This window comes from Sciurus vulgaris, assembly GCF_902686455.1.
Source record: "Sciurus vulgaris genome assembly, chromosome: 4".
Lineage (NCBI taxonomy): Eukaryota > Metazoa > Chordata > Mammalia > Rodentia > Sciuridae > Sciurus > Sciurus vulgaris.
This window is the reverse complement of record NC_136464.1, coordinates 148425212-148497300: the sequence shown is the minus strand read 5'-3', so window position 1 is coordinate 148497300 and position 72089 is coordinate 148425212. Positions and strand designations below refer to the sequence as shown.

Genomic DNA, 72089 nt, shown 5'->3' with positions numbered 1-72089 from the left:
GCACCAGCTGCTTGCTGCTGCCTGGAAGTTCACTGTCACAGTACCTGCAGGTTTGATTACACGTGGCTGCCACCATTTTGAGACAACAGCCAGGCCCTGTAGGACCCCTGGCCGGACTGACTGAGCCCCGTCTCCAGAATCCCTCAGCCAGACCGATCACTCCCTGCCTCTGGGGCCCTCACATCGACAGACTGCTCCCTGCTGCCAGGACCCCCAGACCAACTGACTGCACCCTATCACCGGGACCCCAGACCGACTGATTGCACCCAGCCTCCAGGATCCCACAACCACACCAAACACACGGGACCTCCAGGACCCCTGCCGGACCAACTGCATCCCGTCTCCAGGACCTCAAGCTGACCACGTCCACCCCTGAGCTGCAGCTCCCCATTTGCCAACACATTTCGAAGCCAGAGCAGCCATCTTGGATAATCCTGGAAGCTGTAGCTCTGACCTTTGGGTGGGGCAAATCCCATCCTAAGACGCCTGCTAGAGGCTTGAAGCTCATTGTCAGGTACCTCTCATGCATCAGGCTACTGAATACTGGGAGGTTTCATTAGTATATGACTGCTATACAATAGATTTTCTTTTTTCTCCTTTTTAAAAAAATTTAAGTTTTTATTTCTTTACTTTTCTTGCTCTCTTTTCCTTTTGTTTACCTGTTCCCTCAGAGTCTCTTTCTCCCTTTTTTGCATGTTAACATCCGATTTCTTTTGATTACACTCTCACCCTTTCTATTTTCTAGAACTTCTGTATATTCTTTTCTGATCCCATTAACAGCCACATTCTACATCCCTCTGCATCCTCTTTGTCCTCCATTAGAAACTGCAGACCTTATTGCAAACCTGTTTGTTTTACCGAAGATAATATTTGAACTCACTTTGTTTATTATGACAATTTTGTTATTGTCCCCATAGGGACTATTTGGTCTAGGATTGCAGAGTGTCTGATTTGGGCACTGCTAATATTGATCTCCCCTTAAAGAAAGGGTTTTGGAAACCTATAGGGCCACTATAAGCCTATAGGGGGGAATCTGCAATACCCCAGATCTGCACTGCTAGAGGAGGGGAAGATACATGAACAACATGAAAAAACAAGGGAAGAAAATGATCCAAACAAATCTAGATTCTATATTAACAGAATCCAATGACAGTATGTTAGAAGAAATGTCAGAAAAGGACTTTAGACTATACATGATTAAGATGATTCACGAAGCAAAGGATGAGATAAGAGAGCAAATGCAGGCAATGAATGATAATACCAATAAGCTGAAACAGCAACTGCAGGAAGCAAAAGATCATTTCAACAAAGAGATAGAAATTCTAAAAAAAAAAAAAAAACCCAAATGGAAATCCTTGAAAAGAGGGAAACAATAAATCAAATAAAAAACTCAATGGAAAGCATCACCAAAAGACTAGACCACTTGGAAGACAGAACCTCAGACAATGAAGACAAAATATTTAATCTTGAAAATGAAGTTGCCCAAACAGAGAAGATAGTAAGAAATCATGAACAGAATCTCCAAGAACTATGGGACATCATGAAAAGACCAAATTTAAGAATTATTGGGACAGAGGAAGGCACAGAGATACAAACCAAAGGAATGAACAACCTATTCAATGAAATAATATCAGAAAATTTCCCAAACCTGAAGAAGGAAATGGAAAATCAAATACAAGAAGCTTACAGAACACCAAATGCACAGAATCACAACAGATCCACACCAAGGCACATTATAATGAAAATGCCTAACATTCAAAATAAAGATAGGATTTTGAAGGCTGCAAGAGAAAAGCATCAGATTACACATGGGGGAAACCAATACAGATAGCAGCCAACTTCTCAACCCAGACTCTAAAAGCTAGAAGGGCCTGGACCAACATATTTCAAGCTCTGAAAGAACATGGTTGCCAACCAAGAATCCTATACCCAGCAAAACTAACCTTCAGATTTGAAGATGAAATAAAATCCTTCCATGATAAACAAAAGTTAAAAGAATTTACAAATAGAAAGCCTGCACTACAGAATGTTCTCAACAAAATATTCCATGAGGAGGAAATGAAAAACAACAATGGAGGTCAGCAAAGGGAGGAACTACCTTAGAGAAAAAGCACTCAAAGGAGAAACCAAGCCAACTTAAAAACCAAAAATAAGCCAAATGACTGGGAATACAAGTTATTTCTCAACAATAACCCTGAGTGTTAATGGCCTAAACTCATCAATCAAAAGACACAGACTGGCACAATGGATTAAAAAGAAAGACCCAACAATATGCTGCCTGCAAGAGACTCATCTCATAGAAAAAGACATCCACAGACTAAAGGTGAAAGGATGGGAAAAAACCTACCATGCACATGGACTCAGTAAAAAAGCAGGGGTTTCCATCCTTATATCAGATAAAGTGGACTTCAAGCCAAAGTTAGTCAGAAGGGATAAAGAAGGACATTTCATACTGCTTAAGGGAACCATGAATCAGGAAGACATAATGATAGTAGATATTTATGCCCCGAACAATGGTGCATCCCTGTATATCAAACAAATCCTTCTCAATTTCAAGAATTACATAGGCCACAACACAATAATTCTGGGCGACTTTAACGCACCACTGTCACCACTAGATAGATCCTCCAAACAAAATCCAACCAAAGAAACCATAGCACTCAATAACACAATCAATAACCTAGACTTAATAGACATATATAGAATATTCCATCCTTCAACGAGCGGATACACTTTCTTCTCAGCAGCACATGAAACCTTCTCGAAAATAGACCATGTGTTATGCCACAAAGCAGCCCTTAGGAAATGCAAAAAAATAGAGATACTGCCTTGTGTTCTATCAGATCATAATGGACTGAGAGTAGAAATCAATGACAAAATTAAAAAGGGAAATTACTCCAACACTTGGAGACTAAATAATATGCTATTGAATGAAACATGGATAACAGAAAACATCAGGGAGGAGATAAAAAAATTCTTGGAGGTCAATGAGAATGACGATACAACATATCAAAATCTCTGGGACACTGTGAAAGTGGTACTAAGAGGAAAATTCATTGCATGGAGCGCATTCCAGAAAAGAATGAAAACTCAACAACTAAATGACCTAACATTACAGCTCAAAGCCCTAAAAAAGAAGAACAGAATAACAGCAAAAGTAGTAGAAGACAGGAAAATATTAAAATCAGAGCTGAAATCAATGAAATTGAAACAAAAGAAACTATTCAAAAAATTGACAAAACAAAAAGTTGGTTCTTTGAGAAAGTAAACAAAATAGACAAACCCTTAGCCACACTAACAAAGAGAAGGAGAGAGAAGACTCGAATTAATAAAATTCATGATGCAAAAGGAATTATCACGACAGACACCACTGAGATACAGAACATAATGAGAAGCTACTTTGAAAATCTGTATTCCAACAAAATAGAAACTACTGAAGACATTGACAAATTTCTAGAGACATATGCTTCTCCCAAACTGAACCAGGAGGACATACATGATTTAAACAGATCAATATCAAGCAATGAAATAGAAGAAGCCATTCAAAATCTACCATCCAAGAAAAGCCCAGGACCAGACGGATTCTCAGCGGAGTTCTACAAGACCTTCAAAGAAGAACTCATTCCAATACTTCTCAAAGTATTCCAGGAAATAGAAAAGGAAGGTACCCTACCAAACTCATTCTATGAAGCTAATATCACCCTCATACCCAAACCAGGAAAAGACACATCAAGGAAAGAAAATTTTACACCAATATCCTTGACGAATATAGATGCAAATATCCTTAACAAAATATTGGCAAACCGTATCCAAAAACATATTAAGAAAATTGTGTACCACGATCAGGTGGGGTTCATCCCTGGAATGCAAGGATGGTTCAACATCCATAAATCAATAAATGTAATCTATCATGTCAATAGACTTAAGGATAAGAATCATATGCTCTAAAGGTGAAAGGATGGGGAAAAACATACCATGCACATGGACTCAGCAAAAAAGCTGGAGTATCCATCCTCATTTCCGATAGTGTGGACTTCAAGCCAAAGTTAGTCAGAAGGGATAAAGAAGGTCATTTCATACTGCTTAAGGGAAGCATAAATCAGCAAGATATAACAATCATAAACATCTATGCCCCAAACAGTGGCTCATCCATGTATGTCAAACAAATCCTTCTCAATTTCAGAAACCAAATAGACCATAACACAATAATACTAGGTGATTTTAACACGCCTCTCTCACCACTGGACAGATCTTCCAGACAAAAATTGAACAAAGAAACCATAGATCTCAATAACACAATCAATAATTTAGACTTAACGGACATTTATAGAATATACCATCCAACCAAGAGCGAATACACTTTCTTCTCAGCAGCACATGGATCCTTCTCTAAAATAGACCATATATTATGCCACAAAGCTAATGTTAGCAAATACAAGAAGATAGAGACACTACCATGTATTCTATCAGATCATAATGGATTGAAGTTAGAAATAAATGAAAGAGTAAAACACAGAAACTATTCCAACATCTGGAGATTAAACAATATGCTATTATATGATGAATGCATAACAGAAGATATTAGGAAGGAAATTAAAAAATTCTTAGAGGTAAATGAGAACAAAGAAACATCATATCAAAATCTCTGGGACACTATGAAAGCAGTACTTAGAGGGAAATTTATTTCATGGAGCGCATTTAATAAAAGAAGTAAAACTCAACAAATAAACGACCTAACGCTACAGCTCAAAGCCCTAGAAAAAGAAGAACAGACCAACACCAAAAGTAGTAGAAGACAGGAAATAGTTAAACTCAGAGCTGAAATCAATGAAATTGAAACAAAAGAAACAATACAAAAAATTGACAAAATAAATAGTTGGTTCTTCGAAAAAATAAACAAAATTGATAAACCTTTAGCCACACTAACAAAGAGAAGACGAGAGAAAACCCAAATCACTAAAATTCGGAATGAACAAGGAAATATCACAACAGACACAAGTGAAATACAAAACATAATTAGAAGCTATTTTGAAAATCTATACTCCAACAAAATAGAAAATTTCAAAGACATCAACAGGTTTCTAGAGACATATGAATTGCCTAAACTAAACGAGGAGGACATAAACAATTTAAATAGACCAATTTCAAGTACTGAAATAGAAGAAGTCATCAAAAGCCTTCCAACAAAGAAAAGTCCGGGACCAGATGGGTTCTCAGCCGAGCTCTACAAAACCTTTAAAGAAGAGCTCATTCCAATACTTCTCAAAGTATTCCATAAAATAGAAGAGGAGGGAACCCTCCCAAACTCATTCTATGAAGCCAATATCACACTGATACCTAAACCAGACAGAGACTCATCAAGGAAAGAAAATTTCAGACCAATATCCTTAATGAACATCGACGCAAAAATTCTCAACAAAATTTTAGCAAATCGCATACAAAAACATATTAAAAAGGTAGTGCACCATGATCAAGTGGGCTTCATCCCAGGTATGCAAGGTTGGTTCAACATCAGGAAATCAATAAACGTAATTCACCATATTAATAGACTTACAGTCAAGAATCACATGATTATTTCAATAGATGCAGAAAAAGCATTTGATAAAATACAGCACCCCTTCATGCTCAAAACACTAGAAAAAATAGGGATAGTGGGAACATTCCTTAACATTGTAAAGGCCATTTATGCTAAGCCCATGGCTAATATCATTCTAAATGGTGAAAAACTGAAAGCATTCCCCCTAAAAACTGGAACAAGGCAGGGATGCCCTCTTTCACCACTTCTATTCAACATCGTTCTTGAGACTCTGGCCAGAGCAATTAGACAAACCAAAGAAATTAAAGGGATACGAATTGGAAAAGAAGAACTCAAACTATCCCTGTTCGCTGATGACATCATTATATATTTAGAGGAACCTGGAAATTCCACCAGAAAACTCTTAGAACTCATAAGTGAATTCAGTAAAGTAGCAGGTTACAAGATCAATGCCCATAAATCCAACGCATTTTTATACATAAGTGATGAATCTTCGGAAAGAGAAATTAGGAAAACTACCCCATTCACTATAGCCTCGAAAAAAATAAAATACTTGGGAATCAATCTCACAAAAGAGGTGAAAGACCTCTACAATGAGAACTACACAACACTAAAGAAAGAAATTAAAGAACACCTTAGAAGATGGAAAGATCTTCCATGTTCTTGGATAGGAAGAATTAATATTGTCAAAATGGCCATACTACCTAAAGTGCTATACAAATTCAATGCAATTCCAATTAAAATCCCAATGACGTACCTTACAGAAATAGAGCAAGCAATCATGAAATTCATCTGGAAGAATAAGAAACCCAGAATAGCTAAAGCAATCCTTAGCAGGAAGAGTGAAACAGGGGGTATAGGAATACCAGATCTTCAACTCTACTACAAAGCAATAGTAACAAAAACGGCATGGTATTGGTACCAAAATAGAAAGGTAGATCAATGGTACAGAATAGAGGACACGGACACAAACCCAAATAAATACAATTTTCTCATACTAGACAAAGGGGCCAAAAACATGCGATGGAGAAAAGATAGCCTCTTCAACAAATGGTGCTGGGAGAATTGGAAATCCATATGCAACAGAATGAAACTAAACCCATATCTCTCACCATGCACGAAACTAAACTCAAAATGGATTAAGGACCTCGGAATCAGACCAGAGACCCTGCATCTTATAGAAGAAAAAGTAGGTCCAAATCTTCACCTTGTTGGTCTAGGATCAGACTTCCTTAACAGGACTCCCATAGCACAAGAAATAAAAGCTAGAATCAACCACTGGCATAGATTCAAACTAAAAAGCTTTCTCTCAGCAAAGGAAACTATCAGCAATGCAAAGAAAGAGCCTACAGAGTGGGAGAATATCTTTGCCAATCATACTTCAGATAGAGCGCTAATCTCCAGAATCTATAAAGAACTCAAAAAACTCTACACGAAGAATACAAATAACCCAATCAACAAATGGGTTAAGGAAATGAATAGACACTTCACAGAAGAAGATCTACAGGCAATCAACAAACATATGGAAAAATGTTCAACATCTCTAGTAATAAGAGAAATGCAAATCAAAACTACCCTAAGATTCCATCTCACCCCAATTAGAATGGCGATTATCAAGAATACGAGCAACAACAGGTGTTGGCGAGGATGTGGGGAGAAAGGTACACTCTTACATTGCTGGTGGGGCTGCAAATTAGTGCAGCCACTCTGGAAAGCAGTGTGGAGATTCCTTAGAAAACTCGGAATGGACCCTCCATTTGACCCAGCTATCCCACTCCTTGGCCTATACCCAAAGGACTTAAAATCAGCATACTACAGAGACACAGCCACATCAATGTTCATAGCTGCTCAATTCACAATAGCCAGACTGTGGAACCAACCTAGATGCCCTTCAATTGATGAGTGGATAAAGAAACTGTGGTATATATATACAATGGAATATTACTCAGCCATAAAGAATGATAAAATTATGGCATTTGCAGGCAAATGGATGAAATTGGAGAATATCATGCTAAGTGAGATAAGCCAATCTAAAAAAAGCCAAGGGACGAATGATATCGCTAATAAGTGGAGGATGACACATAATGGGGGGGAGGGAAGGGTTAGTGTTAGGGTTAGAGTTAGGGTTAGGGAGGGGGGGCAAGTATGGAGGAAGGAAGGACTGTATAGAGGGTAAAGAGGGGTGGGAGGGGTGGGGGGAAGGGAAAAAATAACAGAATGAATCAAACAACATTACTCTATGTAAATTTATGATTACACAAATGGTATGCCTTTGTGCCATGTACAAACAGAGAAACAACATGTATCCCATTTGTTTACAAGAAAAAAAAAAAAAAAAGAAAAACACATTCACCAGCTACATAGCATTCACCAGATCTATGGCTACGTGCCAAGTGCCAAAGTCTCTGTTGATCTCTCTCAGGAGGATTCTACATTTGGCATAGCAGTCATGATTAAGGCTGCTGTTTGGTAAGAAAAAAAAAAAAAAAGAATCATATGCTTATTTCAACTGACGCAGAAAAAGTGTTCGACAAAATACAACACCCTTTCATGCTCAAAACACTAGAAAAAATAGGGATAGTAGGAACATACCTGAACATTGTAAAGGCTATCTATGCTAAGCCCATGGCCAACATCATTCTTAATGGAGAAAAACTGAAACCATTCCCTTTAAAAACAGGAACAAGACAGGGATGTCCTCTTTCACCACTTCTATTCAACATTGTCCTCGAAACTCTAGCCAGAGCAATTAGGCAGACTAAACAAATTCAAGGGATACGAATAGAAAAAGAGGAACTTAAGCTGTCACTATTTGCGGACGACATGATTCTATATTTAAAGGATCCAAAAACCTCCTCCAGAAAACTTCTAGACCTCATCAATGAATTCAGCAAAATAGCAGGCTATAAAATCAACACGCGTAAATCTAAAGCATTGTTATATGCAAGCGATGAAACAGCTGAAAGGGAAATGAGGAAAGCAACCTATTTGCAACAGCCTCCAAAAAAAAAAAAAAAAATACTTGGGCATCCATTTAACCAAAGAGGTAAAAGATCTCTACGATGAAAACTACAAACACTGAAGAAAGAAATTAAGGAAGACCTTAGAAGATGGAAAGATCTCCCATGTTCTTGGATAGGCAGAATTAATATTGTCAAATGGCCATACTACCAAAAGTGCTATACAGATTCAATGCAATTCCAATTAAAATCCCAATGACGTACCTTACAGAAATAGAGCAAGCAATCATGAAATTCATCTGGAAGAATAAGAAACCCAGAATAGCTAAAGCAATCCTTAGCAGGAAGAATGAAACAGGGGGTATCACAATACCAGAACTTCAACTATACTACAAAGCAATAGTAACAAAAACAGCATGGTATTGGCACCAAAATAGGTAGATCAATGGTACAGAATAGAGGACACAGACACAAACCCAAATAAATACAATTTTCTCATACTAGACAAAGGTGCCAAAAATATGCAATGGAGAAAAGATAGCCTCTTCAACAAATGGTGCTGGGAAAACTGGAAATCCATATGCAACAGAATGAAACTAGACCCCTATCTCTCACCCTGCACAAAACTCAACTCAAAATGGATCAAGGACCTTGAAATCAGACCAGAGACCCTGCATCTTATAGAAGAAAAAGTAGGTACAAATCTTCACCTTGTTGGCTTAGGATAGACTTCCTTAACAGGACTCCCATAGCACAAGAAATAAAAGCAAGAATCAATAACTGGGATAGATTGAAACTAAATAGCTTTCTTTCAGCAAAGGAAACTATCAGCAATGCGAATAGAGAGCCTACAGAGTGGGAGAATATCTTTGCCACTCATACTTCAGATAGAGCACTAATTTCCAGAATCTATAAAGAACTCAAAAAACTCTACACCAAGAATACAAATAACCCAGTCAACAAATGGGCTAAGGAAATGAACAGACACTTCACAGAAGAAGATGTACAAGCAATCAAGAGATATATGAAAACATGTTCACCATCTTTAGTAATGAGAGAAATGCAAATCAAAACTACACGAAGATTCCATCCTCACTCCAATTAGAATGGTGATTATCAAGAATACAAGCAACAATAGGTGTTGGAGAGGATGTGGGGAAAAAGGTACACTCTACATTGCTGGTGGGGCCTGCAAATTAGTGCAGCCACTCTGGAAAGCAGTGTGGAGATTCCTTAGAAAACTTGGAATGGACCTACCATTTGACCCAGCTATCCCACTCCTTGGCCTATACCCAAAGGACTTAAAATCAGCATAGTACAGAGATACAGCCACATCAATGTTCATAGCTGCTCAATTCACAATAGCCAGACTATGGAACCAACCTAGATGCCCTTCAATTGATGAATGAATAAAGAAACTGTGGTATGTATATACAATGGAATATTACTCAGCCATAAAGAATAATAAAATTATGGCATTTGCAGGCAAATGGATGAAATTGGAGGATATCATGCTAAGTGAGATAAGCCAATCTAAAAAATCCAAAAGACGAATGATCTCACTGATAAGTGGATGATGACAGGTAATGGGGGTGGGGGGGGCAAGAATGGAGGAAGGAGGGATTTTATAGAGGGAAAAGAGAGGTGGGAGGGGTGGGGGGAAGGAAAAAAATAACAGAATGAATCAAACATCACTACTCTATGTAAATGTATGAATATGCAAATGGTATGCTGTTACTCCATGTACAAACAGAAACAACATGTATCCCATTGGTTTACAATAAAAAATAAATAAAATAAATTAATTAATTAAAAATAAAACAAAAGAAAGAAAAATCATGTTCCTCCTAAGCCACCTAGGTCATCAAGGCCTCAGATTAGTCATCCAGGTCACAAAAGCTTTCTGGAGGGGCGGGGAAGAAGTGCACCTTAAGATATAATAATCAAATCAGACATGACACCCCTCTTCATGTAGTAAGCTCCTGATTACAGGCCAGCACTGCAAAATGTTTAAGTAAATAAAACAAAGTCTTTTTCCTTTCAACATAGCAAGGGCTGGAAAGCCTATAAATGTGCTAGTTCAGCTGTTTTAAGCAGCTTATCATGATTTTTGTGAAAGTCTGGCCTCAAGACTTTGGATCCCTTCTTAATAACATTTAATGCTACCATTATGTAATTGAATCCATTTTGTCCATGTAGTGGGAATATCATTAAACTGTAATTCATTTCACTGTCTTCTAGCTTTCAGACCCTCATGTCCAAGTGCAGCACACCAGGAACCTGAAACAGAGTGATCCTAATCCTTCCCCTACCCCCAACCTCCTGGGCCAGGCCCTTTCTCCTAGCTGCAGTGTTAGGTTAGCCATTTCATTATCAAGACCAGGATGCTTCAAGTTTGCAGAGCTTATACATGGGATCTGCAGGCCTCTGGCTCATCTGTCAGTGCCTTAAACTCCCCAATGCTGAGTGATACTCCCTGCTTTATTGAGTCTTAATCTGGGCCCAGAGCATTTTTGGAAATGCAATCATATCAAGAGATGGTACTTTTTACATCAGTTACCCCTTCGACATTAAGTACTTGGCACCTTGCCACCTAATGTGCAAGTAGCCACATTATTATTGAAACCACATGTTCATTAGCAAGGTTGGCACCAACTCAACCTCCACTGTCCTAAGTTAATGTTATATTCCATTATACTCCAGACAACGGGACAGTGTAGGATACAGTTTGGGCATGAGAACAAACAGTCTTGTTTGATGAAATCTGAGTCTTCAACTGTTAGAAATATGATCCGCTTTCTATCTTGACATATGTCTGCACTGATGTTTCAGAGAGGGACATGTTTTGAAAGAAAATACCATTCTTTCAGTGTTATCTTTGCAAAATTGTATTTAATTCTTTCCACCACTTGCCGGGATAACCAGAGTCCGTTGGCTTCTTGCTGGGCTAATCACTTCATCCCTGGAGATTCATGCAAAAGTGTTTCACTTAATATAAAGGAGTGACTCAGAATCATTGCTTTCAATTAAGAAAGCCTGAGAGAGTTCTGAGAACAGTGTTCTCTTCTTTTAGAAGTAGGGAGGAGGGGTGCAAAGACAGGGAGAAAGGGAAGGGGAAAAGGGAGGAAAGAAAGAACATACGCAGAAAAAAGACTTGTGCGTTCAAAATGAAATCATCAATTCCCTGCCCCGGTTTCGCAGAATTTAATTCAGATTGCGCAAGTTCTCAGCCTCTCAGACATTATTTGTGCACAACGCAAGTTTAATCTCTTGTTCCCTCCTCCTAGAAAAGACATGTTGGATCAGTAAAAATGTTTTATTATTTCTTCTCATGCATGTGTCTCACGTGCAGATCAGAGGGCTTGGATTTTCTCGTATCCCTTACTGGTGAAGCAATCCCACTTTTCACAAAGCTGCGGTAAGTGTTTGTTTAAATCCATTAGTGGCATTACTTTCCAGAAGAGTTTCTTACAGCTCACATATGTTGAAGTCCTTTCTTGTTTATATCTGGCAACAATAAAACAGGATTTTATAATTTTAGAAAACTACATTTTGAAGAATGGAATAAGTATTTGTATGTTTTCTGCTGAAAATAGTGGCATTGAAGACCAGGTTTTTTCTGAGATGATCCATGAAATATTATAATCCTTCCACGTATAACTAGGTCTGTTAGAATAAAATATTTTCCAGCAATCTGAGGATGACCTAACTTCATCAGTTTCTCCCAAAAGCATCTATATTACAACCAAAAGTAAACAGTAATCTTAGATCGGCATAAAAATATCAGCCAATAAACTACATTGGTGAGCAGATCATCCCACCAGGTTTCCTGACAAGTGATTATTTGGACTGCCTGAGAAGATGGAATTGAGCCAGTACTAAGTTACCCAAAAGCAATGCGAGTGTCAAACCCCAACGAAGCATGAGTACTAAATTATGAGACAAAAAAAAAACATTGAAGGAATTTGATATTTAATTTATTTAAAAAAAATTATTAATCACCTGGGGAAAGTCAGAGTATTTTCTAGCTGCATACTTATTTATATGTATCTATGTTTATTCATAGTTTATTATTATTTTCCTTCCAGCTGGTTTTGGAGGAACATAATCTTTATAGTATCAGAGGCTTTGAAAGGTTTTCTTGCAGTTCTACTCTACTTATTGTCCTGAGACCTGAGAGGAAAATCCCTCACCTATTTTATGAGCATCCTCCTTCCCAAACTGTGGATCTTTCCAGAGTCGCCAGCACAAACAGAGCAGTGATTCCTATTTTCTACTTAATGCAAATTCAATGAAAAATCACCTGAAGATAAGAAAGCAGCCTCTCTTTTCTTGTGGAAGCAAAGGGTTAACTCTGACAGACAATGCGCTAAATGTGTTCTTTTATGCATGTTCTTCCATGTCCAGTTGGAGCTACTTTGGCTATGCTCATTGTCCATATGACCTTTTGCAAGTAGCTGAGAAAGGCATCCATTGTTTCCTTGCATTTAATGAGTTTAAAAACATACTCCCCCTAATAACTTGAAAAGGCAAGTCAGAGAAGGAATGATGAAAGCAAAGATTAAGAATTTTCCCCCAGGAAAATTCATAGACAAGTCAGTCATGAGACAGTGGTTGATTTAGAAACTGCACCCATGTCTGTGAGTGATGTAGTGGGTTGAATAGTTGTAAAGATTAGCCTCTAGTCAACTCGTTACACATTTCTTATACTACTTAATTTTTTTTTCTTTCAAGCAAAAAGCAGTAGCATAAGTCAATCACATAAACTGACCTGGCTGAGCTGGCATCAAAGCATAGTTACTGTGTTAGCATTGATGATTAAACTGAAAGACAGAAGGTAGGTAGGTAGTATTGGTAAGCTTTCTGTTACTGTAACAAGTCAACCTTTAAAAAGATAAAAGGTTTATTTTGGCAGAGAGTTTTGGAGGTTGTCAAGCCTCAGTGGTTGGCCCTGTTGCATTTGGGCCTATGGCAAGTCAGCACATCAGGGTAGGGAATGTGAGGTAGAAGAAAAATATGCTCAACTCATGGCCAGGAAAGGAAAAGAGAGGAAGAGACCAGGGTCCCACAGTCCCTTCTGGGGCACACCCTCAATAACCTAAACTCTCCCACTGGACTTCACCTCTTAAAATTTCTACCACCTCCCTAAAACTGGGGTCCAAACGTTTAAACTGTGGGCTTTGGGGAGACATTTCAGAACTCCAAACTATAGCATAGATAGACATAATTAAATTGGATATATATTATAAGTTGTATCATAGAGAAAGATATGTATATGCATGTGTGTGCTATACATATATACCACCCCCAGCACCACCCTCCAGGCTGACATGAGTTTGGCTTCTTCTGATTATCTGCACAAACTTATCGTGGTATCCAGTCTCCAAAGATGGCCCCAAATAATCCTAGTATGCAGATGCTACTCCTTTCATCAAGAGATAGAGTATATTTTCCCTCCCTCTGAATCCTGGAGAAGAATGTTCTGAGACTTTCAAGCCCAGGCATTAGGAAAGCTAACAGCATCTGCTGCCTTACATAAGCCATATAGAACCCCAGGACACTCAGCTGGAGAGAGAGGCCGTGGGGCAAGGCTCTGGAAGCTGAGATACCATACGGGGAGAGAAGCAACAAAAGGAGCTTCAAGGCCCGAGACTTCCAACACCTGCCACAGCTGTAGACTCCTCTACTTTCTAGAACTCCAGGGCAAACGCAGAGGAAGAAAAGAAGCACCACCCAGGTGCGGAACTGTGAGATAGCATAAAATGATTAGTACTTCAAGCCCCTAAGCTTTGGGCTGGTTTCCTATGCAGTTATCAATAAATGAAACTATTCTTTAAGTGGCAGTTTTTGTCTATTTGGCAAAATGACAGCTTCACATTTTGAAGAGAACACAACAGATTAGCATTTGTTTGGGTTTGGAGTTTTGGTTTGGTCTTGTTTTTGTTTTTGAGTGAATAGAAATTAGACATCAATTAGTTCTCAAACAATAATATTTAAATGCACTAAATAGCATCTAAATTAAATTACTTTAAAAATACATGATTCATTCAACATGAGAAAAAGTGCTTGGCACAGCGTATTTTGAATGTTAGCAATGCCAAAAAACATTTTGAAGAAGTTCTCCTATGTTTGGTGCAGGGATAAAAGGAGTTTCCCTTCCCTCCTCAGCAGCTTCAATGACTGAGCCTCTGAAAAACTGATAGTCAGTTAACAGAAAGGAATAACATAAAACTTATCATCATGCCGGAAGCATCACATGGAGGAAAGTGAATTGTCCCCAAACCCCAGTGAAACCAAGAACCTATACCTCCTCTTGGTAAGGGAGCAGGGAGGAAGGCTCACAGCAGCAAGAGCTGTCTTGTGCAGAGGTCATCGCCCAGGTAACAGCCACCTGTCATCTCTGGCGGGCCAGATGTCAGACCCCCAGGCTCTTCTTTCTGTGAAAAGATCTTTCTGAGGTAGAAAGTGGGAGTGGTGGGGGATCAGATAAAAAAGGCTTCACCTAGATCAGAGGTTTCTTTTACGAATGCAGAATTTGATATAAAACTCTTTATAGAAGGACAGCTCTTCAGAGCCATTTCAAACTACAGAGGTCTGTAGTTTCTCTAAATAACCAACTCAAACTACGCCAGAGAAATATATGTGGGACGGGATGTTTTACACTCCCACGTTGATTAGTGCCTTTTATACCTAAAGTCTCACCAGTGCTTTCAAAGAGCTGTTTAGAAACATTCCCTAATGTTTCTAAAGTTACTTACCACAGAAAGTTCAAATACATCCCAGTTTAGAAGATCATCATAAATCCTCATGTATCCACTATTCAGTTTCAACAACTCTCAGTTCACTGCAATTCTGTACCCGATGCCATTCCCTGCTATTTGAAGTACAAACAAACTTTTTTTGCCTGTAAGTATTTCTATGGATTCATTGATAAACAATAAAGATTATTGTTTAAAACAAAAACCCACGATATCTTTATTATACCTACAATTTTTAAAATATGATTATTTAATAGTATCAAATATTCGATTAGAGGATTGTTTTTATTTTGGTTAAGAGTTAAATAAATTCCATACATTGTTACTGGTTAACTTGTTTGTTCTTAATTTATAAGGTCTTCCTCTTCTTTTTCCCTTTGCCAATTTTGTGATTGCTACAAATACTGGGTTGCTTTTCCTACACAGTCCAGGTTTTCTACAAGCCAGGATTTGCTTACTGCATCCTCTTCGTGCCCTTGAACATGTTTTGCTGTTCCTTGTGATCCTGCAAAATGCAATTAGATTGTGATTTGATGGGATTCAGGATTGCTTTCTTGGCAAGGGGGCTTCAGAGTGGTAATGAGAAAATCAACTTAGATACACATATTCTAATTATTTCTTGTTTGGTAATGTTAGCTACCATTGATGATCATTGTCTACATTCCATTCATTAAGGGTTGAAAAATTACAGTACTTTAATTTTCTTGTGTCTTTCCTATGAATTACCTAGAATCCATCTTTTTTTTTTAACCATGTGTTTGCATCCATTTTATTACAATGTAAGATGTGGAATTGGAAGGCTTGGATTTGTACTATGCGACAAGAAAGAAATGTTTTCTATTTTGCTAGTTTGTGTTTTTTCTCTTTTTCTTTTTATCGCATTGTTTTGCTTCTCATACTTTTTTTAAATTTAATTATTTTTTTTATTTTTACAGACTGCATTTTGATTCATTGTACACAAATGGGGTACATCATTTCCTTTCTATGATTGTACACAATGATGGAGGAACTTTAGATTACGTAGAGGAAACGAGAGGGAGGGAGAGTATGAAAAATGGTGGAATGAGATAGACATCATTAGAATTCATCTTTAAGAGAAATTTCCCTTCCATTGTTTACCCTGATGTAATTTTAGTATAGAAAAGCAAATATCAGCATAAATACTTGATAATTCTTTTCTATTTATCTTTTCTCAAATAATAAACTGGTTCCCTAAGTCATTCAAAGGTGACCAATATGATGGTTTTTGTACTATTAGAAGTCATGGAGATAAATAAATGTAATGTGTTGTAGTTCATTGACATTTTTTTCTCAGCTCATTGCTTAAAATTTAGCAGGTGAGAACAACTTTAAAACAGTTCCTTTTCAGCAGACTCTAGTAGCTATATAACTTACTTGTGCTTTCTTGTTTTCTGCTATGACAAGCTGTTCCAGTTAACTTTGTACATTTTCTGTCCCCCAGCTAGACTAAGCCATTTCTACAGAGTTCAAGTTCCTTTCCTTGGGACACAGGATTTAAAGAACACAATCTAAATCTTACAGCTACTCATTATTACTGGATTAGTGGTTGATTTTATTTTTATATATTTATTTATTTATTTGAACCCAGGGCCTTGTGCTTGACAGGCAAGCACTCTACCAACTGAGCTATACCCCCCAGCCCAGTTGATTTTATTTCTGTGCATTGAAAACACAGTGGTATTTTGGGGGCATTTTGGGAATTGAGATAAAATCAATTCTAATTTAGACAACTGCACTTTCATTTCACCTCCTTCATCTTATATTTGTATTTCCTTTTCCTTGTGCCAAAAATTCCAGCTCTTAATGACACTCAGAATATGCCTGTAAGCTTGATTTTTCATCAATCGGATAGTTAAGAACTGTCTCAGTATAATTTTAACTTACATTTCTCTTCCTATGCAGGAGACGGGGTATTAGTTCACTTAGTCAAAGATAGTCACATCTCATTTTTGAGAACTCTCTCCCTCTCTAGCCAATTTTTCCATCTGGTTGTTAATATTTTACCTCTCTGTTTTAGATGCTCTGTTTCCGACCCGTTGTCCATGATACAAATTGTAAATATATGTGCTCTATGCTTGTCATTTGTCTTATTGTTTTTCTTATGGTAGGTTTTTTTCCCTGTCATATCATGGTTTGCATTTATGTTATCAAGAGTGTCAATCCTTTATTGCTTCTGAATTCTGAATCAGAGGAAAGTTCTCCGCCATGTTTTCTTCTGGTACTTGTAGAGCGTCTTTTAAATCTCTAATACATTTAAAGTGTATTTCAATGCTCAGTGTGAGGAATGACCCCATTTTGTCTTTGTTTGAGGCCATCCAGTTTTCCCAACATTTTTAAAAAGTCTATCATTTTTCCCCACTGGTTTTCATATATAATTGAATCTATTTCTGATCTGCTGCTCCATTTATTCATGTACATGAACCACCTTCTTTTAATTACATAGATTTATAATGTTTGTATTATCAACATGAGCTAGCTAATCCATTCTCTATTTTCCTTCCTTATTTGACTGTTCTTTCTTGTTTTCCAAATAAACTTTTTAGTTAACTTGTCTAGTTGATTATAAAAAATAAAAAACCTGATGACATTTTTATTAGGGTTGCACTACATTTATAAACTAAGTTAAGAAGGATTGACAACTTTATTATGTTGAATTTTCCTATCCAAGAACATAGTATGCCTTTCCCTCTGTTCAAGTTTACTTTTGCAGTTTGGGGAGAACATTTATAGTTTTCCTCATGTAGATTTTTATTATAGGCCTTGTTAAATATACACCTATGTATTTTCTTTTAATTCCTTTTTTGTTTGTTTCAATTCCATTCCCTTCTTTTAGCTATTAAAGGTAGAGTCTTCCTTCATTATATGTACAAAATAGTGTTTACTTTTATGCCAAAAATCTTATTTTATATGCTGATTTTGTCCTGATACTCTATGATATTCTTTTATTAGTTTTTAAACCAATATGCTTAATATTTCTATTCATTCAATATAATCTAAAAATAAAGATTATTTTGCTTTCTTTCCAATTTTTATTACTAATCAAACTTCTTGTCTCCAATTTTCTCTATTTTATAGTTTTCCCCTTTGTAATTTTATGTATCTGTGCTTTTATAAAATTTCTTTCTCAGTTATATTATCTAGTGGTTTGCTATTTTGTTGACTTTATAAATGGCAAGTTTTCTTGTTGTTTCTGAGTTGTTCCACATTTTTCTTGTTTCTTTCTTATTAACTTCTGCTCTTATCTTTATTTATTGGGGGTCTTTGTTTGTTTTGTTTTGTCTTACTTTGTTTTGTTGAGACAGAGTCCTGCTATGTTGCCCAGGCTGTCAACTAGAACTCCTGATCCTCCGGCTTCACCCTCCCAAGTCAGTGGGACTACAGGTGTCCACCATGGTGCCCTGTGGGAAGCCATCCTTATTTAGCAGAATCAGACCAGGTTGAGCCATGGGACGCAGAGGCCTGGCTTCTAGGAACTGCCGGGAAGGATGTGGCGCTGCATGGAAGTAGTTCCCTGTCTCTTCTGGAATTTTCCCCCTAAGAGAATGGCTTCCCTAACTCCTCCCTATCCTGTCCATCACAGAAGAAGCTCCTCCCGGTCCTTGCTCCCTTTACCTGTATATTATAAATAAAGAAGAGTTGGGCAACTCCATGTTGTAAGAGGCCAGAGCTGATATGGCCAGAGCTGTCATGTCCCCTCTCATATAAAAGGAGTATTGGTTCTTGTGTGTTCATTGAGTAGATAAGTTTTTTGGGTAATAGATAGAAAAACCGCCAACATCCTCCTCTAGCAGTTAGCCCTTTCCTCCTCCGCTTGGGACATGGCAGAGAGGACCCCCACAGTGCCCTGCTCTGCTTTTCTCTTTATTAATCCTCCCCCTTTGTTGTTATTATTACTAGTATTGCTTTAAGGGGATTTTAATCTATCTTTTTCATTGTTTATCAAAACAGGTATTTTGAAGGTTATGAAAGTTACTTAGATAATTTCTGTAGCCTGAAAGTCAATTAATATCATTAATTATGGCTGTTTTGCTCATTTCTATTTTATTGCACCATAATTGAACAATATAACCTGTAGTATCTCTTCTCTTGGGAGTTGATCAATGCCTTCTTTGTTATTTAGACGTGGTACACTTTTTTCTCTCTCTCCAGTACTGGGAATTGAACCAGAGGTACTTTAACACTGAGATACATCCCCAGTCCTTTTTAAAATATTATTTTGAAACAGGCTCTCATTCAGTTGCCCAGACTGGCTGCAAACTTGAACTCCTCCTAGCTTAGCCTCCTCAGCAGCTAAGATTACGGATGTGTGTCACTGCATCCAGATCGTCATGGTGAACTTTTATACATGTTCCACATGCATCTGAAAGCAAAGTTTATTCTCTCTTATCTATGTTAAAAATTGAATATCTATAAGATGTCTTAACAATTACATCATTTAGATCTTCTATATCCATACTGACATTTTCATGCACCTAGTCAGAGATTGAGAAGTATGTTGAAACCACTTTTTCCTGGCATAATATTTCACCTGTCTCCTTGTTGCTATGATATTGCAAATGTAAACATTAGTAACTTGTATTTAAACTGTGGATTGTAACCTTTTATATTGCAAAATCTTCTTTTTCTCGTTCAATGCTTTTAGCTCTAAAATTCACCTTGTCAAATATCTTAGCAAGCCAGCCCTATTTTTTTTATATATCTTTGTTTATATTCTAAACGTCTATGTAAAAGTTTATCTCCTGTATACGACACAAGGTTACATTTTGCTTTGTTATGCAGTCTCATTTTTATTTTAATAAGTGAGTTATGCCCATTTGCATTGACCAATATATTCAATGTATTTAGCTTCAGTTGGTCATATTTGTGTGTTTGTGTGTGTGTGTGTGTGTGTGTGTGTGTCCTCACATATTCAGTCTTTAAATACATGGTCTATTTTATTTGTACTCACCCCTTTCTTTGGCATATCTTTGATATTTTGGAAGGTTCATATATATATATAATATATACAATTATTAATATGTAATTACTATGTATATATAATATTATATTTTATTTTATTTATTTATTTTTGGTACCAGGGATGGAACTCAGGGGCACTCAACCACTGATCCACATCCCCAACCCTATTTTGTACTTTACTTAGAGACAGGGTCTCATGAGTTGCTTAGCACCTCACTTTTGCTGAGGCTGACTTTGAACTTGTGATCATCCTGCCTCAGCCTCCTGAGCTGCTGAGATTACAGGTGTGCACCACTGCACCTGGCTAAGTTTATATTTTTTATGGTTACTTTATTTACTAATGTGATCAGTTTTCTCTCTCCTTTCATTCTCTATTGTTATTGGCTATTGATCAACTGTACACATGATTGAAATTAGCTGGTAAACACTCCTCCCATTCCTTCCTTTCCCCTGGTATTTAACTGGAAATGTCCTTCTGTTCCTAATTTTTATCTATAAGGCAATAAATGAATTTATTTTACTTATACTAAAACTTTCCCTGATTATTCCTCAAACCCTTTGTAATTGGTCTAGCTACATTGTCAGAGCATACAACCATGATATATTTTAAAATCTCTCTCATAAGCATTATGTAATATTAATTCAACACATTACTATATATTCACTGCTCTTCATCCAGTCCCACTGATCCTTTTATTTGCCTGAAGCTTGTTTTTTAGTTGTGTCTTCATGAAGCCTCAGGGAAAGCACATTCCAAGTAGTTTTGCATAATTCTCACAGTTTGTCCTTGACCCTTATAATGAAATGTGTTTGACAAGGTATGATATCTCTGGCTCATATTTCAACTCTTGACTTTCTTAAATGTGTTACTGCGTGGTCTGCCGAAACAGATCTGACAAGTCTTGTACATACAGATTTCTTTTCCTTTATCAATGACTTCATCTCTTTGTTTGGATGACCCAAGGATTGTCCCCTTTTCTTTAAAACCCATAATTTTAATGGAGTAAGTCTTCAGTAATTTTTCCCAGATTTGCAGTATTACCTTATTATTACCTTTCAATAAGTTGATTCGAGTCGAGAATTTTTTTCTTGAATCATAATTTTGACTTTTTTTTTTCTATTCCATTGCTTGTTTTGGTTCTTTCTTTGGGGACTCTTAATATAGATGTGTTGGATTTTTCTTGCCTGTTCTTTATAGACATCGCCTTTTCTTCAATCCTTTAAATTTCTTTGCTCTCTTTGTATTTTGAAGTTTTTTTCTTCAACTTCTCTTAAGGTATTATCTAATACATTTATTTGCTCTTAGGTTTCTTCTAGTTCAAATTTCAGCACTGAACCTAACATTTAAAAAAGATTGTGGAACCAACCTAGATGTCCTTCGATAGATGAATGGATAAAGAAACTATGGTATATATACACAATGGAATATAATTTAGCCATAAAGAAGAATAAAATTATAGCATTTACAGGTAAATGAATGGAGTTGGAGAATATCATGCTAAGTGAAATAAGCCAATCCCAAACAACCAAAGTCCAAATGATTTCTCTGATAATTGGATGATGATACATAACGGGGGATGGGAGGTAAGGGAAAAATGGAAGAAGAATGGATTGTGTAAACAGAAATGAGGGGTGGGGAGGGGGCGGGGAAAGGAAAGATAATAGAATGAGACAAACATCATTACCATATGTACATGTATGATTATGCAAATGGTATGACTATACGATAGTTGTACACCATTTGTGCACAATGAATCAAAATTTTTAAAAAATTTTTGAAAGGCTAATTTCCAATTCTTTGCTTTCTATCTTCCCTCTTTCTAATTTTTTCTCTAATTACCTCTTTTCTGAGTTTTTCTAATTCTTATTTGTGTTGCTATTATCATCAATGTCAATCATCTGTGATTTTCTTCCAAATCTATTATTCCAGATGTATTATTTGCTTCTTAATTTCTCTCAGCCCATTTTAGAAATATTAGGTTACAGTTTGTACCTGCCTTGCAGCCTATTTCTGGGGTTCTCTCCCTGTCTGTAAAGACACCATTTTATTCATTTTTTCTTTTTGCTTATTACTAACTTTAAATCCTTCTCTGTTGCTCCTGCTAATGTGAGATGTATGTCCTCACACTTTCAGAATGATAGTGAGGGCCTAACACTACACTCTGTGGAAACCTCTTCCATCTGCTGTTATTTTAAAGAGGTTTTATTTCCAGGAGGGATTTAAAAAGCATGGCCTCATACTTTCTGAGATCAACCTCCTTTGCTCCTCTGCCCTACTCTTGGCTACAATTTCTCTTTTCTTTGCTTTACCTCTAAGTTCTAAATGCATTCGCTCCTCAATACAGGGTTTTGTCCAAAAATCAAATATCAGTTGGTCAGTTCCAAGAGCCTGACAGTCACGCCATCTGTCATCAGACCTGACATGGCCTCCTTTTGCTCACCTTCGGTGGAGTTCTAGAATGCCCCTTCCATGAGCGCATTGATATTCTCAGTCAACCATTGTGCTTTTCAATGAATAGTATCGAAGATCTGGACTTCCCCATCATGCAAGTCCATCATAAGTCTCAACTCCCTCCTTCTGCTTCCTGCTCAGCTTTGGTGATGTCACACAATTCTTTTTGCTCTCAGACTTTTACACAGTCATATCTTACCCATACTTCTCTAGGACATCTAGGAATAATAAAAGTTAAGAGTTGGCAAAACTTTAAATAAAACATACTTTTTACCTGTACTGGTAAGGGCTGAGTTAATTTTCTAAATGTAATTGTTTTTCACTGAAATTTTTAAATTTTTATTATTTTTCTCATAGAAAAAATTAGGACTAATGACATTGTGAAAGTTATGCCTTTTTTTTTTTTTTTTTTTCCTTTTTTGTGATGCTGAGGGTCAAACCCCAGGTCTTACACATGCTTGGCTAGTGTTCTATGACTGAGCTACACCCCTACCCCCAAATTATGCATTTTTTAAAAAATCACTCTGTCTTATACCATGTGACAGAACCTTTTTTTTAAACTTTTTGTAAAGTACAAAGTACATAAAAAGATCCCATAAGTAAAGTTTCACATACTCAATTGGCTCTAAATGTATTTTTTAACATTCTATGTACTGAGATGTGGATGCTATGGAGGCTTGAGGAATGCTGATGATATTAAACTCTTTAGTTCTCTATATGTCCATTCTTTTTTAATGTTTTGGATTTTCTCTAACTCTGACATTTCACCTTCCCTCCCCCCCGAAAACCAGCCATTTCTTCCAGCATATGTGCAAATCCCAATCCCAGTATAATACTAATATTTAGCCATTGGCAATAGTGTCAAATTAAATGAGTTGCCTCATTAATGTACTTAGAACAGTTATTAGACATTATACCACATGCATGTTAGCTGCCATTACTGTGAGAATGTTTATCATCTGTATTGTTTTTATCAAGGGAATACATATTCTAGCCCCTTCCACTTGATCTTCTAATGCAGTGTTTTAGAAGATAGCTGACTTGTTTGTGTCCCAAATATGTTCTATTGTCAAATAAATGAAAAAACTCTAAAGGGAGATAATATTTCCCCAGCACACTGTGGTTCACTGATAGTGATATCTAAAGCACAGTCCCTGTGTTCACCCCACTTTCTTCCATTCACCTCCTCTCCTGCCATGCTGCCCCAAGAGTTGTCAACACTAGCAGTTTGCTCTCAGAGTTTCCATATCCAAGCTCAGTACTGACCTCAGAGGCAAATGTCAGCATACATCTCTTTGCCTCAAGGGAAACAATGGATAGAAGAGACACAGATGATTTCTAGGTTTAGTTGTTTTTAAAAAATGGAATTTGTACTGATGTCTGTAATTTACTACAAAACGTTTCATATAATCAATGTAATATAATGTTTGACCAGCTTAGGCTTTAATTCTAAGGATGGTTAGTTGCCATGATATCCAGAAGGCACAGTTCATGGGTGGTCACCTCCAGGAAAGCCATGTTCCACAGTGTCAGTTAGACACTGAGGCTCCCAGTATCTGAATCAACAAGCTACTTTGCTTACTGAGCATCCTCAATATCAAAATGGGTTTTATTGGTTAAACTATTGAATATCATCATGTCTATTAGAAATGTGTCCACTGACAAAATCAGAAGTATTAAGATATGGAAATCAGCCAATGAAGTTTAGAAACCCTCTTGCAGGAACCAAGTCTGAAAATCCAATGAATCCTGTGCTCTAAATGATTAGGAGAGAAGCTTGATTACAGCAATTAGTTTCAGAGGATTTCTGATTTCTTGATGCCTACTGCAAAGTCTTATATTTGGAATATCATGCTTAGAGTGTATCTTTCATAAAAGATGTGGCCAGTGTAAAAAAAAGAATGAGAACTTAGACTTCATCAAACATACAGGACAGGTTACAACAGCTATTTTGTTTTTACTGGCTAACAAGTGGCAGTATAATAAATGTAGAGGGACAGAATCTCTTCTGAGATGCTTTTTCATTACACGCTTGTAGAAAGTTTGTAGGGAGTGGTTAATCCTAGATACCTCAAATTTCTCTGGTAGCTATTGCTACCTACCAAAAGATTTAAAAAAAAAAAAAAAAAAAAAGAAAAAATGTTAAGAGTTCTACATTAATTAAAGTATTACTTTTGGAGGTGGTAAGTTGCCTGATAGTCAAGAAATTCAAAAAGACACTGAATCTTGGCTGCATTTTGATGACTAAAAAGGTATTAGCTAGACAGTTGTCAAAATGCCTTTTTTAAAAAAAGATAAAACAGATATTATTTTAGAGTCGCTCTAGGTTTATATGGTAACTGAAAGTACAGAGAGTTTTTATCTACTCTATACCCAGTATCATTGTTGGTAACAGAATACCTGAAACTGAGTGATTTATGAAGAATAAAAATTGACGTGCAATTGTGGGAGCTGCGAAGTCCATGATCCAAGGGCCACATCTGGGAAGGCCTTCTTCCTGCATTCTCACATGGCAAAAGGCAAGAGGAAGAGAAAGACAGACAGACAGACAGACATAGAAAGAGAGGGAGGAAAGACCAGACTTTCCATTTTACAAGGCTCTATTCCTTCCATAAAGGCATTGATCCATTCATGAAGGCAGAGACACCACGGCCTAACCAGATCTCTTTAGGTCGGCTAGTTCCATCTCTTTGGACCTGAGGTGAGGTGGATCATCATGGCTGAAGGGCCAGTGGAGGAAAGCTAATCACTTCCCAACACTGTTGCATTAGGGACTCAGCTTCTCACATATGCCTTTGGGGCAACATATTCAGAACATAGCACTGTTCCCCGTTGTTAATGTCTTACATCTGTGTGATACATTTCTTATAAAATTAAGATATTATTAACAAAAGTCCACAGTTTATTTAGATTACTTTATTTTTTGCCTAATGCCCTTCATCTGCTCTGGGATCCCAAACAGAACACCACATTGCCTTTAGTTGTCTCGTCTCTTTGGTCTTCTCTGTGCTATAGCAATTTCTCAGGCTTTCCTTGTTTTTGATAACCTTGATAATTTTGAGGAGTACTGGTCAGGTATGTTGTAGGATACAGCACTACTGAAACTTGTGTGCTGTTTTTCTCAAGGACAGACACCAGTAATGGGTTATGGGGAGGAAGATCCTAGAAGTAAAGTGGCATTTTCACCCCATTATATCAAAAATATGAGTGGTCAATGTGATTTATAACTATTGACCTTAGCCTTGATCACCTGGGTGAGGCATTATTTTTCAGGTTTCTCCACTGTAAAATCGTTCTTCCTTTCCCTTTCCATTTTCACACTGCAATCTGAAAGGAAGTCACTATGTGCAGCCCATACCTAAGGAATGGGGGCTATGCTCCTTTTGCTTGAGGGGAGAGTTTCTTCATAAATTATTTGGAATTGTTCTCCTTGGAGCCAAAGTGCCTTTTAACTCAAGCTCTTATGATTTTGTGAATTAGCTTTAGAATCCTGACACCTTCATAAATGTTCTTCCTGCTTTTAAATGATTTGCAACACTTAATAATTTTCTTTACGTAATTATCAGCAACATCAAGATTTTGTATTTCACCATTTACTTCATGCTAGGAAAAATATTATAAGACTAAAGAAATGACTAAATTTTAACATAATGTAAAACATTGATCTCTCTATTGGTAATTCCTGAGGTTGAGGGCAGCATCATTAATAAAAACCATGGAGTACCCCACAAAAGCAGTCAGATTCTGGGGAAAACAATTATGCAAGACACTTACTTGTTACTACAAGGCAATTTAAACTATCCAAAGACATAAAAATAGAAAGAAATCAGCAAGTGGTATTTTCTTTTGTTTTTGTTTTAGGAACAAGAATTCAACTATGATCACTCTATAAATTTCCAGCACTTAAGAAAACATAGTAAACTACTAATTTGGAGGCAGAAACCCAGTATTTAACCATGGAGACACAAGCCTGTACAATAGCTGGATGTTCTATAAATATCTCTTCCTTTTTGCACCAAGACAGTCAGTGGAGAGCCCTCCATGAGAGCAGCATAGGGAAGGTCAAATGTCAAGAGTCCAATCGTGAATTCCAAGGGGAGAAGACAAAATCCCACGAAGTCTGGAGTTTGCAGATGTTTGCTTCATGCCAAAAGACACCAGAAGCTATGAGAGGAAGTCTGAATAAGCAGAAGAATGTTATTTTCAGAGAAATGATTATTTCAGACCTGAACATTAAATGCTCCCATTCTCCTGGAGAAGAGGCTAAAGTAAAGTTAAAATAATGTTCTATGATCTCAAAATCGTACTCTTGCATAGATCATTCACAATCAAGCACGGGGTGACTGGGTCAAGTTAGGATAAAGAAGACAGTATAGTTCTCCTTCACCTATTTTTTTAAAGTATTTCCTGTCATTCTTTCTTCTAAAATTAGAATAGAATGAATATTTGTATATAAAAAATAAAAATTTAAATAAGATTTAATACCTTAGCCAAAAATGCAAAAATTATGGTGTTTAGAATAAGTGTGTGTATGTGTGTGTATGGTGTTGGAAATATTCAAAATACATGTTTTTTGTTGTCTGCTTAAGGTAAGTTCAGGCAGGGGAGTTACAGTGTAATCATAATAGAATCTATTTTTTGTTAGCACTTTACAATTGGAAGAGATTTTTGACTTTGTTCTATGTAGATTCCAACTCTACAGATTAGTAAAAGGATGTTATTATTATTATTCTCATTTTACAGAGGAGAAGACAGCTCCAGTGATATTAAATGACTTGTTCAGGGTTTTGGAACTGGACCCCAACTCAGCAGGAACTCAATTCTTTGAATTACTGCTCCTGGAACTTTTTCACTACACTGTCCTGCTTTTCCTTACATGTGTATAAACTGAACTTGTCCCAGGCAAAAAGTGTGGTCTCTTAATTGTGGAGATACTGATCCCAGTTCATTAGAATACAAGTAAATATATATATATATATGCACACACACATGTACCTGCTCCCCTTAATATTAACAATGCTGCCTTCACAAACACCATTAAGAACCATTACATCTTCTCCATACCAGTCAAAATCTTGACAATCTTTAAGTAGTTTATTTTAAGTAAATGAACATTGCTATTTATTTCTGAACATAAATGTGATGAGTTTTCATCACTGTGACAAAAACATCTGACAAGAACAAATGAGAGGAGGAAAAGTTTACTTTGATTCACAGTTTTAGTAGTTCAGTCCATGGTCGGCTAGGTCCATCACTTTGGACCTGAGGTGAGGTGGATCATCATGGCTGAAGGGCCAGTGGAGGAGAGCTAATCAGTTCAAGTTGAGCCAGAAAGAGAAAGGGGGCAGGGTGCTGCAGGGAAGATGAATTCTTCCAGGGCAGGCCCCCCCTCCCCAGTGACCCACTTCCTCCAGCCACACTCCAACTGCCTACACTTACCACTCAGTCCAAACTAAGATGGGCTGATTCAGTCACAGCTCTTATAATGTACTCATTGTACCTCTGAATATTCCTGCATTAACACAAGAGTTAAGTGCTTAAGTGTACCCACACCATAACAATAAATATTAAAAATGCTTTTTAAAATGCCCTCTATGCTCCAGCCCCCATATACTGTTATAACTTTGAGGAGCATGCTAAACTTCCCTTCCATTACCTCTCTCAGTGGAATTCAGGTTTCCTCCTTTTGCTAAGAAAAAATAAAATTGAAAGTAGAGCCCACTTATCTGAATACGTACCTAGCACATGTGTTTAGTTTGATGCATTGAAGGCAAAATCAAGAAATAGTAAAATACTACAAACCTTCTTTATTGAGACATGTTGAAAAAAATCCTTAATCCATTTTGCTTTCCAAAATATCTAGAAGTTAGGAATGTTTGTAACATGCAAAATGATGTTGGGAATTAAAGTAATTTTCCAGATAATTTAAATTCAAAAACTTCCTTCCCCTCATTTTGCTGTGGCATTTTGGCCCAAATTAGCCAGGTGGTCATTTCTATTCTGTGCCTAACTTTGGAACCTGAAGAGCTTGTACCTTTGCAAGTAATTGATACATGTTGAGCTCAGACCACATTCTGGCTAACTCAGCACACACTTGCCTGGCATGGTTCCCTCCCCGAAAAGAACAACTTTTGGTTTCTCCAGCTTCCTAACCCAGTCATCTGAGAAGAAATTGAGGGTGAAAAAACCCCTTCCTGGGTCGTCTTTAGAAGCATGAAAGAACTTCTTATGGTGTACTCCCTGAGATTTTGCCTGAGCTCTCCTGACTCAAACAGAGATTCCATCTTGTTGCATAAATATGTGAATATATGTGTACACAAACACACACACACACACACACACACACACACACACACACACGCATGACTTCATACACCTCACATTCTGTATTAGTGAATCACTGTTGATATTTTTCTCCATTTCTTTTTTGTAGATTTTTTTTGGGTCCTACTCTCTTTTCATCTTTACATTTTCATTGTCTGCTGATAAATAACAATAGCTAACAACAGTGAGTATTTACAAAGTGCTGTAAACACATTAATGTCTTTAATCCTCACAACATCTCAATTGGGTGGGTGAGTTCGATTATAAAGCCCATTTTACAGATGGTGAGATGGAGGCATAGAGGATTAAGACTGCACAGCTGGTAAAGAGATAGAGTGGAGACCTGGAATCCTACAGTCAAGTTCTAGAGAATGTGCTATAGCCATTCCTCTGTACATCCCCAGCAGGCTCCCTTATCTGTATGAGTCATCTGGTCACCAAAGGTGTAGCGTTCCTCATAAATTAATTCCTTTTCTATGTTGTATTGTGTCACCCACTAGTCCATTCTACTGCTTGATATTTAAAAGACTGATCTCGTCAACTGAATCTTCATTAGCCATGCCATAAGTTTAAAATCTGGTCTTCTGACAAGAATAGAGGAGGGGGACCAGGGGGGAGTGAGGAGGGAAGAGAAGGGGAAGTAGGTGCTGGGAACTGAAGTGGAGTAAACTATGTGACATGCATTTATGAATATGTCAAAATAAACTCCACTATATGTGCAACCGTAATGCACCAATAAAATATTTTTAAAAATCTGGTCTTCTAAGCATAATTTTGAGATAGATCCCCTTAAGAGAATAATAATTACAAAATGACTATATTTCTTCTTCAGCCCAGCTCCTTAAGCAAACGACCCAATGCACTCCTTGGCCATTGGTATTGTTTTGCAGAAGCCTATCAAGGCTAAAAGGGACATTTTGTTTTCATATTAAGTCTTATTTTTAAGAACTTTATTTCAAGTCAGTGTTCTCTTTGTCTTTTCTCCCCAGTTTATATAATAATAATAATAGCATTAACTCAAACTGACAATATCACAGGTACTTTTCCAATTGCTTTACAGGGATTAAATTCTTTGTATGCAATAGGTACTATTTTTATAATAATAATATACATTTTATATATAGAAAAATGCAGTCATGGAAGGGTTAAAAACCTACCCAAAGTCACACAGCTTGTAAAGGGACCACTGTCTTCTGTATTAATTCTTGGGATTCCACCATCACTCTGTTCATTATTTTCCAGAGATAATAGTACTCCACAAGTGTTCCACATGCTCCTATTTCCCAAGTGCCTTGCAAGTGGGCAGCGTCATCTGACTAGCTTTAACCAACCAAATATAAGTAAAAGTGATGTATGAAAATAAGTACCATTAAAATAAAAATGTTATTAAAATAAGCAGCTGAGCATTTATGTGTTGCAATGGTTATATCCCACAATGGAGGGGACCTGGACCCCAGAGCCTCTGTTTGGAGATTTGCTCTAGAAGGTTTTTTGACCTGCACTGGATTGTATGTAGCAAGAAATGAACCTTTATTATTAAACCACAGCATGTGGACATTTACTTTATTAATATAATAAAACACGGTAACATAATATTACTCTAATATGTTATCTTTCTATTTCTCTGTTAGCTATAACTTTATGTCTTAAACTTTTAGCTATCATAATCTAATTTTATTAGAAGGAAGTGACTTAAAGGACTTCTAATTTAACTAGTAATTAATAGGACCTTTGATTTATGGAAATGGAAGAAATTTGTTTAAATGTTGGTCTTAAGTATGAATAGTAATTCTATGGATAACTAATCTCTAATGGTTGTTAGTATTATTTTATTAACCAACTCATAAAAACCTCCAATAAATTAACATTTTGTGTTCAAATTTCTAATATATTTATTTCATGATGATGGTCCAAACAGAAAGAACAGTCAAGGAAGGAGGAAAAAATGGGAAAAGTTTGGCTTAAATGAATTATAGAGTGCTAAAAGTCCCAGAAAGCCAAATGGAGAGGTCCTTGCAGGCAGGAAAGGCAAACTGAACCTTTTTCTATAAGCAGTGAGGGTCACTGAAGATTGTTGAGCAGGAGGGTGTAAGAGTTGTGTTAAAAAAACAACAACAACAAAAAAAAACCCCTGATCTACAGCTAAGCATTAAATGAACCAGATGGAGACTGAAGTCAAGTGAAGAAATTATTATTAATCTGAACTCAAGGATGAGTGAGGATGGAGAAGAGAGGGCTTGCAGAGATATCGAAGAATAAAAATTCAGCAGGATTTTGGTGCACAACACAATGAAAGGAAGAAGCAAAGACCACTTTGCATTTTAGAAGCAAGAAGACTGGCCTGGGGTTGAGCACTTGCCTCACACATGTGAGGTTCAATTCTCAGCATGTGTGTACAAATAAAATAAATAATATAAAGGTCCATTGACAGCTGAAAAAAAAAGAACCTGGAAGGTTATCAGGATGTTGGTTCCATGAATACACAAAGGAACACAAGAAAAGAAGCAAGATGGTCAGGAGGAGAGGGCTGTGTTCAGCTCTATCTTCCTATCAAGTCATTGGCCGTATACTTTTACACTGTGTCTTAATAGAAAGCAAGAAAGTTCCTTTCAGAGATTATGAGATGAGTCCTCAGAAATGTCATATGTTACTTTTTTCTCTGGAATTCTCTTTCTTTTTGCTCTAATAAGTTCTTTTACCAGAAAAAGCCTAACTCCTGTGGCAACTACCACCTAGAGTCTCCCCCCACATCCCTTCCTGCATGATTCTTGCTGATGGTACCCCTCCTACTGGCACTTAACCATATACACATCTATTAGGTTCCAAGTCTCTAGAAAAGAAAAATGTATGCTTCCTTATGTGCTTGAATCTCATCCTAATTGTGTGATGAATATGTCCATAGAGCAAAACTTGCCATGATGAGGCAGGATTTGCTACTATTCATATGTTTGTACTATGCATTCTTATGCCTGTTAAAATATATGCTCAATATTGACAAATATTAATACAGCTCTACCATATATAATTTGCTCCAATTATTGAAATGTGAAATAATGGAACAACTTAATGCAATAGGTGGACTTTCCCTTGTTGACCAAGAGGCCACCATTAACACCCAGCATATGTTTCAACAACCGAGGGCCAAGAATGTCCATAGAAGAAGAGGTTTTAGAGTTGGCAAAACAAATACAGAGATAACTTTCCTCAAAGCCTCAGTCATATCAAGAAGATAGTTTTCTTTACTTCCAACTCCAGATCCTTGGGCTTCTCTTCCTTTTGAACTTTCTAAAATGCTTGTGCTACACAAGAGATCATTTGAAGCATATCTCATGCAATCTGACACTTTGGGTAGATAAACTTATCTTCTCTCTCCTCAGCTATAAAATTGAAATGCAAAAGTGAAATGAGCAATCTGAATAACTATTAAAAGCAAAGTTGCTTTGGGATCTGATGCCAGTGTTCCTCTGAGACAAGGCTCAGATTCACTACTTCTTTCCCAAACCATCTAAAATCAGGCTCAGAGCCCATTTCTAAATTCACTCAGAAGAGCCAAAGGGTTAAGAGATGATCCAGAAAGCATAACGTGGCATTTCAAATGACTGCACTTCCAATTGAAATGCAATGTTTATTACTTAGATTCCCCCCTTTCCCTTCCCACCCTCCTTTCCCCAACCCAAAGGCATTCTTTTATTTTTATTAAAAAGAAATAAATTATTATCTTAATTTAATCATACAACTAGCAGGAAAATGAATTCGATGGATAAAATTGTCACAAGGGGTAAATGATAGAATTCCCTCTTAGCCAAGCTTTCTGTCTAAAATTAGACGGCCTTTCAGGATTTACTGCCGTTATTAAGAAAGGTCCTCTTGACAATGAAGCGGTGCCTCTCCGATGGAAAGTGCTCTGGAGGGCGGGCTAAAGTGCTTTGTGATGGACGACTTTGACTGACTCCAGAGACCTCGCCCTTTCCATGCTATAGTCTGTGCTTTGTTCACCAGATGAAGAGACTGGAGTGGGATACACAGTTCAAGACCAGCACTTGGAGAAGGACGGACGTAAGGATGCAGAGTACCTTGTTTCTGCCATGCGAACATGATGAATTACAGTGTATTAGGAAAGTGTTGACACATGTGGGAATAAGCTCTTGACAGGCTTCCAGTAATTAAGGCACATTGTATGTAAAGTCACTACAAAACATTGCAGTCTGGGTCTTTGTTCAGGGTTTTCTGCCAAGTGATGTTATTCATAAGCTTGATGGAAAATACTTGTATCTACAAACTCTTTGTGGTTCAGTGGAGGATGGGGGCAAGAAGGAAGAGTGACTGGACTTTATGAAAGTTTTCCATGTTCCTGCAGTTAGATAGGTACAGTAAATGTTTTCCTACTGCTCCAGAGGGCCGTAGATGTTTCAAGATAAATCACCTGAAATGCACAGGACAGGAGAGGACTTAGGGAATGTTGGGGGAAAGGCAGAAGAGTTTCTGCTTCCATGCTTTCTCTGATCATTTATCCTTATTATCCCCATCTTCAATGTTTGATGGAAAAACCGAGGACTATATAATACAGCAGTGTTTCATGTCCCGCTTCTTAAGTCCACCTGGCTCCTTCATCATTGGCCATTGCCAAAAAATTAGGCTTCCTATTTGTGATAATCACTAAGTTGACCTAGTGCTGACAAGTTCCATGCCCATAGCTGGGCTTCAGACCAGAGCCAGAAGTCTCCATCCAGACCCTTCCCACCTGGCTTCCGACCATCTGCACAATCTCATTCTCCAGCCCAGCACAGGCCTCAGGACCTAGCTCCCAGTCAGGAGTCCCAAGGAAAGACAAGGCTGAGTTACTTCTGCTGTCCAACAAGATTTAAGACATGTATGATTTGTAAGGGCCGTATCATATGTCAGTCTGGCACTTCTAAACCTTATTTTCCTAATAAATTGTTTTATTGAGTGATAAGAAATAGAATTGACATCCAGGCCAGGTGTAATGGAAATTCTTGGGATTGTACATCACTAGAAACCAAACTAAACTTCTTGTTCCCTGAGGTTTGAACAGAAGAGCTCATGTAAACAACAGCTTCATACTGAGTGATTCTCACTGGAGAGCTATTATCCCAAATTGCACCTCAGCAAAGGACGGATATTCAGACTGGACACCTGGCTGACATAACAGTGACTTGCAGGCTCTGTCCTACACTCAAAGGACCAAAAAACAGGCTGAAGGTGGGATGGGCTTTCACTTGCCTCAGCTTATCCTGCCAAAGGGACCCCCAGCTTCCACTTCCTTAGCTGCTAAAATGAGCCAAAATGTCAGAACTTTCTCACACATACTTAGTGAGCCTCTGACAATGCTTCTGAACCTAGCTGCATGATAAAATCACCTGGGGAGCTTTAAAAGTACACATCAGTGCTCAGGAGATCATTATTAAAGTCTCCCAGATGATTCTAATGTGCAGCCAGGGTGGAGGGCCACAGGCCTTGGGGGAAGCCTCAAGTCCTATTAACAACAGTGACAACAGGTACTCCACAGAGACTTCTACAATGCAAGTCAAACATTTGTCACAGAATTGGCACACTGGGCTGCAGTGAACTGTCACTCATTCTATTCACAACTATTTTCTTTCCTTCAAGAAAAGGAGATGCATCGAGTTTGTATAAAATCATGAAAATAAAGCAATAAGTATTCCATGTTTAATATAGAAAAGTTGGAAAGTAAATTATGAAGAAAAATGCAAAACCCCAAATCCCAGCAAATACAAATGCCTTTACTATTTTAAGATATTTGTTTCCAATGTTTTTATATCTACACATGATAGCATGCACATGCATTTGTTTAAAAAATTGGGATCATACAAGATTATCTAGAAATAACTTATTTATGTCATAGGAATTTTTTGTTCCTTGAAAATTTAAGAGAATTTACCATATAATTCTATTGTTCTAAAGTGCTTTTTAGATATAATTCTTTGACATTAAAATTTTTCATTAGTGTATTTGTCCCTTTACTGTTTCTTTCTTTTAGAGTCAATCTTGATAATTCATAATTGTCCAAACTTTGAGACCCATTTATTTAGAAATTTCCATTTTATTGGCATGGAGTATAATGTACTATTTCCTCATACGCCTTGCTGGTCTCGTGTGAGTTCTTCTCAACTGCAGTGGGACAGGTGGTACTGAGAGGAAAGGTGGACCCCATAATCTCCTGGGAGGTATTTCAAGAGATCATGCCCCAGCATTTTTCTAAGGTTCCCACCCATCCCTTGCTCCTGCCACTGTTAGCCAGCACAGAAGTGAAATGGACCCAATGACAGAAAGCCACACGTTCACATTACACAAATGCCCTGAAGTCATAAAGAAAGATACTGAGAACCATCAAGTGGGCACTCTCACTCCAGACCCCCTTTGAATGGAGACCCTTCTATTGCTGGAACAGTATGACTGTCATCTGCTTTGATCCATCAGAAGCGTGATTTGAAGGAACACGCTATGCACATGGTCATGCAGGGCTAACACTACTTATATTCAGAGTTTATTCCAAACTCATAAATTCTACACATGTTCCTGCTATAAACAATCGGGCTCCACAATTAGATCCAATTACTTTTCACATCCAAGAATTCAATCACCTCTGTCATAAGATGTTCATTACATCTGAATTTTTATTTTTGCTTTCTTGGCAATTTACAATCCTTCTTAACATTGGCCCTGAGGAAAACATGGAGTGCTTCCAGACCTGTAAAAAAAAAAAAAAAAAAGCCAGGCATCTTTGTAGACAGCTCGATGAATACGTATGCTCAATACTCAATGGCAGTCCAGAAAGGGTTGGGGAGGGGGAGGGCAGCGGGCAGCAATGGAAATTACAGGGATTTGGAAAAATATGGGATATATTATCATTCTGTTTCATACACTATTCCTGTCTTAATCTTTATCATTCAGAATCACCCCCTCCCAAAAGGAAAAAATGTTCCACAAAAGATCAACAAAAAGGAAATAAGGCAGGGTACAAATTTTCACAGACTGAGGAATTGGAAAGCTAAGTACATTTTAGGAAAAGGAAGACATCACTTTAGAATAATTAGAGAAATCTGAAATAACTGGCACAGGTGTAACAAAATTAAAACAAGTGAACGAATGGTGATTGGCATTCTATCAGATTAATCTATGGTCTTAAAATCTCTAGCCACAGTTATAACAATGATTCAGATTTTTTTCTCCCCATGTTTTTTTGGCACATTATAGCAGTACATAATAATGGGATTTCTTGTTACATATTCATACATGCAGACAATGTAACAATATAATTTGGCCAATATCTCTCCCTACAACTCTCCTGTCCTTCCCCTTCTCCCACACAATTCAGAATTTTTAAGCCAGTTTTTATTAACTGACAAATCACTAGAGGATTCATTTAAACTGAATTAAAGATAATGATAAATTCATATAAAATTCCAGTTCCTAAAGACAAGCAGAACGAGTTTCTGTCCACATTTTTCTGTACTAGAAAGACTGTCAACTTCTAACTTAAATGTTATCAGCCATACTTAATAAATTATGCAAATAGATCAAATAAAGTAGTTGCCAGAGAAATACAATCTTACACAAATGAAGGACCACCATGAAAATGTCATTTTCCTGGAGGACTCAACATAGTACATAAATTGAAACCTGAAAAAAATCATACAATGAAATAGAAACTTTGTTAAAATGAGACTCACTGGGAAATGCTTAATAAAGATGATTAACTCCTACTTGGAAGAACTGAAGGACGAGAGCTTTGGCACATTTATGAGAGTAATGATGAGCGGCCTCACATAAATGGAGCACGCACACAGCACTGTGTATAATGTGTTTTCCCTACTTGGACATTCAACTCGGCCCATAAATGAGTTAAGAAGGTAACTACATGCATTATAGATGCAATATTTAAAAATTAGGACTAGGTCTTCCACCACTAGAAATTCACCAGCCATAGACAACTGTCATACTCACATTTTTGTTGGTACTTTATAACTGTACATATAGAAGGGATTTGCATATGCACACAATATAACAATATAATTTGGCCACTATCACTCCCCAGTGTTTCCCCCTCCCTCCTTGTCTCCCATCTCTTGGTCCCTTTCCTCTACTGATCTCCCTTCGATTTTTAGGAGATCCACCCCCATCTTTATTTTCCTTTGATTTTTAGGAGATCCACCCCCATCTTTATTTTCCTTTTTCCTCTCTAGCTTCCACATGTGAGAGACTTTCTGAGTTTAACTTATTTTGCTTAACATGATGATCTTTGTTCCATTCGTTTTCCCACAAATGCCATAATTTCATTTTTCTTATGGATGAATAAAACTCCATTGTGTATATATACCACATTTTCTTTATCCATTCATCCATTCATGCCTCTATGCTTTAAAAGCAAGCAGAAAAACTCTGGGTGGGAGTTCTGGCGGGAGAGCAGTAGGAAGACTTAGGCTCACCATTTAGTTCTGCGGAACTCTAAAGAGTCAGAGGACCAAGGAAAAGCCTGCTCTGAATTAACAATCCTTCCAGAGTGTCCAGCTAAGACCCTCAGTCTTCTAAGATCCCAGTGTTATTCAGACAATGGTTCTTTTTCCAGTCTCGAGATAATATCCTTTTAATCCCTAGGTTGTATACCTAGCAACTAAAAGGAAGTCTTATAAATAAGAGCTTAAGAAGATATCACAGTGATTAGCACACTGACTTTGGCATTAAACAAACATAGTAGCCACCATGAAACAACAAGCAGGTTACTCAAGCTCTGTGCATGTCCATTTCCTCATAGGAACAGTGAGAGCAGCAACCAGCCCACCCCATGGGCCTTCTGGGAAGTTTAAGTGAAAGTGGAAGTACTTACACAAAAGGCAAGAACTGGAAAATGCTGGTTTTTATTACAGAAAAGCTGTAGCTATTACCTACATCATCTGAACATACAGTCTCTCACAAACTGCACACACATTTCTATAAAGCAGTATGGCAACATGTCTCAGAAATCTTAAAAGTGTTAGTACTTTTGCAAAAGAAATCTTACCTCTAGGAATGCAGCTAGGGAAGCATATTCATAGATAGGAATGCACATTGCATTAATGATTTTTATTTTAAACTTTTCCTTTTAGATTATTGCTGATGCACATGCAGTTATATTAAATAAATACAGAGCAGTCTTAACAGCCCTTTCCCATGTTTCCCCTGATGGAAATATCTTACAAAACTATGATCCAGTATCACAACCAACATATTAACACTGATATGGTCAAGATGCTAAGTCTTTCGATCACCACAAGAATCCCTATTAGTGACTTTTATAGCCACAACTACTTCCTGCCTCTTCCCTACCCCCAACCCCCCACCCCAATCCTTGACAATCACTGACTCTGTCTATAATGTTGTTACTTCAAGAATGTTTTATAAATGGAATTACATAGTATACAACCATTGAGTTAGCTTTTTTACTCAACCTGATATCTGGAGATCCACCCAGGTTGTTGGGTGAACCCAGAGCTTCTTGTTTTTTATTACTGAGTGGCTCTCTATGGCACACATGTACCATGCCTAGTTTAACCTTTGCCCCCTGAAGGACATCTAGATTGTTTCCAGTTTAGGGTTATTATGAATAAAGCTGCTATGAACATAAGTTTTTATGTCTATGGGAAGAATGCCCAAGAGTTCAATTGCTGGGTTGGATGGTAGTTCATATTTCATTTTTTAAGAAGCTGCCAAACTGTTTTCCAGAGCAGCTGTACCATTTTACATTCCTGTTAGCAAAGTATGAGCAACCCATTACATTATTTCAAACACTAAAAATGGTAAATAATCCCTATTTCTAGGGGCAAAAACAAATTATGCTACAGTCTTAGGATAGACTGTTAATTCAGCTATTTAAGTTAGTTTTTAATATATCTTCATTGGAAAAAATGCATACCCTTTAATGCTAAGTTTAAAAATTCAAGTCGAGCTGGGGAGATAGCTCAGTTGGTAGAGTGCTTGCCTTGCAAGCACAAGGCCCTGGGTTCGATCCCCAGCACCCAAAAAAAAAAAAAAAAAAAAAAAAAAAAATTAAAAACTCAAGTATAAGTATGCACAAGTAAATATAACCATATAAACATATATTGTACATATCTATATACACAGAGAAAATATATAATAGGAACTAATTCTGAAAAACAAAATGCCATAGGGACTAACTCTGAAAAACAAAAATTCAAAGGTTTTTCTTTAACACTTTCTGAATTTTCTACATTGACTATGTGCTACTTTTATAATTTAAAAATATCTCTTTTTAACCAATTAAACTATGATTGTATCGTCCAATCAATATCCTTTTAAAAAGCAGATCCATAATATTCTACAGTATGTTATTATTTATTGAATGTATACCCAAATTATAAACATTAATGATTTTTCCTGCTTTTTTGCCACTTCAAACAAGCTCCTAATAAGCGTCTTTGAACATATACTCTTACATGCTGATGAGTTCATTTCTAGATCAATTCTTAAAGATAGTACTGATGGATCAGAGAACATGATTAGTTTTTATTTTAACCTGCCAGATGACTTTCCCAAAAGGGAACATTTCACATGCCCAAGAGCAATTTATGAGAGCTATTTCCCCCACATTCTTTCTACTTCTGGATGTGATAAATTCTTCGCATTTTTTGTCAATAAAATGCATAAAAGTGACAACTTGTTGTAGCTTTAACTTGCATTTTCCTCTCAACATCTTTTCATGTGGGTACTGCCCATCTGATTTCCTCTTTTATTACCTGATGATACCGTTAGACCCCATTTAAAACTAGGTTAATTAAATTTTCCTTATCAGTGAGCAGGGTTTTCTTTTAAAAATATCAGAGCATAATCAGAAACCTGTTGCTTTCACACACACAGAGGACCACTTTCAGGGAAAATTCAGGCTGGGATATTCAGGAAGGAGATCCTTGGGGGAAGTCAGGTGCTGGAGAGGCTACATCTCGGACACTAGAGCTATTGTAGTTACCCAAGGTTAGGCCTTCAACTCAAATTCATAGGCAGAAACATTTCCGCACGCTGGCAGGGATCCTTCCCTCAGAAAAACTCCTCAAAGGGGCTTATGCTGATGGTAAAGGTACCACCTGTCACTTACCTAACACTCAGCCCCACAGACCAACGTTGACCTATGGATTAGAGGCACCCCAACAGATGCTATCAGACAGAATTCTCACTTGAGGCCAATGAAGAGGGATGAGGTCCTTAGTCAGTACCCTGTGGAAAGGACTGGGGCATCATGGACCCTTGTGAGCCAGAAGCCCGATTCCCTGATTTTGGCTGTGTGTATGGTGTGGGCGTACAAAGTAACAGGAGCAAAGGGTATAATTGATGGTTATGGTTTGGATCTTAAATGTCCTCCAACGGTTCATATGCCTAAGGGCTAGTCTCTAGTCTGGGGCATTTTTGGGGGCTTGATGGAAACTTTAGGAGGTGGGATCTAATGGAAGGAAGTTAAGTCACTAGGGGTATGCCCTTGAAAGGGATATTGAGACCCTGGGCTCTTTCTCTCTTTGTTTCCTCACTGCCATGAAGTAAATAGTCTTCCTTCTGCCACGATGTATTACACAACCATAGGCCCAAAGCAACCAGGTCAGATGACCATGGACTGACATCACTGAAAGTGTGATCCAGAAAAAATCTTTCCTCCTTTAAGATGAAAAAATTTAAAAATCAGAGCATTAACCCCTTAACTGTTTGCTATATGTATTATTAATACTGTCTCCTAAGGAACTTGTTTTCAACTTTGTTAACTGCATCCTTTTCAAGACAAAGTCATTTTTCCTTTTCTTTTTTCTTTTTTTCCTTCTTTACAGTCAAATTCGTAGGTCTTTTTGGCTTCTGGATTTCTTATTTAAAAGTTCACTGAAGGTTATACAGAGAGCAGCATAGTATTAGTATCTTTAGTACTAGTACTAAAAAAAAGTACTAGTATCTTTAGTACTTATATTTAATCCATTAAATTTATTTTTGTTTTTCTATAATAGTCTTCATATACGATACACAGCAAACATCTACATAGATGGGAAGGAATCATTTTCTTACCAATTTAAAACACCATATTCCTATACAAATTTGGAATTATTCCTGGACTCTCTATTATGATTTAATTTTTGTGCTGATACCCACTATTTTGATTAAGTCATTTTTGAAGTTTTCATGTCTGATAAGGCAATTCTGAAAATTGTCTTTGAATTTCAAACACACTTATGGTTCTATACGAAGCTTAAAATCATTTCTTTCCATGATATATTAAGTGAAAATTGTCAAATTGCTAAATAGCATACATTATATGATCTTCTGATCATATAAAAACAGAAAACACTGAGAGACAGGAGGCCAGTGGTATGCATGTGGTTTGCCTAAGTTGTATGAGTGTAAAGAAAGCCCAGAAATGCACAAACCAAGCTGTCAACAGTGGTTACTGCAGAAGGATGTGATCAGGAGGAATGGGGTAGGTAGGCCTTCCCCCACAACTCCACCTATCATTTGGTTGCCTTGTGGTTTGACTTGTTGCAAAACCAATAGTTTGAAAGAAAGATCCAATTAAATATTTTAAATAAATAAAAGATAATTGTGTTATTAAATCTGGAAGATACATCAGAATTTATTTCTTCCAGCTCCTACCAGAACAGGAATCTCCTTGGCAACACCTCTACCAGATGGCCTTCTAGGATGTCTGAAAACTTCCAGGGACAGGGGGGTTCTCTTATTTTGGCATGGCTGCCTGCTCTATCATTGGAGAGCTCCAACTGTCCATCTCTCATATTCTCCCAGGTCCTGGATCAACCTCTAGAGCAATACAGTATAAAATGATTTCCATTCCCTAAGCATTTATTTGCTGCACTACAAGTTAGGTCAGTTCTTCAACTGTATCATCATCACCACAGTTATCATATGTTTTGGAACATGTCATATAGTAAGCACTGTGCTAAGCATTTTACATGCATTTACTCATTTAATTCTTGCAACAACCAGTGATGTGGCTATTGTTACTATTCTCATTTCCAGATAAGGAAAATAAATCAAAGAGATGAACTAACCTTCCTGAAATCATTTAGCTAAGAAGCAAAAGCATCTGGAATCAAATCCAAGTCTCTCTAGCTCCAAAGAATATATTCTCACGAGTATACTGCACACCACTCTCCCATTATATAACAACATTATGGGACTTTTTTCTTAATATAAACAATGCTGCAATGAACATCTTTGCCATTCCTCCTTCACCCATGTGCCAGAAATAAAAATCCAGCCCACCCTTTCAGTGTTGTACTTACAAGGTAGCCATTCAACTTACATACTTATTCTTTCTACAAATAGCTGAATAATGGATCCCCAAAGATATCCAGATCCTAACGCTGGAACTTGTGAATATTACCTTGTAAGGCAAAAGAGATTTTACAGAGGTAAGCAAAATGTGGACAGGCAGAGGGAGATGTGACTACGGAAGAAAAAGAGAAAATCAACCTGATTACAGAAGCTGGGAGAGAAAAGATGATGGGACATAAGGAAGGGACCACAGCTAAGCAGTGCAATCCAGCACATGAATTCTCTCCTACCGCCTGGAGAAGAACCATGTGCCAGCACCCTGATTTTGAAGCCTTAAAACTACTTTTGGATTTCTAGCCTTTTGGATTTCATGTTGTTTTCATTCATAAATAAACAAGTGTGGTAACTTGTTATAATAGACGTAAGAAATTAATATACTTTCTGTGATTGTTTTTTAAAAATCATAAGTGCATAGAATTTTATCCCTTTTCCTATTTTATCTATTCCTGTATTCAATGAGATGTATTATTTTCTTCTTTGTTAATATTTTGAATTACATTGGTGGCATTGATGAGTTTTTGTTTGTTTTGGTTTGGGGTTTTTGTTTATTGGGTTTTTTTTTTTTTTTTCTCTCTCTCTCTCTCTCTTTTTTTTTTTTTTTTTTTTATTGGGGATTGAACCCAGGGGTGCTTAATCCCTCTGCCTCATCCCCAGCCTTTTTTTTATAATTTTATTTAGAGACAGGGTCTTGCTGAGTTGCTTAGGGTCTCAATAAGTTGCTAAGGCTGGCTTTGAACTTGCAATCCTCTTGCCTCAGTCTCCTGAACTGCTGGGGATTACAGGCCTGTGCCACTGCACCCAGCCTGTTGAGTTTTTTGACACCAAGTCTTCTCTACATTTCCAGAAAAGTCACACTTAGGACATATTTTTTCAGTGTGTCATAGAATTCAATTTGCTAACATTTTGCTTGCAATTTTTTTACTGCCCAGCTACACCCTCCCACCTTATCGTCACATCTGCACATCTGCCCCTCTGCCCCCAGGGTCTTTTCCTGATATAATGCTGTCATTTCAGTCTCTCGCATCCTAAACTTGAAGTCATCATTTTTTAACTAAGAAGTGCACCTTCCTTTCATTTAATAAAAATTAACAAAATACACTTTGAGTACCAGGCACAAGAGATTGAAGAATAGAAGACATAATCTACTCCTTCAAAGAAGTTGCAGTTTGGTGGGAAGAAACACATAAAATGATAGGATAAAGTTATTTCTTTAATAGAATATAGAAAGAACAGCAAGAATAAAAGATCAAATAACTATGAAGGCACATATTTCTTGTCTGACCACACAGGTTTGGTCCTTCTGTGGGTCTACCTCACACTGCATTGCTGAAACAGTCCTGCTCTTTTGTTATGCCTTAAGAGTCTCTTGAAGATTGATTTTATCAGTCACATTTCCCCAGGCAGTCCCCCAAGGTCAGGAAGTCTTTTCTGACTTCCTGCCTGATCAGGAGCCAACTGCTCACAAGGGACTTCCTGCTGCCTAAAAGCCTCCTGTTTCTTTACCACTCACTCCCTACAACCAGGTGCCCTCCATGCCTCCCTCCCCTGAAGTACAGGTGTCTTCCCCTCCCCAGCCCACCAAATAATGGAGTTCTCTTCTCATGGTCACCCTCGAATAAAGGTGCCTTTTACCCATCATTTTCCTAAATGAAAACATCTTCGACTTCCCAACTAAAGCTGCCTCTCTTCACTGCACCCTCAACAAAGATTACCAACTGTTTTAGTCAGCTTTTTCACTGCTGTGACTAAAGGACTCGACCAAAACCACTGCAGAGGAGGAAACGTTTATTTGGGGGCTCATGATTTCAGAGGTCTCCATCCACAGACAGCCAGCTCCATTCCTCAGGACTCAAGATGGGGCTAAACATCATGGTGGAAGAGTGTGGCAGAAGAAAGGAGTGCACATGGTGATCAGAAAGCAGAGAAAGATTTCCACTTGCCAGATACAAATATATATCCCAAAGCCATGCCCCCAGTGCCCCACCTCCTCCATTCACACCACCAGACTTTAGTTACCACTCAGTTAATCCCATCAGGGGATTAATTCATTGATTGGTTAAGACTCTCACAACCCAATCACTTCCCTGAACCTTCTTGAATTGTCTCACACGTGAACTTTTCAGGGACACCTCACATCCAAACCATAACACTAACCTGTGGGAATGACAGCTGTATTAAGTTTATGCTATGCTCTATGGGACAGAATGCACTATGGCAAGGTTAATAAGGCAACTTGTTAATTGCTCAAGTTGTCATTCTGGTGACTGTTGTTGTTGACAATGGTTCACACCACGTCTCCCTGACCCCCATTCCACCCTCCTCAGAAATGTCTCTGAATTTCCACTTTCCCAATCCTACCTCCATCTTATTTTCTCTTAGAAAAATCAGCACGTTGATGTTCTCATAGTTTTACTCATATCACCCGTTACCTTTTCTTTTGTCCATAACTATAGATTTTCCCCTTCACTCTGTTATGTGCAATAAAAGTCCTGCCTCATCAGAACCAGTGTTTCCAGTCCGACTATAACTCATACAAGAAAAAGTGACCTTTCTAAAAGCAGATTTGCACCGAAAAAAGTTTAAATATGTTTAACCTCTAACCTACTCTGACAATTTCTAAAAATTTATCCTAAGGAAATTAGAAAGGTACAGTCAAAAGAATGTTCACAGAAGCATTATATATAATTTTTTAAAGTAGGAAAAAGCCTGTATCAATAAAGAAATGACAAATTTTAATGTGTCTGTATAATGGAATATATAGTCATTTGAAACTGATGAAACTATTAATTTTTGTTGACACACAAAAAAAAATTCTTGACCTGATCGAAAAGGAAGAATGTAGAGAAGCATGTATAATATGATTTAACTTATGTAAAAATTGTGTATGTGTAATCTATCTGTTTATCTGTGTGTACACAGGGAAATGACCTCAACCACATTCAGCAAATATTTCACTGAGGTGGCTATTTCTGTATGGTGAAATTTAGAGTGATTTTTACTTTCTCCTATGTATATACCTGTATTGTTTAAATTTTTGGTCTTAACCATGTTTACTTTTATAACCAGAATAAACACGAAGGCCATATTCACTTTGAGAACTATGTCAGTGTATCAGCTATCTATTACCATAACAGTGTGTGTAACAAACAGCCACAAAATGCAAAATGGCAGGAAATAAGAAGCATTTATCTAGCTCACAGGTCAGGTGGGCAGTTATTCTTCTGGTCTTGCCTGAGCTCAGCTCTTCTTGGCTACTCTTCATGAACTTGTGGCAAGCTGATAGGACAGCTAGAAGCTGGCCAGTCTAGGTTAGTATCAGCTGAGGTGCCTCATCCCTGTTCTGTGTATTCTCTCACTCTCCAGCAGGCTAGCCCAGATCATTCTCACAGTGGTCAGGTTCCAAAAGGACATCCAAAATAGATATCCCCGAGGCCCTTTAATGCCCAAGTTTAGAACTGATCCACTTTCATTGCATTCCGTTAGACAAAGAAAGTCAAGGCCAACCAGATCCAAGAACTGGTATTTAGATTAGAGGGGCAACAAAAATCACATTGCAAAGGTCAGAATATGGGGCAGTCATTAACTGGGGCTATTGATATGATTAATTAATCAGAATCAGATAAACCCACAGCAGAATATTTGGCAGAGAAACAAGGAAGAGAACAACATTGGCTGGTGTTTGGGAGGAATGTATGACCTCCTGAGATGATGTTAAATAATGCTACCATTGCTTCATCCTAACAGGGGACAGGGTGCAACAACAGCTGTCACTTGGTAAATGGTCATGCCATGCCATGCTTTTTTAATATTGGCATCTCATTATATTTTTTCCTTTGGTGACTTACAGGCAGTGTTGGTAAAAATACTTTGGCAAACAAATGCTTTATCTAATACCACCATGTCTAAAGCATGGGAAACTAGCCTAGTTGCCCACGGATAAAGCCCCTAAAATTTCTAGACAGATCCATGGTTGAAAACCTCTACTTTTTATGCAAAATATGTATGTTTTTTCAAGGTTCAGTTGGACATGACTTTCACATGATCGGTTCAGAAATAAACAGACAAGGATTTAGTAATTGTGTTAAAGCATGTCATCTGTTAACTTGTAAATGTTAACACTGACAGTTGACAGGTAGATAAGAACTGTTTATAAGAATTGAAGGCATTTCTGAGTGTGTATTTACTCAAGCTTTTAAAAATTAAACTTAGAATTTCTACAGTGTGTAATGTTAAACATACCATCTATTTTGAACTTAATATGGTATATAAACATGTTTATAAGAATTGTATTCATTTCTGAAAAGTTCTTTTCTATCCAAGTCAAAGAATTTTTATGTGTCTTGGAGCAAAAATTTATTTAATCAAAGGTTTAAAAGTTTAAAGAAGTATAAAAATGGCTGAACCATGTGAAGGAATTAGGAATTCTGAGAAATCATGGGCGAAATCCTAATGAAACATTGGAGAAGAGGTTCAATAAATCCCGAAACTAAACTAAAATTCTAGGATGATCAAGACAGAAAGAACACTTAGGAAAGAGAAGAACTCTTGGAGAGGAGTAAAGGAAAAAACCTTAGACAAGATCAAATTGGAAATACCTCATGTCAATAATTAAATTGGAAAAGTACTTCAAAGAAAATATATGGGCTAAAGTAGCAGCAGGCAAGGCAGATATTGTCAGCAAGAGTTATACACATGGAATAAATAGAATGATGTTTTGTTAATAACTATTTAGAGCTGATAGACAAGCGTGCATTATGTCAGGGAGGGCTGGCGTACAACAATGAGACATGACCACGTGCTGCTACTTATTAATCTGAAGGTTATAAATCACCTCGCATGTGTTAGTGAATTCTTACAGCAGCTCGGTTGATGTCGTGGGATCTTCAACAAAGCCAGGAAAATAGGACTGAGGCATGGACCCAGACACAGAGCACATTAATAGCAAACCTGGAAGAGAACCAAAACCTTAACCTATGAACCTCATTCCTACTTTTGGATCCACTTCACCAAACCAATCCCTTGAGATGTTAGATTGATTGCCCTTGAATTAAGTTGCCAATTTTTAACTGTTACTTTTATTCATGCAACCCTGCTGTGCTATAGAAACTCAAGATTGAAATAGTCCCTTGCTTTGCCTATTAGGAAAGCCACAGCAAAATTAAGTGCTGGAAACCAACACCTCCACATATGTCCTCACTTGATTTATTTGGGCGCAGTGGAAAACTCACATGCCTGTTTCTGTGCCTGGAAAGCCAACTTGATGACCAGCGCTGTGTGAGACAGGGGGCTCATAGCCATGCCTTCTGGTGGTGCCAGACCAGCTCATCCTGTCACAAGGAGACTCTCAAGTTGACTTTGACAAGAAAGAATGCTCTGGCAGGAAATTAAATTCGTGCCTGGAAATATTCCTTACAAGACTTCAAAATTGTTTTTCAATAAAGTTTGTAAGTCACTTAAGAGCTAACAGTGTAGCCGCAAATTGCACCAAGCAGCTAAGTCCAATCTTAGGCCCAGAGGAACTATGCCCATGTGCACAAGGCAGGGGCATGTCACTTCATAGCAAGAGACCTGAGAAAAGGTAAAGGTGCCCAGAGGCACTCGATTCAGAAGGGATGGGGCTCTCCCTTTGTACTTCATTGTATTCTTCATTGACTGAGAAAGGGGAAACTATCATCCCCAGAGTGGAAGGATTTTATCAGCAAATTTCAGCAAAGTTGAAGAAAATTGAGGCAAGGAAAAGAAGATGATCATGGTAATGGGACCTACAATGGAAGTTATTATCACTACAAGAGGAACAGTGACAATTGGGAATGGCATGTAAAATCACAGGAGGAAGACTGCAAAAGTTACAAGAGAGCAAAGACAGCCAAAATGTTCAACACAAAATTCATAAATATGTATGTTTGGGACAGAGAGTCAGAAGCGGCAACAGAGGCTAGGATGTCACAAGTCCCTGTCAACGGAGGCTAGGATGTCACAAGTCCCTGTCAACGGAGGCTAGGATGTCACAAGTCCCTGTCAACGGAGGCTAGGATGTTATTCGGATGTCTCACATCCGAGTGAGGGCGACTTGCAAATCCAGATTTCCTGCTTGGGTATTACCTGAATACAGCAGTGAAACCATTGTCCAGTCCTAGCCCTAAAGGGCAGGGACTGGAGCTGAGAATAGGACTGGAAGTTAGGAGCACTGCGTTACAATTGGCTGCAGCTGACTACAAATTGGCGATTGGAAGAAGTCTTAGAGGACTTTGGAGCAGAGAAAGTTCCCCCAGACCAAGGTATAGAGGACATTCCAATACCTGATGTTTGATCTGAAGAACACAGATAACCTGGGCTTCCAATTAGGCCATTTCTTCTTAATTGACTATGTACCAACATGGTTTGATCACAGATCCAGAAAAGTATTTTTCTATTCATTTAAAAGCCCTGTGATGGTTTGAATTCCTGGTGTTGCCTGGGAAGTGATTGGATGAGACAGTGGCTTTTGCAGCTAGACCACACCGACCCACCACCTCATGGACTCAAGTCACCTAAACTCTTCCCTTTCACTCTCCAGGGTTTCTTCCCAATCCCATTGCCTGGTTGTCCCAGGAATGGAATGGGGCTATATCAGTGTCTGGAGACCAAACTCATCTCAAGTGCAAGTTCAAACAGTAGCAATATCTGGTTAAGAGCACAAAGCCAAGAGCCATAGCTGACAAGGACCTGGCGGGGGGGTAACCTTCCCAGAGAAGAGAAAAGAGAAAAAGGAAAAGCATTTAACAGTGGGTTTTTCCCTGTTATCAATTCATTACTTTTCTTTTTCCTCATTGATTATCACAAACTTTTAACTCAAACTCACAATTGTGTTTCTTTATTCCTTTTAAGACTTGTGAATTTGCTATGTCTGATTTTCATACTGCTCCTCCTTAGTTTACTTTCTTGAGTTTTTCTATCCTTTACTGCATGTCTTTCCTTCCAGAGTACTTTATTATTATCCTCTGGTGAGAGGACTTGCCACAGAGGACATTGGCAACTCATTAAAAAATTTAGCAGCCAGTTTTAATCCTAAGAGGTTCAACCCTGAGATATTGCATTATTAATACTTTGTTGCATTATTCATACTTTGCTTTTCATTTGACCTGGCTCTTGGTCTTGATTCAAACAATGTGATTTTTTTTTTCAATTCATAGTTCATCATTCTTACAGTCAAACATATTTGTACATGTGCCACCCATCTATGCATGTGCATATGAAATTATTTAAACAATGTTCTTTTTTAACTTCATTTTTTTAAAAATAAGCCTAACATAGCTGAAAAGTGTAGTCCGCCCTCTGAAGGTGTGTTCCTATGTTATCTTACACATTTTGTACGACTTTCTCAGGTGCTTTGGAAACTCAGAAGAGTGGGTAAAAACCCTGATCAATTAATTTACCACAATCCACAGATAATAAACTAATCTTTCAATAAATCATACATTAAAAATGAAGATTTTTTTAAAGTCATACATGCTCATGGTAGGAAAACTGGATACAAGAGAAAAAAGAAATTGTAATTCCCCATCAACTCCAATGTGACTGATCTGTTGATGTCATCAGCCTATACAATTTAGGATTGCCACTGACAATATTGCAGGTGAACCAGATGACTTTCAAAAACAGTTGAAGGAAATGCTCAATTGATTTAATTATCCAGCAATTTCCTACAGAGTTAGAGCCTTCGGCTTGCTTCTGTTTCCTAATAGTAGTAGTACTGGTAATAATAGTTCATAATAATGATCATCAGCTCAGTTAACGTTTGAGTTTTTATCATATTAAGCCCTTAGTTAAACACTGTAAAGATACTATTATATTTAATGTTCATAAATGTTTCATGGGAGAGACATGATTATGCTCCCCCACTTTGCAAGTGAGAAACTGAAGTTCTGGCCCCAGCTTCCCACAGCTGTAAGTGGTGGGTCCATGCCTGGTGATCTGAGTCCAAAGGCAGGTTTTACTACCACACCAGTAGATTGTTGAACTTGAGCAGCTATAAAAGTCACCTGGAGAACTTGTTCACATGCCAGATTCTCTGGCTCTAGTTGTTGACACTGGGATTCTGCAGGTCTTAGCTGGGGACTAGGGATCTATACTTCTAAGCCAGTCCTGCAGACTCTGAGCAAAATGGTTCACCAACTTCCTGCCCTATTATGCTGCTTGCATGAGGTAGAAACCATGAAGCACCTCCAAATAGTCCTCTAGTCTCAGAGGTCTTCAACCCCAGTGTTTCTTATCCTTTTGGGGGATCCCAGATCTCTCTAAGAATCTGATAGATGTTATAGACCTTCTCACAATCAAAATGCACCCCCTTTTTTTTTTTTTTTTTGCATTTTTCTCAGGGATGTAAAGCCCTTAAACCCCAGATTAGGATTCCTGTACTAGTCTTTTTCCACCTCTTTTTTTTTTTCTCAATCTCATTATTTCCACTTGTGAAATAAGGACATTAATGCCACTGCCTACCTGTTTTGTAAGGCTAATATCAAGAATTTTTTTTAAATGTGGAGTTGTGCAATATAGAAACAGAAACACCGCAAGTAATAAACCTCATGTTTGTAAAAACAATACAGAAATAGGGAAGAACAGATTTGAGTAAGAAGGAGCCCACTTGAATCTTGAGTGACTCCCAAGCTCCATGTGGTAAAGGCTTGAACTCCAGTGTGGTGATGCTGGGAGGTGATAGAGCCTTTAAGAGATGAAGCCTAGTGGGAGGTGTTCAGGTCATCGGGAATTTGCTCTTGAAAGGGGTAGTGGGACCCCTATTCCTCCCTCCCTCCCTTGCATTCTCTTTCGTTTCTGGGCCATTAGGTGAGTAGTTTTGCTCCATCAGGTGTCCCCTACCACAGGCCCAAAGCAATAGGGCCAACCAGTCACAGACTGAAACCTCTGAACTATGAGCCAAAATAAAACTTTTTTATTTATAAGTTGATTATCTCAGGAAGTTGCTATAACAACAAAAAGCCAGCTAACACAGAGCCCCTGATAAGGAATTCAGACAGCACTGCTTAAGGGAACTAACCAACAAATAACCATAAACATACTGAAATGGCCATTTGCCCTTTGTTGAATAACTGCCATGAGCCAGGCACTCTAATTTGTGCCTTAAAACCATTTTCCCCCTAGTGTTTACAACAGCTCATCAATGGTATCATCTTTGTTTTACTAACAAGGAAACCTAGGTTGAGAGCGAAACTAAATAAATTGCGTAGTACTACACGGCTCGTACAGTGACTAGAACTCAGGTCAGTCTGTGTGCAAAGCCCATCCAATTTCCTTGATGTAAGGATGTGTCCATGGCTCCTCTTAAGACCTGATTCCATACACAGCCTAGGCAGAGGTTTCTGTGGCCAGTCCCTGGGACAGGGAGCCTTAACCTCCCCGTCCCTCTCCCAGCCACCAATTTACCTCCTAGAACGAAAATCTGCAACACCCCAGCAGGCTTTAGTCCCTACTATCGATCAGCTGCTCTGTCCTCCCTGTGGAAGCCACTGTAAAGAAATAGGTCCTGAGGCACAGGGTCACCAAAAACTCCTCACAGCATTCTGAAGGTTAATGTCTCTAGGCTTGCTTCATGGCCAGTCCTACTGTGAAGGCTCCTGGGAGCAGCGGCATGAGTCAGAGGCTAGTTGCCGTTCCAACTAGTAGGAAACAGCTTTTCCTTTAAATAAATTTCACTTGCAGAAAAGGATTTAAAGCACATTACAGATAGGGCCATGAAACATTTGGCTACATGTAAATCCTTCCACAGCAAAAGGAAACCTCCTCGTGTACCAGAAAAGCTCAAACGAAGTCCAGGAAAGTCTTAGCCATAAGTGCCGAAGAGATATCTGGTGGAAAAGAGTGATTCATTGCTGTTGGGTTTCAAACCCACAGCCATTCTTTTGAAGGACTCTTTCTCACAATAGAAATTAATAGTGAGAACAAAGAGGGAAAAAAAAAGAAGTGTTAAGTGGGTTACTAAGCCCAGCAGGTAGTCTGCTGTGCTTCCCCAGAAGCCACCCTTAGCATCCTCCGCCACAGCCTCAGCACATCCTAATGTCTTTTCCTTACAGCTGCTTTCACATCCTTGTTTTATGGAATAAAGCCGTAACCCACGCTTGCCTCAGCACTAACAGATGTTGCAAGGACCCGCTTCGGCTTGAATCCTGTCTCTCTCTTGGCCTCACGACTCCTCGCCCATGAATGCCACAGGACTTTGCAAAGAAATTGATACATCTAAAGTTGCTCCCGCTTTTTTTTTTTTTTTTTTTTTTTTTTTTTTTTTTTTTAACTATTCAGTGAATCTTTTTCAATTGAATTTTTTTAAAAAAGGAGAGATAGGCCCAGTAGCAATCTCAGTCTATGCTTGGCTAGACAGTGGAGGAAGCCTGTAACATCAGGCAGTTGATTTTCATGTTTTCCAAAGATAAGTTTTTCTGAACCAATGCTATTTATTAAGTAATCTAGTAACATTCAATAAATTTTCATACTGCTCTACATTTGCAATTTCTCTTTGTAATGCCTTTCTTTCCCTACAATATAAGAAGATCATGCTTTAAAAAATCATAGAAGACATATGTATATATAACACTTCATGCTGGGTGTGACGGCACATACCTATCAATAATCCCAACAACCTGGGAAGTTGAGGAAGAAGGATTGTGAGTTCAAGGCCAACCTCAGCTCAGTGATTAAAGCATCCCTGGGTTCCAACCCCAACACCAAAACATAAATAAATAAAATGTTTTATTATAATGGTTATTGGTACTGATTTTATGTTATACCTCATCTGGAGGTTTCTAAGACACCCAGGACCAAAGGTTCATTAACGACAAGGCAATCCTAAACTCAGGGTCTGATTGGATAGTCTCAACATTTTTTCAACAGAATTTAATAGGTAACAGAGTCAACATTTTATTAAACAACAAAACCCATAACCATGGATTTCTAATTGCTTACCATTTACCAGGATACAGTAGACAAATAATAGCTTGGAATTCAGGAATCAAAGTAACACATCAGCGCTTTTGTAAATAATTGTCTAAAACCAAGGCAATAGAAACAAGGGAGGGCAACCCATGGTAATACCTAACTCAGAAAGTTTGATTCAGCCTTTCATTGGCAAAGTCATAGTGGTCAGAGTTCCTCTGGAGATGGGGACAAACAAACTAGGTTCTTCTGGAGCAGCAGAAGCAATACCTCTGCCTCCCTCTGTCTTCCGAGTAAGTGTACATCTAAGTCACATCCATAATTGGCTGCAAAGAAGTCTGGGAAATAACAAGTGTTTAGCTTTTTGGCCCCTGTAGTCTAGGAAGGCCCAGGAAGAAGAGATTGAAATGGATGCTGAGTGACGACCCCAGAAGTCAATGCCAAAAGACTAATCTTCTTCACAATCTCTTCTCCCATCCCCAGATTGCTGGAAAGAATATGGGAAAACCAGTCCATCAATGTAGCAAGGATTGATTATACTGATAGAGGGTGAGGAATGAGCAGAGCTGGTTTCGTTAGGCTGCTCTGGAGAAGGAGAGGTTATAACCAAGTGAAGGAAGCATTATCCCCCAACAGGCAGCAACACTTAAGAAGGAGCATTGTCCTCTTTTGTCCAAGCTCATTATGCCCTGCAACATGCTCTACCCACAAGCCAATGAAGGGTAACTTCTCTTCTGAATGAGGCAGTCAGATTACTTAACCTGTGAGTGACTGAGTCCTATGAGGCAGTATGGAGAACAGATGAATCCCTGGTCATTGGCTGATCCTGTGATATCAGCAAAAGCCAAGTCTGGGAAACATTTCTTTTCAAAAGGTGAGGATGTTAATAGCCTTGACACTCAGTTCTGATGCTGACAGTTATCAGACGTTCCAGGATGATGGGCTTCCTGGGTACAGCAGGATAATAGCAGAATATTCCTAGCACTGCAACAGTTGGATAGCTGCAAAAATGTTTCTAGCTCTGTGATTTTTAGTGTCCAAAGAAGCCTTCTGATAACTTTCAAGACTTGAACAATTTACAAGGCCCCTATAGTTTAACTTCCTAATCATGAGACTCTCTATAATAAACTTGTGGAGCTAGTTCCAGGTCACTGTTCCTCCATCAAAGTGCATTGTCCCACCTGGCCCTACTTACTTGAAAATGTCTCTGTGTTTTCTCTGCCTCTGTGTTTTTCTCCATCTCCAGTCACCCCTACTCAAGATCCTTGGTTGATGCTTGTGTGGCAGAGCAGAACTCCCTGGCTCACCAATGGGTTACTGGGAGAGGAATGGGTAGAAGTCACCTATGTATTAATAAATACCTAGCCAAAATAGCCTTCTCTCTGCAAGGAGTGTAGTCATAGTGTTGTTGATATTTGCTCTTGCTTTCAATTTCACCAGGATAATATAGGGGCTATGCCTTCTTTCAATTGACTCTGAATCCCAAGTTTCAACTCTATGAAAAAAATTCTGATAAGTGCTATTATGTATCAGGTCCAGGAGACATAAAATTTTAAATAAATGAGACAGACACAGTTCCTGCCCTTGTAGAGCTTACAGTCTAGTGACAGGTTCTAAAAATATGCTTAGCATGATAAACAATTTCCTTACAGCCCTGAGATCAATGCAGAATTTCTGAGTATGAATCCCTCTCACCTTTGGACTCTGTTCCCACACATTAAGAAGTCTCAGCTACAAAACAAAATTACTGAAGTCTTTGAATTTGAAGAGTATTCTGGGAGAGCACACAAGGTCAGGTCTATCTATAGACCAAGCATAGCATGCACAGCCCCTGGCTAATGCTGGGCAAACATTTCTGTTCTCAAAGAGAGAGTCTGTGCTTTGGGAATCCTGTTAAGGAAGTCTGGTCCTAAGTCAACATGATGAAGATTTGGACCTACTTTTTCTTCTAGTAGGTGCAAGGTCTCTGGTCTAATTCCTTGATCCATTTTGAGTTGAGTTTGTGCAGGGTGAGAGATAAGAGTTTAGTTTCATTTTGCTGCATATGGATTTCCAGTTTTCCCAGCACCATTTGATGAAGAGGCTATCTTTCTGCCATTGTATGTTTTTGGCACTTTTGTCTAGATGAGATAACTGTATTTATGTGGGTTTGTCTCTGTGTCCTCTATTCTATGCTATTGGTCTACCTGACTATTTTGGTGCCAATTCCATGCCTTTTTTGTTACTATTGCTCTGTAGTTGCTTCACTCTTCCTGCTAAGGATTGCTTTGGCTATTCTGGGTGTCTTATTCTTCCAAATGAATTTCATGATTGCTTTCTATATTTCTATGAGGTGCATCATTGGTATTTTAATTGGAATTGCATTGAATTTGTATAGCATTTTTGGTAGTATGGGATAGATTCAAACTAAAAAGATTTTTCTCAGCAAAGGAAACAATCAACAATGTGAAGAGAGAGCCTACAGAGTGGGAGAAAATCTTTGCCACACACACTTCAGATAGAGCACTAATCTCCAAAATCTATAAAGAACTCAAAAAAACTTTACACCAAGAATACAAATAACCCAATCAATAAATGGGCTAAGGAACTGAGCAGACACTTCACAGAAGATCTACAAGCAATCAACAGATAAATGAAAAAATGCTCAACATCTCTACTAATAAGAGAAACGCAAATCAAAACTACCCTAAGATTTCATCTCACCCCAATTAGAATGGCTATTATCAAGAATATAAGCAACAATAGGTGTTGGCAAGGATGTGGGGGAAAAGGTACACTCATATATTGCTGATGGGGTCGCAAATTGGTGCAGCCACTCTGGAAAGCAGTATGGAGATTCCTTAGAAAACTTGGAATGGAACCCACTCCTTGACCTATACCCAAAGGACTTAAATCAGCATACTACAGTGATGCAGCCACATCAATGTTCATAGCTGCTCAATTCACAATAGCTAGATTGTGGAACCAACCTAGATACCCTTCGATAGATGCATGGTTAAAGAAACTGTGGTATATATACACATGGAATATTATTCAACCATAAAGAGGAATAAAATTATGATATTTTCAGGTAAATGGATAGAGTTGGAGAATTTCATGCTAAGTATGCCAATCCCAAAAACCAAAGCCCAAATGATTTCTCTGATAAGTGGATAATGATATATAACAGGGTCAGGGAGGCAAGAATGAAGGAAGGATGGATTGTATAGAGGAAAATGAGGGGTCGGCAGGAAGGAAAGATAAGAGAATGAGACAAACATCATTACCCTATGTACATGTATGATTACATAAACAGTATGACTACTTTGTGTACAACCAGAGAAACAAATGTTGGACCCAATTGTATACAATGAATCGAAATTTTTAAAAATTTATAGAATATACCATCCAACCAAGAGCGAATACACTTTCTTCTCAGCAGCACATGGATCCTTCTCTAAAATAGACCATATATTATGCCACAAAGCTAATGTTAGCAAATACAAGAAGACAGAGACACTACCATGTATTCTATCAGATCATAATGGATTGAAGTTAGAAATAAATGAAAGAGTAAAACACAGAAACTATTCCAACATCTGGAGATTAAACAATATGCTATTATATGATGAATGGATAACAGAAGATATTAGGAAGGAAATTAAAAAATTCTTAGAGGTAAATGAGAACAAAGAAACATCATATCAAAATCTCTGGGACACTATGAAAGCAGTACTTAGAGGGAAAATTATTTCATGGAGTGCATTTAATAAAAGAAGTAAAACTCAACAAATAAACGACCTAACACTACAGCTCAAAGCCCTAGAAAAAGAAGAACAGAACAGCACCAAAAGTAGTAGAAGACAGGAAATAGTTAAACTCAGAGCTGAAATCAATGAAATTGAAACAAAAGAAACAATACAAAAAATTGACAAAATAAATAGTTGGTTCTTCGAAAAAATTAACAAAATTAATAAATCTTTAGCCACACTAACAAAGAGAAGATGAGAGAAAACCCAAATCACTAAAATTCGGAATGAACAAGGAAATATCACAACAGACAGGATTGAAATACAAAACATAATTAGAAGCTATTTTGAAAATCTATACTCCAACAAAATAGAAAATTTCGAAGACATCAACAGGTTTCTAGAGACATATGAATTGCCTAAACTGAACGAGGAGGACATAAACAATTTAAATAGACCAATTTCAAGTACTGAAATAGAGGAAGTCATCAAAAGCCTACCAACAAAGAAAAGTCCGGGACCAGATGGGTTCTCAGCTGAGTTCTACAAAACCTTTAAAGAAGAGCTCATTCCAATACTTCTCAAAGTATTCCATAAAATAGAAGAGGAGGGAACCCTCCCAAACTCATTCTATGAAGCCAATATCACACTGATACCTAAACCAGACAGAGACTCATCAAGGAAAGAAAATTTCAGACCAATATCCTTAATGAACATCGACGCAAAAATTCTCAACAAAATTTTAGCAAATCGCATACAAAAACATATTAAAAAGGTAGTGCACCATGACCAAGTGGGTTTCATCCCAGGGATGCAAGGTTGGTTCAACATCAGGAAATCAATAAACGTAATTCACCATATTAATAGACTTAAAGTCAAGAATCACATGATTATTTCAATAGATGCAGAAAAAGCATTTGATAAAATACAGCACCCCTTCATGCTCAAAACACTAGAAAAAATAGGGATAGTGGGAACATTCCTTAACATTGTAAAGGCCATTTATGCTAAGCCCATGGCTAATATCATTCTAAATGGTGAAAAACTGAAAACATTCCCCCTAAAAACTGGAACAAGGCAGGGATGCCCTCTTTCACCACTTCTATTCAACATCGTCCTTAAAACTCTAGCCAGAGTAATTAGACAAACCAAAGAAATTAAAGGGATACGAATTGGAAAAGAAGAACTCAAACTATCCCTGTTCGCTGATGACATGATTATATATTTAGAGGAACCTGGAAATTCCACCAGAAAACTCTTAGAACTCATAAGTGAATTCAGTAAAGTAGCAGGTTACAAGATCAATGCCCATAAATCCAATGCATTTTTATACATAAGTGATGAATCTTCAGAAAGAGAAATTAGGAAAACTACCCCATTCACAATAGCCTCGAAAAAAATAAAATACTTGGGAATCAATCTCACAAAAGAGGTGAAAGACCTCTACAATGAGAACTATACAACACTAAAGAAAGAAATTAAAGAAAACCTTAGAAGATGGAAAGATCTTCCATGTTCTTGGATAGGAAGAATTAATGTTGTCAAAATGGCCATACTACCTAAAGTGCTATACAAATTCAATGCAATTCCAATTAAAATCCCAATGACGTACAGAAATAGAGCAAGCAATTATGAAATTCATCTGGAAGAATAAGAAACCCAGAATAGCTAAAGCAATCCTTAGCAGGAAGAGTGAAACAGGGGGTATTGCAATACCAGATCTTCAACTCTACTACAAAGCAATAGTAACAAAAATGGCATGGTATTGGTACCAAAATAGAAAGGTAGATCAATGGTACAGAATAGAGGACACGGACACAAACCCAAATAAATACAATTTCCTCATACTAGACAAAGGGGCCAAAAATATGCGATGGAGAAAAGATAGCCTCTTCAACAAATGGTGCTGGGAGAATTGGAAATCCATATGCAACAGAATGAAACTAAACCCATATCTCTCACCATGCAGGAAACTAAACTCAAAGTGGATTAAGGACCTCGGAATCAGACCAGAGACCCTGCAGATTATAGAAGAAAAAGTAGGTCCAAATCTTCAACTTGTTGGCTTAGCAGCAGACTTCCTTAACAGGACTCCCATAGCACAAGAAATAAAAGCTAGAATCAACCACTGGGATAGATTCAAACTAAAAAGCTTTCTCTCAGCAAAGGAAACTATCAGCAATGCGAAGAAAGAGCCTACAGAGTGGGAGAATATCTTTGCCAATCATACTTCAGATAGAGCACTAATCTCCAGAATCTATAAAGAACTCAAAAAACTCTTCTCCAAGAATTCAAATAATCCAGTCGACAAATGGGCTAAGGAAATGAATAGACACTTCACAGAAGAAGATCTACAAGCAATCAACAAACATATGGAAAAATGTTCAACATCTCTAGTAATAAGAGAAATGCAAATCAAAACCACCCTAAGATTCCATCTCACCCCAATTAGAATGGCGATTATCAAGAATATGAGCAACAACAGGTGTTGGCGAGGATGTGGGGAGAAAGGTACACTCATACATTGCTGGTGGGGCTGCAAATTAGTGCAGCCACTCTGGAAAGCAGTGTGGAGATTCCTTAGAAAACTTGGAATGGACCCTCCATTTGACCCAGCTATCCCACTCCTTGGCCTATACCCAAAGGACTTAAAATCAGCATACTACAGAGATACAGCCACATCAATGTTCATAGCTGCTCAATTCACAATAGCCAGACTGTGGAACCAACCTAGATGCCCTTCAATTAATGAGTGGATAAAGAAACTGTGGTATATATATATATATACAATGGAATATTACTCAGCCATAAAGAATGATAAAATTATGGCATTTGCAGGCAAATGGATGAAATTGGAGAATATCATGCTAAGTGAGATAAGCCAATCTCAAAAAGCCAAAGGACGAATGATATCGCTAATAAGTGGAGGATGACACATAATGGGGGGGAGGGAAGGGTTAGTGTTAGGGTTAGAGTTAGGGTTAGGGAGGGGAGCAAGTATGGAGGAAGGAAGTAGTGTATAGAGGGTAAAGAGGGGTGGAAGGGGTGGGGGGAAGGGAAAAAATAACAGAATGAATCAAACAACATTACTCTATGTAAATTTATGATTACACAAATGGTATGCCTTTACGCCGTGTACAGAGAAACAACATGTATCCCATTTGTTTACAATAAAAAAAAAAAAAAATTTTTTAAATGTAAAAAAGGAGGGAGCCTGGAGTGATGGGACCTATATTGGGACACAGTGCTCCTGGTAAAGGCTCTGCAGTAGGTATATCAGTGCAGAGCCCTCCCAAAAACTCCACGCCACTCAATTAACAGGCCACAAGTCATTTCACTCATCTTCCTGGAAAACAAGAACTACAAGCAAGCAAAACTAACTCAGCCATGGTTTTCTTTACTGTCTGGCTAGTACCTGCTTTCAGTTAGCTAGAGAAAAAATATATTTTTTAGATTAAATTATCATCTAAATTCACATAGGTTTAGATTAGGGGAAAGTGTTATACAAACAAATAAAAAGGGCAGGGGAGTTTCACCAAAAAGATTTAAAAGTAGTTTTCCCACAAATTGTGAGAAATCCATCAGACTGGCCGGTACCCTCACCTCCAAGTCAATTCTAGTGTGGATGATAGTAAGCTGGAATTTGGGGTAACCTTTCATGCTACCCTAATATGATAGTCATGCGAGCTTTCCGGTTTCCATGTTAGAAGACAAACAGCCTAACCCATGTGAATGGGACCTCTTTTCCTCTTTTTCAACCATTTTTATTATGAGCTAAGCTAGTGCTAGGCACTAACAATACTGGGTTGGATAAGTTATGATCCCTGCCTTTCAGAAAAGTAGCCTGCACCTCACAAAAAGAGGTCAAGTGAAGTTCCATTAAAGACAAAGGACCCTATGAACTGTCCAACAAGGACTTGAAGCAAGAATGAAAATGAACAAAGACCAACCCAATGAGGAGGGCAAAGCCTATTTACTCAGAGCTCCCTGTAACAGGGAGTCAGTTGGCCACCATCATTTGAGTTTGGGCAAAGACTCAAAGGCAGCGGAGGAGTGGGGAAGCTACAGAGTGGAAAGAAGGGAAGGCTCAGGTGTGCCTGGATGGAAGCTATTGGCAGGAAAGCTGTGGTCAGGCCACCCAGAAGCAGGCCATCCTACGGAGTTGGTGAGGGGCCATATTGTACCGTCTCTGGTGGGTCCAAAGTTGGAAGTAGGTGAAAAATTAGAGAAGTTGTCAGTCTTTCATGAAGTCTTGGTCAGTTGGGGCTAATTATTATAGAAGTTATTGTTAAGCTTCCTGAATTATTAATAAAGATAACAATCTGGCTTCCTAAAAACCTGCTTATAGCGGGTGTATTTCTTATAGATGAGGGGATTGGTTTCCTAGGCAGGTTATGGATCAGAATCTAAATTCTATTTTTATATATGGTCTAGCTATGTCCAGCTGTAGCCTATTCTGTCTTGGGCTCAGATGTCACCCTGTCCCCTTGCAGCACTTCACCTGACTTCCTTGGTGCCTCCTGACATGCTTAGCTGCTGAGCTTCAGGCCATTCCAGGAGAAAGTCTCTGATTTCCTGCAGATACAGCTCTCCCCACCTGAGTACACTAACTCCACTCTGTGTAAGACAAGGATAATCATACTCACTGAAAAACAAACAAATTATTTAAACAGCAAGTCATTGAATCATACATGACTCTGTGGCAAGGGCCTGATTCATTTTTAATGGGATTAAACATCTGTGGGTATAAGCATCCAAAGGCAAACATAAAAGCAATGCTATAGCAAAAATGAAAACACAAACATTACCAAATGAAAAGGCATTTAAAGAAAAATAATATACGGTATCCTATTTTAAATAACGTATGTGTGTGCATGTGCATGGAAAAAATATGGAAGGAAAGGAAAAAATTTCAATAAGTTCTCTCTCAGTTGGAGGATTAAAGGGTTTTTTCTCTCCGCTTGTTTAATTTCCTAAAAATTTTATAATCAACATGCATTTTTCATGAATTAGCAACAATAAGTTTTAATTTATTGAAAGCCTATTGAATATTAAAAAAAGAAATGCTTTCATTAACAACCCATCTGACTCATTGATTCATTCATAACTGCCACCTGTCATTCTCCACTTTTCAAGTTATTATAAGGATTATATAAGGTAGATGTTTCAATCTGTCTTATGAATGAGGAAACCAAAGTGCAGGCAGGTTGACGACTTGGCCAACTTTGGTGGCCTCAATCACTATTCTGACCTTTAACTGTTCCGGACATGGACACCTGTATGGCCAAGGAAAATCACTTCCATCTGCAAACAGGGATGGTGATTATGCCCACCTCCTGTGGTGGACTGTAAGGACAGGAGAGCACACACACACAGAGGCCAACACCATGTCCGGGCCACAGGAAATGTCCAGCACATGATCGCTGATGTAAGGGGCCACTGTTGTCAGGGTTCTATGGATGCTACAGGAAGGGCCTTGTATTTAAACTCAAAGAAACAACAATGGGTAATAGGCATAATTTTCATGGGGATTATATTAATTTGTATGAAGAGACTAGGGTATGGAATAAGTTAATATTAGGAATGAATATGAAGGATTTTTAAAAATTCACTCTTGGGATTATCTTCTCCTTTGTTCACAATTTTCAAATTTTAGAATGAGTTGTGGATTATTTTGATAGAATAATAGAAGAAAAAGTTCTAACCTTTCTCAGGTCATCTCACCTGTACCTGAGGCCATGGGCCTGCGTGGCAGCTGAGAGTTCACAAGGTCCTGGGAGGCTGCACACCTTGACTTCTCACTCTTACCCTGACTGTCTAATAAAATTGTCCAAGAATCTGTGAGACATTCTAACATACCAGACACACCCTAGAGGTTATGATAGAATTGGTCTGGGTGGGGCCCTTGCAAAGATAGAACTTAAAAGCACACCACGGTATTCAATGTGCAGTCAGTCAAGAACCACTCGAACTGAAAGCACAAGGAAATAAGTTCTTTGGGACTTGTCAATCAAATATAGGAGACAAATATAAGTTCATTGGATTAAACAAAGGGGAATGAAGGGAGGGGAGGGAAGATGGGAATGCGAAAGATGGTAGAATGAATCGGAAATAAATTTCCTATATTCATATATGAATACATGACCAATGTAACTCCACATAATGTACAACCACAAGAATGGGAAATTATGCTCCATGTATGTATGATATGTCAAAATACACTCTACTGTCATGTATATCTAAAAAGAACAAATTTTAAAAAAATAAAATAATAGGAGACAACACTCACAATCAAATGATATGTTCCAAAACAATTAAAATTCACCTTGCATTAAACAAATTTTCATTCATTTCATTTTAAACTCTCCACTGATGAAAATAATACCTAATATTTCTTGAGCACTTATAATGTAATTGGCACACTTCTAAACATTTCATAGTTACATAGATGGTATAGGATTTGAATTCAGGAAGCCTGACCCAAGGATCTCATCCTGATTTTATGTTCTCAATAGTGTAAACATTCTTAACTTTAATAATGGTTTAGTGCTAGAGGCATCACAATACCTGATTTCAAATACACTCCAGACCCATAGTTACAAAACAGCTTGGTATTGGCATAAACACACACACACATAGACCAATAGAACACAATAGAGGATCCAGAATTAAACCCATGAAACTATAGACATCTGATTCTTAATAAAGGTGCCAACACATACCTTGCAGACAAGACAACCTCTTCTAAAACTGGTGCTGGGAAAACTGGATAACCACAAATAGAAGCTTGAAACTAGATTGCTATTTCTCACCCTATATAAAAATCAACTCAGAATGGATCAAAAACCTGAATTTAAGACTTGAAACTTTGAAACTACTGGAGGAAAACAGAGGGGAAACAATTCAAGACATTGGCAGAAGCAATGATTTCCTGAATAGGACTCCCAATAGGTCAGGAAGCAAAAGCAAAAATTGACAAATGGGACTATATCAAATCAAAGGCTCTACACAGCAAAGAAAGCAATCAACAGAGTGAAGAGACACCTACAGAAAATGGAAGAAAGTCTTTGCCAGCTACTCATCTGACAGAGAATTAATATCCAAAATATATAAAGAACTAAACAAATAAAAGAACAAATAATCCAATCAATAAATGGGCAAATCATCTGAACAGATATGTCTCAAAAGAAGGACAGATGACTAATAAAAATATGAAAAAAGGTTCAACATCATGGAAATACATACAAAAATTCATTGAGAGTCTATCTCAACCTAGTCAGAATAGCAAAAACAAAAAAAGGAGGAATCCTTATATACTGTTCATGAGAATATAAATTAATATAGCCACCATGCAAAACAGTATGGAGGTTCCTCAAAAACTACAAATAGTTCTAGCCAATAAACCACTCCTGGGTATATAGTCAAAGGAAATTAAGTGAGAGTACAAGAGAGATACCTGAATATCCATGTTTCCTACAGCACTTTCACAATAGCCAAGATGTGGGATCAGCCTAGGTGTCTGTCAGCAGATAAATGGATACAGAAAATGATATATACACATGACAGAATTTTATTCCACCATAAAGAAGAATGAAATCATGTCATTTTCAAGAAAATAAGTAGAACTGAAGATTATCTTACTAAGCAAAATTAGCCATATCACGTTTTTCTTTGTGTGTGGAAATTAATAATATTAAAATAAGATGAACTGAAAATAGAAAGCAGACTATCAGGGCAGGGGAGGAGTCTGGGGGAGGACAAAAGAGAGAGGCTGGATAGGATCCAAGCACAAGATGTGAGTGTGTAAAATGTTCAAGTAAAGCCCATTCATGTGTACAGTTAATATGACTGAATAATTATAATAAAAGTGGTTTAGCCATTGAAAATGATCAATTTAAAATTTGTAAACATTACATTTTTGCACTTTCCCAGTTTTTTCACAAATAGGCAGTTTTTACTTGTGAAAGCATTCTGCTTATCTACTGAAGTAATTACAGAAAGAATGCACCGCAACATAACAGGCTGTATATCATATCATAGTATCACACTCAAGGATGACAAACTCAAGACTTTTTCCTCTAAGATCAGGAACAAGACAAAGATGCCCCTTTTGGTACCTCTACTCACCACAGTATTAGAAATCCTAGCCACAGAAATTAGGTTTAAAAAAAAAAACAGAAGCATCCAAATTGGAAAGGAAGAAGCAAAATAGTCTCTGCTTGCAGATGCCATAATCTTATATGTAGAACACCCCACAGACACAACCAAAAAATTTGTTAGAATAAATGAATTCAATAAAGTTGCAGGATACAAAATCAATATACAAAAATCAGTGGTAATTCAATACATGAACAAAAATTTTAAAAATTAAGAAAACATTCTGACAGTCACAAAAAAAGAATAAGATACTTAGAAGTAAATTTAGCCAAAAATGTGAAAGATCTGTACACTGAACTTTCAAACACTGATAAAGGAAATTGAAGAAGACACAACTAAATGAAAAGATACCCAGAATTCATGGATTTGAATTAATATCATTCAAATATCCATATTACTAAAATTGATATATAAATTCAGTGTAATCCTCCTCAAAATTTCAATGGTATTTTTCACAGAAATAGAGAAACAATTCTAAAATTCATGTGAAACCACAATAACCCCCGAATTGTCAAAGCAATCCAGAGCAAGAACAAAACTGAAGACATGATACTTTCTGATCTCAGATTGTGTTACAAAGGTATAATCATTAAAAAAAAAAAAAAAATGTGTGGCATTGGCATAAAAGGAGACATGTAGACCAACAGAACAGAAGAGCCTACCCAAAAATAGATCTTCACATATACAGTCAACTAGTTTTTGATAGGGTCACTAAGAAGGCACAATAAGGAAATGAGGGTCTTTTCAATAAATGGTTTTGGGAAAATAGGATGTCGACATGCAAAACAATGAAATTGGGCCCATATCTTATGACATATATAAAAATCAATTGAAAATGCTCTAAAGACTTAAGTATCAGATCTGGAATTAAAAAACACTAGAAGAAAACAGAAGGAAACCTTCTTGACACTGGTCTTGACAATGATTTTTTAAATCTGGCACCAAAAGCACAGGTAACAAAACAAGTTACCTATAAATTAAGTACAGAAAGAATGTACCTCAATATAACAAAAGGCTTCAAACTAAAAAGCTCTGCACAGCAAAGGAAACCATCAACAGGTGGCTTATGGATAGGAGAAAACATTTGCAAACCATATATCTAATAAGGGGTTAGCACCTAAAATACATGTATGCAACTGTGTAACTCGGGGAAAAGCCCCAATTAAAAACTGGGCAAAGGATTTGCAGGGCACAGTGGCTCACGCCTGTAATCCCAGCAGCTCAAGAGGCTGAGGCAGCAGGATAGCAAGTTGAAAGTCAGGCCCTAAGCAACTTGGTGGGAACTTGTCTCCAAATAAAAATATAAAAAGTGGTAACAATCCACTGTGGCTCTGTGTTCAATCCATGGTAACAAAAAAAAAGAAAAAGTGCAAAGGACATACTTGAACATTTCCCAAAATAAAACATACAAGTGACTCAAATGGCCAACAGATATATCAAAGGTGCTGAACCTCATCAGGTAAAAGCAAATTAGAACCACTCTACCACCTTATACCTGTTAGGATGGCTTTTTAGTTAGTGTGTGTGTGTGTGTGTGTGTGTGTGTGTGTTGTCAAGGATAGAAAGTGAAGTTTGGTACACTGTTGATAGGAATGTAAATTAGTATAGTCGCTATGAGAATTCTCCAAAATATTAAAAATAGAACTACTAGATGATTCAACAAAACCACTTCTGGATATTTATCCAAAAGGAATTGAAATCGGGATCTTCAAGAGCCCAGCACCCTCGTGTTCACTGCAGCATTTGTTATTCACAGTAGCCAAAACGCAGAAACAAACCAAATGTCTATTAATGGATAAATGGATAAATAAAATAAGGTATATATGTATGATGGAATATTACTCAGCCTTAAAACCATGTAAACCTACCATTCAGGACAACATGGATGGACCTTAGAACATCCGTTAAGTGACATAAGCCAAAAATAAAAAGTCAATAATTATATAATCTCACTTTTATCTGGAATTAAATATAGTCAAACTGAAACATATAGAAGCACAGAATGGTCGTTGCCAAGGGCTGGGGAGCAAGGGAAATGAGAAAGTGATGTGCAAAGGATAAATTTCAATTATGCAAAATAAATAAGTTCTGGAAATCTGCTATACAGCATAGTGCCTGTATAGGTAGTATGTTATAATGTATTGTATACTTAAAATTTTCTAAGAGGGTATATCTTATGTCAAATGCTCTTATACGAAAAAATACTACTAATAAAAGGAACAGGAGGAAAATTTGGGAGGTGATGAACATGTCTATGTCCTTGATGGTGGCGATAGTTTCACTGCAGAATATTAGCCCCAAACTCATGGAGTTATACACATTAACTACATGCAGCTTTCTATATGCCAATCATACCTCAAGGACATGTTTTTAAAATAATACTTATCTAACTGGATTCCTGTTATTTCCAACCCTGAAAAATAAACTCTCAGATTACCTGCTGCTTAATTTAGTTATTTTGATTTTTTTAATTTGTGAATTTGAAAAAAGGAGTAGGATATCCACGGAAGGGATCTGGTGTCAGATCTACCATTTAGAATGGGGAGTATAATTTAATGATGCAAAATGATCAAAGGGGACAACACTCAGGTTTATGCCCAATTTTAAAAACTTGTTATAAGGTTTTTGGAAACTGAAAATATTCTACTGCAGGTACCATATTCATATTCAGAAACTGAAATTAAAAACGGTGCAATTTTATAGAGTATCTGGCGCACACCCCAGGAGGCCACTTCATTTGCATAAACTAAATAAAAAAGGTGAATGTTTGCATGGAGCTGGGGAAAGGGCAAAATCTTGAGCCATCTGGGTAATTGTCTAATTTATGAAAATAAACCTCACCACAAACTGCTTGCTTTCTTCACCCACAATCAAGAGTTAGAAGTAAAAAAGTTTGAGAGGAGGGGAGTATGTGTTTCTTATGTTTGTGAGAGAACTGAGTCTTTTACCACAGGGAATGTCACTGTTAGGGTTGAAGGATAACATTCCTAAAAAATCCCTTTTGTTGATTGCTTATACATACATGTTTTTTTAAAAAACCTAGTTTCATTTTAGTCTTGAATGCTCAGAGTTGGTCACTACTCCCTAAGGGAAATTACTTTGGAGTAAATGAGCAAAATAGTCTTTAGCAAAATGTTATTTTTCACATTCAGAGAAAAGCACCCTTTACCCTTAGGATTCTTCCAAGATGTGCGAGTCCAGGACCTCAGACTTGGCAAACAGATTTAGGAGCACCAATGAAGAGAAGCCGGGTCAAACCCGACTCCACTAGCTGAGGGTTTTATTTAAGAAGCAAAAGTTTTCATCTCCAGATAAACTGAGTGCCGTAATCGGAGTATTTCTGCTTGGTGGTGAAGTCTACTAGAAACAAAATCTCAGAGGAAAAGGCTACCAAGTAAACTGAACTCACTGATGTTCTCTCCAGACAATAATAGCCAGGTAAGTGAGACAACTGAAATAATTCATCCTCCTAGATCACAAAGCATGAAAGGCAATATGAAATGTGATATGAAGACTGTAAAAAGAAGTGCACAAAAGTCAGGAGTATTCTTCCAAAATAAAAAATGTGGGTGGGAATTAATCAAATGTTAGAAGTTGCTCTGATATATTTTAATCCACAAAGAGAATTCCTTCCTGCCAATTTGGGTGTCAGGTAGCCACATCAAGTCTAGCCACTTAGAAATACACAGGTGTGGCAGCATTGAAAAGCAGTCTGCAGTGAGTTACATCCAGCTGACTGCACCTCAGATCTCCATTTTATCATTCACTCCTCACCCAGCACACAGCCTGGTGTGAATCTGTCTCCCTTGGACTTGGCAAACATACCTGGCACTTCTTTTGTGTTAACCCTTGGCTTCGACTGTGAGAAAAAGTCTTTCTTCTCCACTTCTCTGCTTTCTGTCTTTGGTTGGCATCGCCCAATTACTTCTGATCTCCTCCTAAACCCATCCCTAGGGGCACTCGGCTAGATTCACTTAACAAGATTACTTCAAAATAGATAAATTCTAAGTTGATGAGTTATAAAGAGAACCTGACAAATCACAACTCTGGAGAACAATTTTAATATCCCTAAAACAGGTCAGAAAAAATAATTAAAGATCTAAAAAATGAACAACAAAATAAACAACCTTGATCTAACAAACATGAATCACATAGAGGATGCTGTGCTTTTGAGTATACATGAAACAATTCCAAAAACATCTTTGAAGCAAATTAAGGCAGACTCAACAAATACCAAAGAAATAAAATCATACAACCCTGTTCTCTAGCCATAACGCAGCAAAATCAGGAATCAATAAAAATTTTAATTTATGTTTTAAAACTAAATATATACTTACAAATAATTTGATGGTCAAAGAAGGATTGTTGTGGAAATTATAAAAAATGGAAGCATTTTCAGGATGCAGCTAAAGTGGTATAAGAAACATATAGAATTAAATTCAGATTAGGGAAAAAATCAATATAAATTAATAATTAATATACTCAATCCAAAATATTATTTTTAAACTACAAAGCAAGCCAGGGTGGAGGGGAGAAGAAAATAAAAAGTAAAGAAGAAACAAATTAAACAGAAGAGGGAAAGAAAAAAATAGTATCAACAAAAGCAAACATTCTTTCTTTAAATAGAAAAATCACTGGTGCTGGGCACAGTGATGCACACCTGTAATTTCAGCAGCTCAGGAGGCTGAGGCAGGAGGATTATGAGTTCAAAACCAGCCTCAGCAAAAGCAAGTTGCTAAGCAACTCAGGGAGTCTCTAAATAAAATACGAAATAAATTTGGGGATGTGCCCCTGAGTTCAATCCGTGGTACCAAAAATAAAAAAAAATAAATAAATCTTTGGTAAGAGAGAAGAAAGAGTGTGTACAGAATGAAGAATACTAGAAATGAAAAGAGGGACAAAGTATAGATAAACAAATGTCTGTTCAGACTGTTTTAACACAGTGCCTTAGACTGGGTTATTTATAAACAACAGAAATTTATGGCTCACAGTTACAAGGTTGAGAAGTCCAAGATCAAGGTGCCAGCAGATTCCATGTCTGTGAGGGCTGCTCTCTGCTTTGCGGGCAACTGTATCTGCTGTATCTTCGGCAGGAGAGTTGGACAAGCTCCTCAGGTCTCTTTTATAATCATCTTCTAAACTTCCCACCTCTAAATACTATTTCATTGTGTCTTGGGTGTCAGAATATGAATTTGGGGGGAGCACACTCAGGTCAAGAAGGAAAGAATTCTGAAATTAAATGAGAATACCATAAACAAATTTGTCAGTAAATTTTTAAAAAATTAAATATCATGGAAATTTTCCTGGAAAATACTGCAGCTACCCAGAATTGTTTCAAAAAGAAGCAAAAACAAAAACAAAAAATTAAAGAAACATATATCCACTAAAGAAAGTGAATCAACAGTTTAAAGGTGGTGGGGGGCACTGTTTTACAAAGAAGCACCAAATACCAGAACCAGACAAGTTTAGGGCATATTTTACCAGACCTTTAAGAATTATATAACTGCATTCTCATTCAAACTATTTCAGAAACCAAAAGAGAGAAAAGCTCTCCAATTCTTTTTTATGAGACTAGCAAAAGCTTAATAGCAAAATTGAACAAACAGTATGAGGAAGTAAAATTTAAGGTTCACTCTTATGAGCATAAATCCTACATTATAACATTAGCAAAAAAAATGAGGAATGTAAAGATGATTTAATAAATGTAAAATCTATTAATACAAGTACTCTATCAAAAGATTAAAGGAAACAATCTCAACAGATGCAGACCATTATCTGGTTAACAAAGAAGGTCAACCTACTTTTGTAGTATTTTTAAGAAACTAGGAAGAAAAAAAAAAAACTCTTTATTAACCTAGAAAACAATGAATGCAAAAAAAAAAAAATAACATCTAATATGCTGATCACCAATAGAAGTACCTGCTATAAAGTTATTAATGTAAAATAACTGTTCGGCTTGTTGGAGATTTTTACCAATTCAGTAAGACAAGAAATAGAATGAAAGGAAAAGGGAGAAAAGTTCAAAATCACCATTAATTGTAGTTGATATTTTTGTCCACAGAAAATAAAAAAGAATTCACAAACTATCAGAACTAACAAGAGGGTTCAGTAAGATTGCAAGATTTTAAGATATAATAATAATAATAATGCCATTTCCATACATAATAAACAGTAAGTTAGAAAATAAATGACAAATTAAAATGACCATTCCATGATAAATGAATGCTTTTAATATTTAGGGCCCTTGGAAATAAATCTTCCAAAAGTAGCATATTACCTGAAAGATTTAAATTATAGGATTTTAATAAAGGATATAAAGTAAATGAAAAAGTATACTATATTTATTTACTAGATTTACTAGATCATCTCACTATCATAAAGATGTCAACCTCCCCTAGATTAATCTATAAACTCAAGGAAGTCCCAATAAACATTGTTGTTTGTAATGAAAATGGAAAGGTTTATCTTGAATTTTACTGGAAAGATAGAGTCAAAAATGACCAAGAAAATAAAAAATAAAAAATAAAAACTGCCCCAGCTGATATCAAAGCTACTGCAAATCTGTAGTAATGAAAATAACATAGAATGACAGACCAATGGGAAAAATAGAAAGCTTAGAAATAGAAACTTTCTCAGAGGAAATATCTTTATGACCTTGAGTAGGAAACAGTTTCATAAACAAAATATAATAAGCCTGTTATGGTTTGGATATGAGGTGTACCCCCAAAAGCTCATGTGTGAGGCAATGTAAGAAGGTTCAGAGGAGAAATTATTGGGTTGAAAGAGTTTTGTTTTGTTTTGTTTTTTTCGAGAGATAAAAATGGCATTTAATTTAAAATTCCATTGATACACTGTTAATTAATGAGTTGAAAATATTTGAATAGTTCATTAGATATTAATTCATTTTTCTTT

The 72089-nt window shown here is 37.4% G+C and overlaps 1 long non-coding RNA gene across 5 annotated transcripts; it reads right to left on the bottom strand.

Moving 5' to 3' along the window:
- Positions 1–35508: 35508 nt before the first annotated feature.
- On the bottom strand, positions 35509–70416 carry LOC306659979. Of its 5 annotated transcripts, none has more exons than XR_013763512.1 (5): positions 70167–70416; positions 69515–69583; positions 61522–61637; positions 54488–54609; positions 35509–35740 (listed from the first exon to the last, which is right to left on the bottom strand). It is a non-coding gene; the product is annotated as an uncharacterized lncRNA (long non-coding RNA). The 5 variants fall into 5 exon arrangements; XR_013763514.1 differs by lacking the exon at positions 70167–70416 and adding an exon at positions 69838–69948; XR_013763513.1 differs by lacking the exon at positions 61522–61637.
- Positions 70417–72089: the final 1673 nt, after the last annotated feature.